Source organism: Quercus robur, chromosome 9 (genome assembly GCF_932294415.1).
Source record: "Quercus robur chromosome 9, dhQueRobu3.1, whole genome shotgun sequence".
Lineage (NCBI taxonomy): Eukaryota > Viridiplantae > Streptophyta > Magnoliopsida > Fagales > Fagaceae > Quercus > Quercus robur.
In genome coordinates, this window is record NC_065542.1 from 16,107,526 (window position 1) to 16,179,614 (window position 72,089).

The 72,089-nt window shown below is 35.7% G+C and overlaps 5 protein-coding genes across 8 annotated transcripts in view; 3 read left to right on the top strand and 2 right to left on the bottom strand.

Moving 5' to 3' along the window:
• Positions 1-26,860: 26,860 nt before the first annotated feature.
• On the bottom strand, positions 26,861-27,418 carry LOC126700774 (uncharacterized). Its single transcript, XM_050398962.1, has one exon. The coding sequence runs from the start codon at positions 27,416-27,418 to the stop codon at positions 26,861-26,863; it is 558 nt and encodes a 185-aa protein (XP_050254919.1).
• Positions 27,419-30,330: 2,912 nt separating this feature from the next.
• Positions 30,331-38,548, top strand: LOC126698986 (protein COFACTOR ASSEMBLY OF COMPLEX C SUBUNIT B CCB2, chloroplastic). 4 transcript variants are annotated; one of them, XM_050396531.1, is made up of 10 exons: positions 30,332-30,617; positions 30,719-30,837; positions 30,924-30,995; positions 32,356-32,499; positions 32,735-32,888; positions 34,151-34,342; positions 34,475-34,938; positions 36,439-36,780; positions 37,228-37,324; positions 38,102-38,548. In XM_050396531.1, exons 1-7 carry the CDS (start codon positions 30,434-30,436, stop codon positions 34,483-34,485), a joined length of 876 nt encoding a protein of 291 aa, XP_050252488.1. In that variant the 5' UTR covers positions 30,332-30,433; the 3' UTR covers positions 34,486-34,938; positions 36,439-36,780; positions 37,228-37,324; positions 38,102-38,548. The 4 variants fall into 4 exon arrangements, with proteins under 4 accessions (XP_050252486.1, XP_050252488.1, XP_050252487.1 ...); XM_050396530.1 differs by having other exon boundaries at positions 34,650-34,938; XM_050396532.1 differs by lacking the exon at positions 34,475-34,938 and having other exon boundaries at positions 30,333-30,617.
• On the bottom strand, positions 36,266-39,294 carry LOC126698985 (dihydrodipicolinate reductase-like protein CRR1, chloroplastic). Its single transcript, XM_050396528.1, has 10 exons — positions 39,092-39,294; positions 38,881-39,003; positions 38,701-38,775; positions 38,552-38,617; positions 38,308-38,403; positions 38,059-38,175; positions 37,194-37,286; positions 36,842-36,943; positions 36,649-36,735; positions 36,266-36,545 (listed from the first exon to the last, which is right to left on the bottom strand). The coding sequence occupies exons 1-10, from the start codon at positions 39,200-39,202 to the stop codon at positions 36,513-36,515; spliced, it is 903 nt and encodes a 300-aa protein (XP_050252485.1). The 5' UTR covers positions 39,203-39,294; the 3' UTR covers positions 36,266-36,512.
• A 13,611-nt stretch (positions 39,295-52,905) lies between these two features.
• LOC126698309 (BAG family molecular chaperone regulator 1) lies at positions 52,906-55,374 on the top strand. Its single transcript, XM_050395453.1, has 4 exons — positions 52,906-53,878; positions 54,135-54,391; positions 54,517-54,663; positions 54,795-55,374. The coding sequence occupies exons 1-4, from the start codon at positions 53,632-53,634 to the stop codon at positions 55,179-55,181; spliced, it is 1,038 nt and encodes a 345-aa protein (XP_050251410.1). The 5' UTR covers positions 52,906-53,631; the 3' UTR covers positions 55,182-55,374.
• A 16,391-nt stretch (positions 55,375-71,765) lies between these two features.
• The window catches only part of LOC126700775 (uncharacterized), a 2,423-nt gene continuing 2,099 nt past the window's right edge, over positions 71,766-72,089 (top strand). Inside the window, exon 1 of the mRNA XM_050398963.1 lies at positions 71,766-72,089. This exon is cut by the window's right edge and continues 1,063 nt beyond it. Within this exon, the coding sequence (XP_050254920.1) occupies positions 71,766-72,089 (324 nt within the window).

The following is a 72,089-nucleotide window of genomic DNA, read 5'->3' on the forward strand; positions in this document are numbered from 1 at the left end:
CGACCCCAATCCTTTAAAAAAAATATATATATATATATAGAGAGATATATTATAGATTATCACAAATAATTATAATTTAAGGTAAGATTTTGATACAATTTTTTACGCGCAGTCAACGAAGTTCTCTATTTAAATTCAAACAAATGGTTGTAATGATCAATAAAACACATAAGTATTGATCAATATAACTATATGCAAGGACAAAACCAATCTTGAGTCGGGGGGGAGGGGGGGGGCCAACGCCACCCCTAATTTTTTTTTTTTTTTAAATTATTATATACATAGGTACTAATTTTAACAATTTTTCTCTAAAAAATTACACTTTGCCACTCCCCTTAACAATATTATGGATTATTTTAAGAGTAATGCTATAGCCACAAATTTTTTTACAACATTTTTACAAACTGTTGAAGTAGCTAGCAAATTCTTATTAGTTTGCATTTAAACCCACCACTTATACCAGTTTTTTTACTTACCAATAACCAGTCACCACATTAGCAATTTGTAAAAAAGTTTTTAATTCTAGCATTTTTCTCATTTTGAAGACCATAAAAAAATCTATAGATCTAAAATTTAAAACAAAATACACAAGCCCCAAAAAATTAGCCCAATAGCAAAAATTAAAAAAAAAAAAAAAAAAAAGCCCAATCAACTAATTTCACCCAAATTAAGTTCAATATACCAATTTTTCCTTACCCAGCAACAAATGCACGCATCAAAGACACACACACACCCAAACTTAGTAATTAAGTAGTAGCAGAGCCGGAGGTCAGAGCCGCCACACATAGCTAGTACCAAAGCCGTTCCCAAAAACATCAAGTCCTACCTTTGTCCCTGAATATTTGTTTGAATTTAATTAAAGAATTTAACGTAATGCATCTAAGAAACTGTACATAACTTTACTACTTTAATCTTGTTGATGATAATTTATTATGTTTGTTATGTTTTATACTTACTATTAAATAATTCGTAATTTTGAACTTAATTATTAATAGAAATTATAATATTTATTGGTCAATGTAATCAAGTGTTTGGGAACAGTTTTTTTAGCTTTTTGCTAAAAGTGTGCTAAAGTATACTTATACCTTGAAAATTTTTGAAAAAAAAAAAATTACAGAAAATTTTAAGATTTTAAAAAACTGTACATAAAAGCTAAAAGCTAAACTTATAAGCTGATGCCAATCAAACACGAATCCCTCCCCTTACTACTTGAGAGCTTTTAATATACGCACCGCATGGATTTTTTAAGAGGTAATACCATTGGTAATAACCTACACACACAAAAAGACTTATTGAACTCATCCCCGAACCTTCGGATTAAGTCCCATAAATAATTTTTTTAATGGCATGGTTGTTAAATAAAGAACCATTTCATTGAACCCTAGTATTTCTTGTCATGTGATTATATTATATGAACTAGTTTCGGCTTTCATGATAAAATCTTTGACCATCACTATCATGGGCAGCCATAATGCAGTTCGTATCCGAATGATATATTTATATTTATATATATATATATATATTAGGCATTTAGTGGCGAATTCAATTCAAATTGTTCTGCTCTGCTCGTCCTTTAGTTTGCATGGAATAAAGGCTATACCCTAATTTTGATTCTGAATTTTTGAATTAATTAAACTCGGTACCTATGTTACAATACTCTAGCTAACAACCCTCCAAAGCTTCCATGCATGACCACCAACCAAATTCCTTTGATTTAATAAAAATGCTCTTCACAATTTAAACGGTCCAAACCTCTAATTGAACACTTCTCAACCACCCATTTATATCATATTCATCTTCTTTCTTTACAATATGACAAAAAAATTTCAAACACAGTGAAAGGATACGTTTTAAATAAATTTGGATTTTTTTTTCCTTACTACAAGGGATAAAGGAGATTCGAATCTAAAGAAGCAAAAGTCTTTGAAGCCGGCTATCAATTTACTAATGATGTGGGTATTCATGATTTTATTCTAGAAGGCCATTCTCTCATTATCTCACAGGCTTTAAGTGATCAGTCTCCCTCTCCTACCTCAGTTGTCCTATTGTGTATGGGATATTGTCATCTATATATGAATTTTTCCAAATTAAAATTTTCCATGCATGCAAATAAGTCAATCGTCCTACTCATTTGTTAACTAAAAATGTTTTAAGCATTATTGATTTTTCTATTTAAACATAAGAGAATCCTTATTTTCTAAAACAAGTTCTTCTCCATAATGTAATTGTTATTTTTTATTTTGAATAAAGCTGGATGCTTTCCCATTAAAAAAAAAAAAAAAAAAGCTTACCATAATTTGAGAGCTGACATCATCATTCGATCTCACAATGTGGAAATAAGAAAATTGTAATGGAAGCGAATTATATGATATCTACCACCTTTTGTTATTATAAAAAAATAAAAAATAATCTACTACTTTTTCTTTTGTAAAGCAAGGTTGATATATGGTCCAGCTACAGCCCCTTCACTATTAAGATCGTTGAAAGTAGTATTTAATTTGCATCTTGCTTTTGACCTTTCTTGGTTGAATAAGTCACTCTTTTATGTATCTTCTAGCATGTTTTGTTCTTTTAATAAAGGATTCCATGCTAAAGGCCAATGTTTTTGCTAAAACTGTAGTGTCCTATGTTTCTTCTATCCTCTTTTCCATTAATCTTTTGCCATATATATCGTCTGCTTGTTTTTAGATAAATACATCGTCTGAAATTTAAAATAGCAAATTAAATACCAAGAGATTGTCTGTATAACACCAATACCAAGAGGCAGTCTGTATAATGTCCTAAAAATCGAACTGATTCATCCAAAAAAGGTCCCAGAAATAATATTGTTTCTTTTAGAGATAAAAATAATGCCAACTTTTTTCTTTTAAAGTTGAAAAAAGTATTCATTTCTTGTAATGGAGTAATTTTTCAATATTTTAAAAGTAATATTTTCTCGTTTTACATAATAGTGAGTCTTGTTAATTAAATCCATAATGAAATCCAATATTTATACAAGAGAATAAAGCATTATTTCCATAATATTGAATAATTTTTATTTGTAAAAGGTAATGGACATTGGTAGCATTGAAGGTCACTGAAAAGTGACTCAAATACCATGTTGATTTAGAATGAAATAGACAAATATTGCAAATAACAAGTTTGGAGAAAAATCCTTCAAACTTCCCTCTATCTTTTTATTAGATATGAATTTTGAAAATCCAATCGTTGAATTGTATGTTCTTAACACACATATCAAATTTCGTTCAAATTAGATGTTATTTATTATTCGATTAATAAAATTTTTTATACATAATTTTATACCACAAAAACTTGAAATTAAACATTTGATTGATGATATAGTTATTGATTTTTGATCTTCTTAAAATTTTGCAACTATGAAGGATATAATAAGAACATGCAATCCAATGGTTAGATTTTCAAAATTCATATCCAATAAAAAGATACAAGAAGAGTTTAAAGAGTTTCTCCCTAAACTAGAAAAAAAAAATCTATATATATGAGTTATATAATTGAGTTTAAGTCCTTCCCATTCCCCTGGACATGAAAAAGTCCCAATCCTCTTGACTTATTTGAGTTATTTCACTCCTCCCTTTCCTTCCATATCCTTTCCCCTCCAGCCATAGCTGATCTTATCATATGCAATTACTAATATAATAAAATTGAGTACTAAACGTTATTTTATTTTATTTTTTTTTTTGGTGAAAACTGAGATTCATATCAACTAAACATCAAAAATAGGTCTCGGACATAACCTATTAAAGTACATGCCATTCAAATCATTCTCAAAAATAGAAACAATGTCCACAGGCGGACTTTGAAAATAAATTAAATCTGAGTTGTTGCTAATTCCCATCCTAGCAAGGTTGTTTGCACATTTGTTGGCCTCCCTATAGCAGTGTTTGACTTAAAGCCGACTGAATCGAGTCATCAATAGTCTACAATCATCCAAGATCGGAGATATGACATTATTAACATAGTCAGCATTAAGTAAGACGTCCACAATTGCTTTGGCGTCTAGTTCTACTACTAAAGAAGATATGTTTAAATTGCTGCATAACATCAAGCCATCTCTAAGCCCCCACAGTTCTGCCTCAAAGCTGGTTGTGGCCTCGATCCTCCTCATGAACCCTGTTATCCAAATGCCTTCTTCATCTCTCACAACACCCCCATAGCCCGCCATACCTAAGCTTTCAATAACTGATCCATCGGTGTTCAGTTTTTTCCAGCCTCCCAGTGGTCTTCCCCATCGAATCCGTTGAATTGATTTTGAGTGAGAGCTCTTGGAGAGGCAGCACAGTGAACATACTTTGTGACATGCTTAAGGATATCCGCTGCAAAATTTGGGCTCATATTCTTCCCCCTAAACACTGAGTGATTCCTACTCTTCCAAATAAGCCATACCGCAAAAGGAAATACAACCCTCCATGGCATGTTGGTCGGGGTGACCACCTTGCTCTGACTACCATTATAATTTATCCAGGTTTGTAGATTACTCTCCCAAAAAACCTGATCCCCTACCTCAACTCCCAACTTCCTCCAAACAAGTCTGACCCGAGAACAATCCCGAAGCGCATGCAACACAGTCTCCACTTCCTCTTTGCAATGGGGTAATTATCCTCCTCTACAATTCTTCTCCTTACAAGGCAAGCCTTCACTCCAATACTATTGTGAGCACACTGTCATAAAAAAGATTTTATACGTGGGGGCATATCTGCTTTCCATATCCACTTACTTTCGAATTGGGATTCAGCATCAAACCCCTCAACTAATTTATAAGCACTCTTCAAATTGAATTTACTTTGAGGAGATTCAGACCAGGACAAAACATCTTTACCTCTCCCTGTGAGTGAGATTGGGGTAGCTTGAATGACTTGTTTTATGTCTAAAGGAAGCTTAAAGGGGATCTTGCTCCAATCCTAGCTCGTATCCACAAGAAACTCTCTAATTTCCAACTGATTTGCTTCCCAAGTCAGAGGGCCTTGGATCATGTTTCTGAGAGACCCTTTGCTAGTCCAATTACTATGCCATACCTTTAAATTGCTCTCCTTACCCACCATCCATCTACTTCCTTTGCTAAACATCTCTATTCCTTTTTTAATTACTTTCCATGTTGTTGAGCAAGGGAACTTATTGGCATTAATATTGTTCAGTCTTCTTGGAGAGCAATATTTCTTCAATAGCACTTGAGCCCAAGGCGCCTCCTTCTCTGTATGCAACCTCTAGTTTAACTTAGCTAATAGAGCTGTATTTCTTCCTATTGCTAGCTGCAACCCTAGCCCCCCTTCTTCTTTAGTCTTGATGACTTTTTGCCAGCCAACCCAGTGGATTTTTTTCCCCACTTCAGAAGACCCCCATAAGAAGTTTCAATTAACCCTATCAATGCCAACCAAAACTTTGCAAGGCAATTAGGAGCATTGCATCACATAGGCTGGAATTGCTGCAGAGGAAGCTTGAATGAGCACAATACGACCAACTAGTGACAACATATTTGTCTTCCACCCCGCTAGTTTTTGTTTCACTCTATCCAATATGTAGTTGTAATCCCAGAAAGAAGACCTTGGCTGTTTTAGGGGAATGTCTAAATACTTCCCAAGGAAAGAAGTGGTTGCGAACCCTAATATATCACTTAATGACTCTATTGTGTCCCTATCCACATTGGGAGAGAAATACACCATGGATTTGGCATCACTTATTGTCTGACCCGAAACCCTACAAAAGTGGTCAAGAACCTCCCTAATAGCCAAACAGTTCACATAATCCGCTTTGGCAAAAAAAACAAGGTCATCTGCAAAAAAGAGATGTGAGAAGGGTGGCCCACGTTGAAATGCCTTCATTGGATTCCAAAGCTTCGCATTGCACTTCTCTGCTATGAGTTGACCAAGAAAATCCATACACAAAATAAACAAGTATGGAGACAATGGGTCGCCTTGTCTAATACCTCTAGAAGGGAAAATTGGATCAAGTGCTTTCCCATTGAACAAAATGGAAGTGGGCACTATGGAGATACAGCTCATTATTATATCAATTAGATCCTCCAGAAAGTTCACTCTAATAAGCATCTCCCTTATAAAGCTCCACTCAAGCTTGTCATATGCCTTTTCCAAGTCTATCTTCAGAGCCATGTACCTGACCCTTCCTTTTTTCCTCCCAATAGTATGGATGATCTCCTGGACTATAATGGCATTATTTATCCCTTTCCTCCTGGCACAAAAGTTGTTTGAAGAGGTGAGATCAATTTCCCCAACAAAGGTCTTAACCTTGCTACGATGATCTTCGTCACGATCTTATAAACCGTATTGCACAAGCTGATTGGCTTGTAATTCCCCAAGGTTTCATGCCCTTGAATCTTCGGAATAAGAGCTATATGGGTTCTATTAATCACCTCTGGAATTTTCCTTGCCACAAACACCTTCTTGACCTTCTCAATCACCGAGTTGTCCACTATTAGCCAAAATCTTTGGTAAAACCCCGTATGAAGCCCATTTGGGCCTGGGGCCTTAACGGCTTTAAGGGACCACAAAGCTTGTTTTATCTCCTCAACAGTAACCTCCCCACTAATGCTGATATTTTCCTCTTCCGTAAGTCTAGGCTGCCATTGGGTACTGAGGGGGCTGCCTTGCAAAGTACTTACTAGAGAAGTTGTATACAGCTCACCAAACCCAACCCTAATAAAACCTTTGATATCATTTTCCTCAAACAACCACTCCCCAACATTATCTTTAATCGCCAAAATATTATTTCGCTTTCATCTAACCAAAGTTGACACATGGTAGAAAGCAGTGTTTCTATCCCCTTGTATCATCCAGTTAACCTGAGACTTTAAAGCCCAAATCTCTTCTTCCTGCTTCAGAACCATATCCAATTCCCCCTGGAGCTCCCTCTCTAAATTCAGTAAGAAGCTCAAAGGCATGACTGATATTGTTCGCTGGATTCCATTCAATCTTGCCATAATATTTTTCTTCCTATTGAATACATTCCCAAAATGAGTTTTGTTCCAATGGGCAGCATCCTTAGAAAATTTTTCAGTTGCCACAACCAGCCCTACCGTTTAACTCCAAGCTTCTGCCACAACATTTGGAAACATTGGATTCGAGAGCCAGCAAGTCTGAAATTTAAAGGGTCTCTTACTGGTATTCGACATCCTTGGCAACATCTCCATCAAAACTGGGCAATGATCAGAATGGCACCTTGTAAGGTGTGTGACTCTAGCTTCCGGGTACATAAGGCATCAACTGGGAGTAACAAAGAATCGGTTAATCCTTTCTTGAATCAAAGCTTGGACTTCTCTTTTATTTTTCCAAGTGAAACGTGGCCCCAAAAATCCAATATCTATCATATTGCATTTTGTACGGGACTGTGATACCCAGGCCTAGTTGGGCCTTGGATCCTGACTTAACAGTGTGGCCCATGGCATCAACCTCTTTCTTCCTAAAGCCCCAACCTGAGCCCACAAAAGTCACTACCCCAGGCCTCTTATTGCCTAAAAGCCTGAGGAGTGGATAATCTCAATTAGCACGCACCCTCTTCCGCCGTCTGGGCATTGCTCAGCAAACCACATCCCGAGCAAGTAGAAAAGCGCTCGAGGACACCATCTCTTATATGCCCGGCAGTGCCTTGCTAAATATCGCTGCTAAGCATATCGACTGAAGTGGGAACCATTTCCAAAGCCACTCCCACCTAAACACCCACTTACAATTAACGACATTGGACCTCCTATTGCACTAACCTTGGAAGTAATCATAGTCTCTCCACTAATTATTAGGCTATAAATATGAGAAGCTAAAGATGAAAAGGGGTTGAATGGTTGAGAGAAGAAACTGAGAGTAGAAGGAGCAAGAGAACAATAGAAAAGTAGTTATAGTGAGAGTAGATGAATTCTTAAGAGAGGTTACTTTGTCGAGTCTCTGTGCTAGGAACTACCTAAAGTAGGAAATCCAAAACCCATATCACAAATAGATTGTGAGCCCAAGTGAGGACCGGCCTGCCAACCTCATTTTTGGCGCGCACAATTGGCGCCGTCTGTGGGAATCTCCTACAAAATTGTGGTTCAACTGAGACTCACGCTCGGGAAAATGTCTGAAAGACCTTTAGGAGGCAACGCTGAAAGTGGTTCTGTTGGGTCTTCTTAGGGATCTACCTGGCAGGAACAAAGGCACAAGAGACATGAAGATAGGGACCACGAACCAGAGGAAGAACAGTCCGGCCTTAGAGAGGGGTCGCACCAAACTCACAGAACAATATTAGGTGCTTCGGGGCACACGCAATTTGACGAAAGAGATAAGGAGCTGGAGCGGTTACGTAGACTGGTGAGAGATTTGGAGTTGGAGGCGAGAGGTAGGCACTAAAGAAGGGACCGAGATGACCGAGAAAGGAGAGCTGATAGTGGAGGAAATCGATATGGGGCGAGGTCTAATCAGTCCGGTTCTCGTCGACGTTGGGACCGTTCGCATTTATGAGGTCCCGTCGACACAAGGACCGTTCATGTTCACGTAAGTACGCCAATCGGGGTTTTGACTCTCCAAAAGAGCGACGACCCCACAATGCCGCTAAGGATGCTATGAGCCACGCCTTACGCAGAGACGCTCAGTCTCCATTCTTGGAGTACATTAAACGGCCCCAATGCCGAGCAGATTCATGCGGCCGCCACTTAACTCCTACGATAGGAAAACTGACCCGGTTGAGCACGTCAGTCATTATATCCATATGATGTCTCTACACACACGCAACGACGCGCTAATATGCAAGGTGTTTCCCTCAAACTTCCGGCCCACGACATTGAGATGGTTTAATGGGCTACGAAAAGGTTCCGTTCACAGGTTTGCTGAGCTGATTCAGGAATTTGGTGCCCGATTTGTAACGTGCAGCTGGGTGCCACAACCGGTAGACGCATTACTATTTACGAAGATGAAGGTCGGTGAAACCCTTCGCAGTTATGCCAGCCGGTACTGGGAGCTTTACAATGAGATTGGAGGGGGTAATGAGAAGATGGCAGCAAGCACTTTTAGGATGGGGCTGCCCGAGGATTTTGAACTACGGGAGTCGTTGACAAAGAGGCCTCCCAAAGATATGAGGCAACTCATGAGGCGCATTGAAGAGTATAAACACCTTGAGGACGATCGGCTGCAGAGCAAGGGCAAGGCTCTATTGGTAAATCGTCCTTAGCAGAGTGTTTTTCCACCAAGACCTCAAAAGGATTTGAGAATGAAAGAGCCGGAAGTACAAATGGGGGAGGTGAACGTGGCATTCAAGGAACCAGTGCACAAGATCATAGACCGGATTAAGAACGAACCATACTTCAGATGGCCGAATAAGATGGGGGAAGACCCATCTTGGAGGAACCAGAACTTGTACTGTACCTATCACAGAGATAAGGGGCATACCACCGAGCAGTGCCGGGTGTTGAAAGATCATCTAGGGTAACTGGTGAAAGTAGGGTATTTGAAGGAATTCGTGGTGGAATCCGAGAACCAGGGTACTGGGCAAGGAGCCCAGCAAAGAGGAAATCCTCTTCCACCCGCACTGGGAGTGATTAAAGTCATCCATGTCGCGGAGAGGAGTACGAGGGTGACTAGAAAGGGGGTATTGACTATTGAACTCATAGGAAATTACTCGGATGAGCAGCCCCTAGAAAAGAAAACGAAATTTGCTCGGGAACCCCTTGCTTTCGACGATGACGACCTAGAAGGAACGATCCAGCCACATGATGATGGGTTGGTGGTGACGGTTCAAATAAGTGGTTTTCTAGTAAAAAAGGTGATGATAGATCAGGGGAGTGGAGTTGACGTGATGTACCTCGATCTGTTCAAGGGACTTGGGCTGAAAAAGAAGGACCTCTCAAAGTATGATATGCCTCTAGTCAGGTTTGATGACAGGATGGTGATTCCCTAGGGGTAAATTTTCCTCCCCGTGAATATGGAAGGTAAGGAGGTAGTTGTAACGTTTATAGTGGTAGCCTTGTTTTCTCCTTATACAGCGATTTTGGGAAGGCCGTGGATTCATGCAATGGGGGCTATTCCATCCACCTTGCATGTGAAGGTTAAGTTCCGCACCGTATAAGGTATTGTCGTGGTGAGAGGAAGCCAGCAAGTGGCTAGACAGTGCCTAGTCGCGGCTGTTATTTGGAAGAACGAACGGGCCGATCAGGAGTAAACCACCAAGGAAGCGACTTTATAGCAATTACAGGAGCCCCGAGAAGAAAGGGGGGCTGTTGGTGCCGAGGAACTGATTAGGGTTAAAATATTACCGAATGTTGACAGATATTTCCAAACAAGAACAAGTATGGAAGATGAGAATAGGGTAGAGGTGTTGTTGTTTCTCATTCAAATTATAGATGTCTTTGCCTAGAGCCCGTATGAAGTGTCCGGGGTGGATCCCAAATTCATAGTCCACAGGCTTAATGTAGACTCGTCGTTTCCTCCCAAGAAGCAAAAGCCAAAGAGGTCAGCCAAGGAGCATGTCGAGGCAGTTAAAATGGAGGTTAACAAGTTAAAAGAGGCCGAGGCGATAAAGGAAATGTTCTTCTTGGAGTGGCTGGCAAATACCGCGATAGTCAGGAAAAAGAATGACAAATGAAGGATTTGTGTAAATTTCACATATTTGAACCGAGCATGCCCAAAGGATCGGTTGGTGGATGCTACCTACGAGCACCTGAGGATGAGTTTCTTGAACACTTTTTAGGGCTATCATCAAATCGCCCTAGCTACCGAGGACCAAGAGAATACGACATTCATCTTTCCTGATGCCAACTACCACTACACTGTGATACCTTTTGGATTAAAGAATGCCGGGGCAACGTATTAGCGGATGATAACGAGGATGTTTCAGGACAAAATTGGGCGTACGGTTGAAGTGTACATTAATGACATGGTAGTAAAAAGCAAGCAAGAAGTACGGCACATTGAGGATCTTTAGGGGGTGTTTGAAGTACTTCGGCAACATAAGTTGTGCCTTAATGCGGAGAAGTGCGCTTTTGGGGTAGGAGCTGGTAAGTTTTTGGGGTATTTGATCACTTACAGGGGAATCGAAGTCAATCTTGACCAGATCGAAGCCATGAAGCGTCTTAAGTCGCCGAGCAATCCAAAGGAGATGCAAGTATTGACCGGAATGCTGGCCGCCCTTAACCGGTTCATTTCTAAATTTGCTAATCGCTGACGAATGTTCTACTAACTCTTGAGGAAGTGGAGGGGATTTCAGTAGGACGAGAAGAGTGAAAAAGCTTTCCAAAACTTAAAGGAGTACTTAATGCAGGCACCTATGTTGACAGCCTCGGAACTTGGGGAGGACTTATTCATGTACCTCTTGGTGTCTGAACACGCTGTAAGCACCGTGCTTCTAAGGGACCGAAGAGTGCAACAACCTGTGTATTATATCAGCAAAACCTTGGTCGATGCCGAGACGAGGTATCTGCCTTTGAAAAGGCTGGTGTTGGCACTAGTTCATGACACAAGAAAGCTGCCCTATTATTTCCAAGCTCATACCGTATACGTATTAACTGAATACCCCTTGTAGTCATTGTTGAAAATATTTGACTTCACAGGACGGATAGCTAAATGGGGGACCCAGCTCGGAGCCTTTGACATAAGGTATAAGCCGAGGAGTTCGGTGAAGGGGCGGGTGTTGGTTGATTTTGTGGCAGAATTTTCTCCTAGGAACAAAGGGGAAATGGTCTGTCATGTAGAAAGCCGTCCATGGAGGGTGTTTGTGGACGGTGCATCAAGTGCCATGGGGGCTGGCGTTGAGATTGTCATAATTACTCCAGAAGGAATACGGTTGGAGCATTCTTTTAGGTTGAGGTTTAGGGCCTCTAATAATGAGGCAGAGTACGAGGCCTTGCTTGCCAGATTAAAAACCGTTTTAGGCATGGGTGCCTAGGACGTAGAGATTTATTCAGATTCACGGCTGGTGGTTAACCAGGTAAAGGGCAGTTTTGAAGCCCGGGATTCCCGAATGAGAGAGTACTTACAAGTGGTAAAGCAGCTTATAGGTAAGTTTTGTACGGTGAAGGTAACCCAAGTGGCCCGGGGGCAAAACAAACACGTTAATTCTCTAGCTATGCTAGCTTAAGCAATGACTGAGGATGTTCCTCGGTTAATCAAAGTGGAGCTCATAACAAAACCGAGCATTGGTACTGCGATTGATGATGGTGTCATCAAGGTTGATGTTATAATGATTCCAACAACCGCACCGTGATGGATGGACCCGATCATTGACTTTTTAGCTGAAGATCGTATCCCGGATGACGAAAAAGGGGCTAACAGGGTTCACCGAATAGCCTCTCGGTACTGGTTGTCGATAGATTGGAAGCTATATCAGAGGTCCTTTGGAGGGCCGTACTTTTTGTGCTTATACCCTAGGAAAGTAAATGAACTCTTGGCTGAGCTACATGATTGTGTGTGTGGCAGTCATGTGGGTGGACGCTCATTAGCCCACCGGGCAATGACTCAGGGATTTTGGTGGCCGCAGATGCAGAAGGATGCTGCCGAATATGTACGTAAGTGTGAGCGGTGCCAAAATCATGCCCCCTTGATCCACCAGCCAGCGAGACATCTGAATCCGATCAGCAACCCTTGGCTTTTTGCACAATGGGGGCTGAATATTCTTGGCCATTTCCACGAGCGATGGGCAATCGAAGGTTTGTTTTGGTGGCTGTTGATTACTTTACCAAGTGGGCGGAGGCAGAAGCATTAGCCAACATTCGGGATGTGGATGTTAAGAAGTTCATGTGGAAGAATATAGTCACTAAATTTGGGGTGCCGGACTCTCTTATATCCGATAATGGGTTGCAATTTACTAGTAGGGTCTTCTACGAGTTTTGCAGTGATCTTGGCATCAAGAACAGATACTCTACCCTGACATATCCTCAAAGTAATGGACAGGCCGAAGCCATTAACAAGACAATAATGAATGGGTTGAAGAAAAAGTTGGACGGCGCGAAGCGTAAATGGGCCAAGGAACTGCCCAGTGTGTTATAGGCATATCGAACAACGCCCAGAAGATCTATAAGAAAAACTCTGTTTTCCTTAACGTACGGGGTAGAAGCTGTGATACCAGCCGAAGTAAATCTATGTAGTGCACAGGTTAAAGGATTTAATCCTGTCCGAAACAAAGGAATGATGGTGGAACGTTTGGATCTGCTGGAGGAATACCGAGAAGTTGCAACCATAAAGCTCGCCAAGTATCAGCAGGAGCTCGCTCGACGTTATAACTGGGATGTCAAGATGAGGGAATTCGGTGTTGGGGACTTGGTGCTACGGAAAGCAGTAGGGCATATGCGAGATACAAATGCTGGGAAACTGGCCTCTACTTGGGAAGGGCCTTATAAAGTTACTGCTATCGCGGGCACTGGAGCGTACTACTTGGAGGACCTAGACGGGAAGCCACTTCCCCGGCCGAGGAACGTCCACAATTTGAAGCAGTTTTATCACTAATCAGTTGTACATAGGAGTGTAGATTCAGTGTAAACTTGTACATATACTTTAACTAATATGAAGTTGATGTTTATCCATACAGGTGCATTCAATTCCATTATCGTTAATCCATCAACCCCGGCCAGCAAAAATAGGAAAGCTAAGAAGACTTAGGTAGTTTGTTCTAAACTAAGGATAGAAACCTGATTTTCAATTCGATTATTGTCATCGAGCAGGTGGAAACCTTACTAAAAACTAAGGACAGAAGCTTGCTTCTTGGTTCGATTATTGTCACCGAGTAGGTGGAAACCTTACTAAAAACTAAGGACAGAAGCCTGCTTCTTAGTTCGATCATTGTCACCGAGCAGGTGGAAACCTTACTAAAAACTAAGGACAGAAGCCTGATTTTTGGTTCGATCATTGTCACTGAGCAGGTGGAAACCTTACTAAAAACTAAGGAAAGAAGTCTGCTTCTCGGTTAGATCATTGTCACCGAGCAGGTGGAAACCTTACTAAAAACTAAGGACAGAAGTTTGTTTCTCAGTTCGATCCGAGCAACCGAGCAGGTGAGAACCCCACACGAATATTTCCTAAGGATTGAAAACTGTCTAGAAACGGGGACCAACGTCTTAGTTGTCCATGCCCTATACTCTTCCCTAGAAGGTAGGAATAGTGGCGCCTATTAAATAGGGTTTCCTTTGCCGAGAAAATAATTTATTCCCCTCTCCGGACCCATCCCGAACATCATGCATGCCCGAAAATGATCTTTCCTGAGCATTTAGATAATGAACAAATACACATTCACGAAAAGTAGAAGAATATACCAACGGAACTAACATAACATTAAACATGATTAAAGTTAAAGTTCGGCAATTAAGCTTTAATCAAATATAGCCAACACCTTAAAACTAAATTAATGTCTCGTCACTGAAACCCAGTGACTACAGAAAACTTAACCTAGCAAAAATAATTGTTCAGTCACCACAACCTGGTGACATAGGCAAATTTACCAAAGAAAACAAATTACTTAAATAAAGAGAAAATAAAGGTAAGTAAAAGGAGTTCGGTTCAAGGATTATACTAAAGGGTCTGCAGGTTACGTCTGGACAGTGGTCTCGGGTGGCTGCTGATTCGCCATGAAGGACTGAAGCTAGAGGTCTTCGCCGGGCTCATCGCCAACACGGGGGTTACTGGAGACTTCCACGTCAACCAGCTCCACGTGGGAGTTAATTTGCTTCACTAGCTCCCTCATGCTTGTCGTCTCCTTTTCATTAGTTGGCCGGGGGGGATTCTGTACGGCTTGGGTAGTGCTCGGGAAGGGGATTTGACCACGATTCCTTAGAGGGGAGTCCCTAGGGACCCCCAAGGCCTGTAGGGCAACCAACCAACCCTCCTCGAAACCTAGCTTCCAGGCTTCCAAGATGACTGGCTCGGTAGAGTTCTCAGCGTTAGCAAATCCCTCATTATACCATTTGTTCTCACAGGCCTCTAGAGCTGCTTTCAAGTCAGCCAACTCCTCTTCCCGTGCAGTATTCAAACTCGCCGCCTTCGCTAGTTTTTGCTTGGTCACCTCTAGCTTAACCTCCAGCTCCGAGGATTTTTTTTCTACCGCCACCCTGGCTTTCTCGGACGTGGCAGCCTTCTTCTCTACGGTTGCAGCAGCTTTTTCTTTATCTTTCGTGGTCACCACAGCCATGTCTTTAAAGGCCTTCTCCCGACAGGCATCCTCGGCTAGATCTTTCAGCCGCCTGTCAAGTATATGAGCCAATTGAGCGGCCTGATGACGCAACAATGATAAGTACGAAAACAGAAAGAATATGCATAGAAGTTAGTGGTAAACTGAAAAACAAGAGATTACCGCAATAATATGCCATTGCAACCTCCTTCCCATGGACTCGTCTATGCCCTCTTCAAAAGCATTCACATCCTCGGGCAAAAGGAGGTCATGCGCTAAACTTTGCGCAACACGACCTCCCTCACCTTTATCCCACACATGCATACTCGAAGTCGCAGAAAGAGGCTTGCCGTCCAGCTGAAATGTGGGTCGCCACTTTGGCATGGCTCGGGAGGTGGACGCCATGTTCGTTCCGATCTGAGCCGATGGCTTCTAAATTACAATGCCTCTTGATGGCCAGGGAGGAGTCCTGGAGGGTGCTTCACCCGAGTTGATGGGGGTTTGCTTGGAAGTGTGTTGCCTCTTCTGAGTTCGTTCGGAAGGAGGAGGAGGAGGAGGAAGGGGAGTTTGACCACGGCCTTGAGGTGGTTGCTGCTATGCAACTGGCCGGGCGCTGGGCACAAAACGGCTAACTGTCATTGTCCTTCGTGTCACCATGTCTTCACCTCGATTAGATTTGGTACCAGAGCCAATAGGTTCGGCTGCTGCTTCCTCGACTCCCTAAACGGGTGCTTCAGGTTCGACAGGTTCCTCGGGTTTGATAGGGGCCTCGGGTTGAATGAGGGCTTCAGGCTGCACAAGCACGTGTGCCTGTTCACGGCGACATTAAGACATGAGTTTAGCTGACTTGTCACGTATGGGTGCAAGTTCGTTCGAACATATGTACCGCAGACCAAGGTCACGAGCTTCGCCTACTGTGAGCCTCGGGGGAAAGAAATTTATGTGTCGTACGTCAATGTATGAAATGAGGGGATTGTCAACCAGCAAAGCCTGGCTGAATGCTTGCCATGTAGAGTACACGGGATCAACACTGAGGATTAAATGAGATGCTCGGACTTGTCCATCCCAATGTACAAAAATTTCTGACCTAAGCACAAAATTTAGGTCTCAAACGTGCACTACTCTAAGATCCTTCTTGAACCTTTTGCTCTCTGCACGGAAACAACACAAGAATTGATTATTAATTGCTTGATCAACTCAAAATTGACAAATTAATAAAAGCAAATTAAGAAAATATATATGGGACCGACCAACATTGCGCGGTGAGAACGCACAGGGAAGCTCTTCAGCAAGCCAATTGCTGCTCACCCATACAAACTCTCCAGCTAAGTTCCTATTCGAGTCGGGCAGGCATGAAATAAGTTGTACCATCATGTCTCTGGTTTTCAAGTAATAGTCTGAATCGATATTACCGCACAAGCTATACATGTAATTAATGTCATGGTAGTCCAAGTGCAAGCCGAACAACTGGTTCAGTCTACTGACGCAACTCACCACTCGGTAAAAGTTAGGGGGGAGTTGGTCGGGAAATAGACCTTAAAATTTAAGTGTACCTATGACGAGGGGGTCAACGGGGAACCTAATCCCACCCTCAAGAATTGCCATTAAGGGAAAGAAAACTATATTTACACCACGGCGCCTTTAGATGTCGATATCACTCTCGTGACAATAGGCGATATCAACATCTTCAGGGACGTTGTAGGTAGCCCTAAAGGTAGCCAAGGAGGCTTTTGAGGAAAGGAGGTAAGAATAGCCCATTTTCTAAGGTAAGATTCCTTGAACTACGATTACGATAGAACAGAAAGAAATAAAACAAATAGAAGGAAAGGGAAAAGGGACTTATTGAAGGCTCTAAAGAAGAAGAATGTTCTGAGCTAGAAGAAGAATGTTCTGAGCTAGAAGACGAATGCACAGAGTGTATGCTCGATAGAGTGAAAGTTTGGAAAACGGAGAATGCAAAAGTGAAGGAAAGACTCAGAAATGGCTATTTATAGAGGTTGAAGGGGGAAATAAATGACATATAATAATTGGGGAGCGGGAAACCCTACGAATCCTTATCATAACTGACATACACACGTTGCCTCGGTTCACGAACCATCAGACAATGATAACGACTGAACCAACCGACAGATGTAGCGCGCCTTTTGAGGGCACATTAATGAGTTTCTCAATCGTCCAATATCCACCCGTTGAACTTCTCGGATAGCTATTGCCTCCTGGGTTCCTTGATTTGTTCCCGAGAGCCGGACACGAATCAAGGGGGGGTTAATGTACGACATTGTGATACTTAGGCCCAGCTGGGCCTTGGATCTTGACTCAACAGTGTGGCCCATGGCATCAACCTCTTTCTTCCTAAGGCCCCAGCTCGAGCCCACAAAAGTCACAACCTCAGGCCTCATATTGCCTAAAAGCTTGAGGAGTGGATAATCTCAATTAGCACGCACCCTCTTCCGCTGCCTGGGCATTGCTCAGCAAACCACATCCCGAGCAAGTAGAAAGGTGCTTGGGGACACCATCTCTTGTATGCCCGGTAGTGCCTTGCTAAATATCGCTACCGAGCATATCGACTGAAGTGGGAACCATTTCCAAAGCCACTCCCACCTAAACACCCACTTACAATTAACGACATTGGACCTCCTATTGCACTAACTGTGGAAGTAATCATAGTCTCTCCACTAATTATTAGGCTATAAATATGAGAAGCTAAGGATGAAAAGGGGTTGAATGGTTGAAAGAAGAAATTGAGAGTAGAGGGAGCAAGAGAACAATAGAAAAGTAGTTGTAGTGAGAGTATAGGAATTCTTAAGAGAGGTTACTTTGTCGAGTCTCTGTGCTAGGAACTACCCAAAGTAGGAAATCCAAAGCCCATATCACAAATAGATTGTGATCCCAAGTGAGGACTGGCCTGCTAACCTCATTTTTGGCACGCACACATTTATTAAGGCATTCTTTAAAAAGCAAGGCTCTGTTTACATTCATTGCTTGCCCCCCAAATTTATCATCCTTCAACAATGGCTCATTGAAATCACCAGTTAATACCTAAGGCATGTTATGTAAATCTGCTGCTTGCACTAGATTATTCCACAATATTTGCCTTTCGACGCTCCTAAGACTAGCATAAATAGCAGAGAATAACCATCTAGAGTTAGAAGGATGTACCTTAACCATCACATGTATCTCCTATTTAGTGTTGGCAAGGGGTGTAACCTCCACCACATCTGAATTCCACAAAACCCATAGGCCTCCAGCATAGCCTATAGTCTCTATGTGAATGGCTCCATCAAAAGGCAGCATGTTAGTAATCTCCTTAGCTCTCTCTCCCCCAATCCGAGTTTCCATCACCACCAACATTGCTGGGTTGTAATTCTGAACTAACTCCCTAATATGACTCTGAAAAGACGGATTCAGAGCGCCCCTACAATTCCAAGCTATAATATTCATTAGATGACAGATGGTTTGGGGTGGATCACTTATCAAAAGGCGGCGTCCAATTAACCATCTCCCTTAAACTCCATTCTGTCCATAGCATCAGCATCGCATTTAGTTGCAGAGCTACCATCTCCGTCACTTGGCCTAGCATATGAAGATTAAAAACCACTATCAGGTAAAGCACTTGAATCACCTTCCTTGTTGGCTTGTTCCTGATCTTCCACACCTTTTTCAACATGCCATCGAGCCGCCCCATGACCCTAGTTGGCCATGCCCTACTCTCCGGTATCTGTACAAACATTTCACCCAAATTTATGCTCCATCTCTAATCGACCCGGGGTTGCGAATTGAAACTCAGCAGAGAATCCTGTACGAGCCCTTCCATTCTGGTCAATCTGTTCTTCACTAGCTTGGACTGATTTTACTTGTGCTCTTCCCACGGCGCTACCAGAAACTTGAAGGTATGCCCTTGCACGGGCATGTGCTTTCTTTCCCCTAATTGAGTCCCTCGTATTGGGCTTGATTAACCTCGGGCTTTCTAATATCTCCTTAGCCTCTCCCCCATCTAAGTCAGAACCCAATTGAGCCTAGGCCTTTTGCTAGTCCACCTTGCTTATACTTTTGATCACTCTTTCTAATTGGGCTTTCTCAACAACTCTCAAGGGGGAAAGCTTCCTCTTCGCCTCCCTTTGAGGCCTAATGTGGCCCACATCATTCCCTGAAGACTTACCATCTCTCTATTAAACTCTATCTCTTCCTTGGTATCCCACTCCCCTCTAGTTGTCATGTATTACCATGGGACCACCACTCCTTTGAGCTTTTGTCCTGTTCCTCTTACGTGTTACCATCACCCACGGCTCGTACTGATCTTCCTGCACATTCCCATTAGCGTCCTTCTGCATGCTAATGTTGGGTCTCACTTCTGTCCTTGTGGTGTCAGCTTCATGCATATCGCATGCCATATCGCTCCTATCAACGGTTTCCTCCCTGTCTGAGCTCTCTTGTGACGGACCACGGTGTATGGTATATAGGCAACCCTCTCATCGATGGCCCACCCTTCCACAGCCAAAACAGAGCCTGTGGATGCCTTTGTAGCTCATTGGTTTCTGGAGCCTCCCAATGAGTATGGTCGTTGATAGTTTTTAGACCCCTAAAACAATTGATTAAACCTAGGTAATTAGCCAAGTTGTTACTTAGTCCAATTAAACAAGTCTAGGTTATCACAATATAAAAGATCAAATCATGCAAAGCAGCGGAAAATAAATAACCCAAGATATGATCACCCAGGAAACCAAACTGGTAAAAACCTGGGGAGGATTTGACTTAGCTATACTCAAGGTAAACTTGAATCCACTATCTTGAAAGAATCGAAGTTCATACAATAAGACTTACAAGCCCACACGCTCGACTTCTTATTGCTACCAACCAGTAGAACTTACTGACACGACCACGTGCAAGCTCCGAATCCACGGACTCCTTCTTTCTTTGATTCCCACCAGCTACAAGCACACTCGCTTGTGTTTTCTTTAAGCTTCAATGGCAGCAATTGAATTGATCATCAAGGTGTAGAAAATATCTCCACCTTAAAAACTCTAAGTTTGTGTAAAGGAAAGCTCCTCTACATCTCACAAGAGATTTACACAAACCGCAAATATGAGTAATACTAAAACGTGGCTAGGGTTTGCCTTTTATATTTAGGACAAATAAGAAACCCTAAAAATGTTTTAAAACAAATAGGGCTGAGTTGGACGAATCTGCAGAAAAGCATTCTGCCCGAGCTTCGATCGGTCGAGCCTAAGCTTCGATCGATCGAGCCAGGCCGAAAGGCACAGTGCTTCCTGCTTTAACTCGATTCCAACTTTACATTGACACACAACTTTGAGCTAGTTTTAAACACTTCTAAACACATTGTTTTGATTATGGTTTGCCAACAATACACATTAGAGTTCTAAATACATAAAAACCTAAACTTTAGAACCTAACAAACTCCCCCTTTGGCAATTCGTGACAAAACACAACTTAGAAGCTCAAAGTTTAAAAAATGAAAAGCCCTTTACAAAATAATGCTCATAAACCAAATTCAATCCTAACTACTATCCATCAGTTGCAAGTGTAGACAGCAGCTCAATTGAATCAACCTGTATATTTCCTGAAACACTAAACAAAATGCATAACCGCATGTGTGGAAACAATACAAGTAAACAAAATAACTTCTTGATTTCAAACAACACACAAATAAAGACATATATCAATGAATAACTCATAAATATAAATCAATAAGCAGTTTGAAACAAGAAACCAATAAAGTACCAATCAAAACATAAAACTCCCCCTAACATGAATATCCCATAAAAAACAAGGCAAGAGCTAAAAAAGCATAAGTACAAAGTGAAGCACCTAGATAAAATCTAAAACTCCATAAGCTCCAACCAAAAACATAAGTCGCCCTAAAAACAAAAACCCTACAAAGTACTCCCCCTTTTTGTGACGGAATGCCAAAGGGCAAACAAGCTATCCATCATCAAAAGGGAGGTGGTCTAAACTGCGCCAACTCCACACGCATGGCACGGATCTCATCAAGCACGTCTACCAAAATCTGTCCTTGAGCCGCCTGAACAGTTAAGACATGATCCAACATGCGACGAATGTCTGAATCATCCGAAGCAGTCGGTGGAGGAACATCAGCATCAGCAGCAGCACCTGAAGGCTCAGCAGCAGCAGTACCTGTAGAAGAGGGAGGAGGGGGAACACCACTAGACGACGCACCTCTAGGACGAGAAGGAGCAACTCTTAACTGAGCAGCCCTCTGACGAAGAAAGGTGGCACCTATGGGAGCAACCACATGAACAGGCTCACCAGACGGAAAACCATCTAGACCTAAGTAGAGCAAAATCCTATGAATGAAAATAGGATGAATCAATGCATGCCCTACGGCAGAACTCCTATGAACCTCGTTCAAAGAACGAAGGAACAAGTGAGGAAAACTGATAGACGCTCCAGAAACAAAGGTGTACAAAAACACACATCGCTCTAAAGGGATGGCGTGGAAGTGAGAGATAGGCCACAAGGAATGACACGCAATCCTAAAGAAGAGATAGGCCGTCTTGGTAAGCTCAGCGGACGTGATTCGAGAATCAGAACCCCATTGGATAGATGACCCAGTGATGTAAGACATGACAACGTCTAATGAGGGTGACTCATCATAGGGATAGTTAGCATCCCGAACAACCGGCACCCCAAGAGCCTCAGCCACTACCCAAGGGGTAATGGTGAACTCTACACCTCGTATCCAATTCCGAATAAGAGTGTTGGAATCATAGACGTAGGAAGAGAGGTTCGAGAAGAACTCTCTAATCAGGGCGGTCGGGGGGTGGATGATTTATCTCTAAGAGAGGCAACCAACCTCTAGACTCAAAATTGGCCCTAATGGCCAGATCAAGCTCATCCAACACAACAGCTCGCTTAGCCCAGATCTTACACTTACAGTTCAAAGTGTCATAGGCTTCTTTACACTTATCATTCTTAAATAGCTCAATCCTAGTGGGAGACTCAGAGGAAGTGGAAGTGGTCCTATGAGCTCTAGTTTTCCTAGGCATGGTGCTAAGATAAGGATCAAAACATAGAGCGAAAGAACAAAAACACAAAACCAAAAAACAAGGGCAGATTGCAAGTTAGCACAAAAACAAAATATAGAATAAAAATCTATATGATGCATGAACAAGTTTAAATGTCATGATGCATGTTCTAATGCAGCGAATTAAGTCCAAAAGGTTTAAATTACAAAATTGGCTTGAACATTAAGTTTTTTAACACAAAAACCCCAAAATTTGAAAAATATTGATGAATTGATCATTACACATGATATAATAACAAAAATAATGACCAAATACATCAATTGGATAAGCCAATTTCATCAATTTAAGCCAATTTGACAAAATCCCCAATTCGGATCAAATTCAAAACCCTAGAATTTTCAATTTTTCAAAAACCACAAAATTGATCAAATTAAACTATAGGGAACATCATTATAGCATCATAGCACAAAAACCCATTGATCAAGTTCACAAAAATAGGTTCGAATCATCAAAAACCCCAATATGTTGAAAGTTCCGAAAATACCCATGATAATGCATGAAATCAAGAAATAAACTTGAAAAAGAAGGGCAAAAGGGACTTATCGGCTTCCAAGGACAAAAACCTTGCAAAAATCTTGAAGGAAAACGACAAAAATTGAATGGTGGAGCTTAGAGCCAACACGGAGAGAGAGAAAAGAAAAGAACTATTTGAAAAGTAACTTTGAAAAAGTCAAATTCTGCCTTTTTGAAAAACCTGATTCACGAGTTTCGATCGGTCGAAAATCAGCCTCGATTGGTCGAAACAGACAGAGACTCCCTCTCTCAAATTTTAAAAATTTCGATCGGTCAAAAAACAGAATGGACCGATCGAATTAGGCAGAGGCTCACCATATTTTTGAGGAAAAAAACAATTTTTGAAAAACAAGATGATTTAACTCAAAGCATTGAAATTTAAGAACAAAAATGCATGAGAATGAGATGGTATGATTTTCAAATCAAGGATTTTAAGCCCAAAGTTCCCAAAAACAAAATTTCTTGCATTCTCCATAAATTTTCAAGCAACAAATTTAGTTTGTACAAAATTCAAAGTATTTGCAATAACTTGGTTGGTCAGACCATAAACACACACAATAATATGTACAATGTTTAGCAAAGAGTAACTCATGTAATGTGTGCAACTAGCAAAAACTTGAGATACATGTGAGGTGATATGTGAATAGCAATCAATCACAAAGTCTACAAAATTTATCACAAAGAATTTAAAAGAGACTATCACCTAAAGAATTACATCATATAACCCCCACATCTCCTAGATCATAAGCTTGCAATCATGTAAGTTTCTTGTATTTATACCTCATAATATACATTCCAATTTTAAGTTATGTGAGTTTGGCATCAAGCCTAATAGTACACACCAATTTTGATTTTAAGAATTAAACACTTTAACCGAGGCTTCACCTTATGTTCTTTTTGTACATGTGCTACACTTTCTCGAGCACAAAATCTTATGATATGCACTAAGGTGTTCATGATTGACTAGTGAACAGTGGTGAGATGGTTATTTATGCCTTTTTTCTAAAAGTTCAAGTCCAACATTTAAAAACATGTGACTTCAAGATTAAGACATAGTAATCAAAAACCATAAACATCTTTCCCACACAACATGCATTACAAATCTTCAACTAGTAAAGTGCAATAAATAGGCTCATCAAAGCTAAACAAGGTACACACGACATGTTAGGTGAAAATAGATTGACCAACCTTGTTCTCAAAAACCAAGAAGAATAGTGCAAAACAAAATGTGCTTCCTTTTTTTTTCTTCTTCTTTTTATTTTTTTTTTTTATTTTAATAAAAAAAAAAAAACACCTAGAATGAAATGCATGAATGTTATGCTATGCAAATCCTAGAAAAAACAAAACAAAACAAAACAAAAACCAAAGAACAATGGTCACAAATGGTAGAGCAATGAAGCACAAGGACCATGTCAGAAAGACTCAGTTAGGTCGAGTCTTTTGCATCCAAAACCTTTTAGATGCACCACGAGCATTGGAGTTCTTATTCACTTGAGAATGATTACCAACTCCAGGATTGGAATAAAGGTTTAAAGCCTTTACCAAATCACCAATAAGTACCATAGGATCAAGTGCTTGAGGCACAGGTACTTTTGGTTTGTTTGCTCTTTTAGCAGCTTGCAACTTGTAGCAATTAGGACGGATGTGTCCAGTCTTTCTACAAAAGTGATAAACCCATGCAGGTTTATCATGTGTCTTGTCCTTAAATAGGGTAGGCTTCTTAGGCTTAGATTCTTTCAGATCAACCCTAATCTTCCTAGATGATGAACCTTCTAAGGGTTTAGCAACCTCACCCACAGAGGGTTTTACAGTTTCACTCACTATCTCACTCACTGAAGGTTCAGAAGAAGAAGATGAAGGAACAAACTTAGTGGAATGGGGAGTGGACACAGAGATGCTATCAACATAACCTAATCCAGTTTTGTCAGAAGACGACTTTTGAACACTCAGCATTTGATCAAGTTTAGAACTAACAGATCTAGCAACAGATAAATCAAGTTCCAAAGATTTAACTTTATTAAGCAAAAGCATGTTTTCAGTTTTCACATTGTTCAAAAGATCATTAGCATTAAACAATTTAACAAGCAAAATTTTCTTTTCAAGTTCAAGAGATTCAATTTTCTTCAAGCCAAGATTAACATTCATAGTATCCTTTGCAGCAACTTTGCAAAGTTTGTTATAGGCCTCTTGAAGATCTGCATCTTCAGAGAGCTCTCCATCAGAAGGGTTCTCTTCAACAGATATGATCTCATCAACTACAGCAGTAGCAGTGAAAGCAATGAAGTTTCCATCCTCATCACAATCAGACTCATGATCAGAAACTTCACCATCACTAAGGGTTACAGCTATAGCCTTACCCTTAGACTTCAAATAGGTTGGACATTTAGATTTCATATGTCCATACCCTTGACATCCAAAACACTGAGAGCCCAAGGAATTATTGGAAGATTGACCTACTCTTTCTCTAGGCTTATCATTGTTATTAACCTTAGTGGGATCATGCTTCCTAAAATTTCTAGGTTCAGCAGTGTTTGTGCCTCTTGCCTTTCTATTGCTATTCCTGAAAAAGTTTCTAAAGTTCTTGGCAAGATAGGTAATTTCTGTAGCAGAGAGCTCATCATCAAATCCACCACCTTCAACATCATCAACTGACTTAAGAGCCATTGATTTGGATTTGGTAGTTTTGGGTAGATCCAACTCATAGGATTGAAGAGATCCTACAAGCTCATCAACAGGGATGGAGTCCATATCCTTGTTTTCAGTAATGGCAGTCACCTTGGGTCTAAAGTCTTCAGTCAAAGATCTAAGAATCTTCCTAACAATTTTAGGTTGATAATAGATTTCACCCAAGTTAAAAGTAGAATTAACAATATCATTCAATTTGGCATATAATTCATCAAAAGATTCATCATCAAACATCCTAATGCTTTCAAATTTAGAAGTCAATTGTTGCAATTTGTTTATTTTGACAGCCTTTGTGCCTTCATGCACAGTCTGGAGGATATTCCAAGCAGTATGAGTAATCTCAACATTCGAGATTCTCTTAAATTCCTCCATAGAAACAGCGTTAAAAATCGCATTCATAGGCTTGTTATTAAACGAAGCTGCTTCTTTCTGAGAAGTTTCCCACTCACTAACAGGAGTAGTGGGCTTCTCCCATCCATATTCAACGGAGTTCCACACCCTCTCATCAATGGATTTCAGGAATGCTTTCATCCTTACTTTCCAGTAAGCATAATTATTCCCATCAAAGTGAGGAGGAATAACTAGAGAGTGTCCGTGTTCCATGACAACAGGGGTTAAGGATCAGCTCAGTGATCAAAGGATCAACAATAAAAAAGCTACCCGCTCTGATACCATTTGATAGTTTTTAGACCCCTAAAACAATTGATTAAACCTAGGTAATTAACCAAGTTGTTACTTAGTCCAATTAAACAAGTCTAGGTTATCACAATATAAAAGATCAAATCATGTAAAGCAGCGAAAAATAAATAACACAACATATGATCACCCAGGAAACCAAATCGGTAAAAACCTAGGGAGGATTTGACCTAGCTATTCTCAAGGTAAACTTGAATCCACTATCTTGAAAGAATCGAAATTCATACAATAAGACTTACAAGCCCCCACGCTTGACTTCTTATTACTACCAACCAGTAGAACTTACTGACACGACCACGTGCAAGCTCCAAATCCACGGACTCCTTCTTTCTTTGATTCCCACCAGCTACAAGCACACCCGCTTGTGTTTTCTTTAAGTTTCAATGGCAGCAACTGAATTGATCATCAAGGTGTAGAAAATATCTTCTCCTTGAAAACTCTAAGTTTGTGTAAAGGAAAGCTCCTCTAAATCTCACAAGAGATTTACACAAATCGCAAATATGAGCAACACTAAAACGTGGCTAGGGTTTGTCTTTTATACTTAGGACAAATAAGAAACCCTAAAAACGTTTTAAAACAAATAGGGCTGAGTTGGACGAATCTGCAGAAAAACATTCTGCCCGAGCTTCGATCGGTCGAGCCCGAGCTTCGATCGATCGAGCCAGGCCGAAAGGCACAGTGCTTCCTGCTTTAACTCGATTCCAACTTTACATTGACACATAACTTTGAGTTAGCTTTAAACACTTCTAAACACATTGTTTTGATCATGGTTTGCCAACAATACACATTAGAGTTCTAAATACATAAAAACCTAAACTTTAGAACCTAACAGTCGTGATGAGAGGTTTGTCAACATCTATTTGCACACACAATCGAGCAAACCTTGCTCTAGACTCCTTTGTCGTTTGTGTGTCAATTCTTAGCACGTTTCCAATGGACCTTCCTATCTGAAGGAGAGCCTCGGCATTGTAATATTCGATTGGTAACTGATTCAACCTTACCCAGACTGCGACGGAAGACATGCTGGCCAACTCTAGTTTGAAATTTGGTTCCCACGATCTGATTGAGAGGAAGTATCCACTCACGAACCATGGCCCTTTCTTAAGAACATTCTCATAATCTTCCCTCAGTGATAGTCTGACTAAGAAAAAACCATATCCTAACCCAACACAATCCAGCCTCCCTGTTGGTTTCCACAAGGATAACAGCTTTGCTTGAAGAAAGCTAAAACCCACGTCTCTCCCATAAACCTTAACTATGAGCACTCTAGCCCAGGAGTTCCAGATTTGCTGTTTGAAATCTTTCGACAACCTGACAGCAGCGAATCCCTCTCGAAGAGTTTCTACCTCATCATTAGACCCTTTGTCATCATCCATGGCATCACCGAAGCTGAAAGCTTGCGTGAATGCCCCTAGTATCTCCCCTAAAAGCTTAACTCTGAACAAGCCTTGGTTGGTCCATCCTCCCAACCTATGACTCGGAGATGAAGACCCCGACACCTAGCCTCTCTCCAACTCCACAAAGCAATCATTCTTAACTTTTTTCATGCCGCAAGTCAGCTCATCTTTTTCCTTGCGTGAAATATGGATACCTTCTGTTTGCACAAAATAAATATTTTTTATTTATATTTGAACTCTCATCTCTCCTTAGAGATCAAAGGACAATGAATTTAAGAACCAAATTGCAATATATTATTGGATTAAATCTTATATTAAAATATCTTTACCCATAAGCCGAATCTGAATCATACAATATATAATATTCATCCCAAAAAAAAAAAAAAAAACATTAACTCTACCTTGGGAACAAATCATAACAAAACAATGTTAAATCAAATCATAATGGACTAAGGGATAATATCTATAACAATATTAATATGAAGTTAATTATAAAATTATACTATCAATCTCATAATTTATTCAAAACTATTGAAGACCGTTAATAATATATTATATTTTAACTATAAAACAATAAACTAATTAACTATGCATGGCTAATTCTTTTATATAAAAAAATAACTAAGGCTATTTTTTTATATAGAAATATTGCTAATTTAAACTCCAAGTCTGTACGATACCTGGATCTACAACTATAATATATGTGGGGGGATGAGGATCCAAAATAGGTAAATAGGCGGTCAAGATTATTTCCTAGGAGCTAAAATCTATAAATCGATCTAGGGCGGAGATCTCACGACTTGAAGAGAGATTGGGGCAACTTGCTTGATGAAAATTCTGAGGACATACTTTGGACCTTGGAAGGACGAGCACTAGTTGTATAAGGGGCACAGAGCTAAACCACCTAAAGGAAAGAAAACTGATTTGGCACGAAATGTGAGAAGGATGAAGAAAGAAAGCTATAGAAGTCATCCCCTCCGAATTAAATACAAGACAACTACTTCTCTGGCCGCATTAATGAGGAAGTAACCATGAATAGTGGTGGCACAACTAAGATTTTAGTGTAAAGTTTACTGGTATGTTCTGGATGGGATAAGAATGGTAGGAGTGTGATCCCAACCCTCCAAGTGTAGAAACCAGATGCATTTAATTTGGATATATAAAGCAAGATAAAACATCTGAAGAGGGAGAGGAAAAAAGGGAGTAAAAAAGAAAGAAAGAAAGAGAGTTCATCTATTTTGTAATATCTTCCTCGGAGTAGACCTGAGGATCAACACTTGTTTTTTTTTTTTAATTAACTTTCAAATGAACATCAATGAAATAAATATCATATCTCTCTTAATTCTATAACATAAGCCTTCTTGATCTTTGTATTGGGTATTCTAAAATAGACTTGACTTCCCATCTCTAAAGAAATTAATTGTGATAGCAAACAGCAAACTCATCCTTTAAGTCTTAAAGTTTGTTCTTTTGCTTTTTGCATGCCACAATATACATAATGAAAATCGTTGATTATTGACATAATTGATTATTGATACCATGTATAATTTTATAATATAAAAAAATAAAAACATTATATTTTTTATTGGACAAAGTTTTGTTACAAAATAAGTCACAACCTTATTCAATATCTTTTTATTGGAAGTGAAATTTAACAAATTCACCGTTGGATTACATCTTCTTCTTATATCTTTCATGTTTGCCAAATTTCTAGAAAATTAAAGATTAATAGCTATGTCATCAAGAAATTGTTTAAGTTGTATTTTTGTAGTTTCAAATTATGCATAAAATATAAGTTTATAGATCATATAGTAAATAATATCCGATTGATACAAAATTTGACATGTGTATTAAGAGTATAAAGAACATACAATTTAATAGTTAGATTTTCAAAATACATAGCAATATTTATTTTATTGACTAAAGTTGTAGTCATAGGCTACAACAAATTTTGTAGCTAAATTTTGTCTTTTTTTATTTACCACGTGCACTAAATGGGAATTCTCATTCTGCTATCAAAATATAAAAGTTTCAATCATACTTAAGAAAACTTTTCAATTTTAGGAATCTTCTTCCTCAATTTTATTTGTTTTTTGGTTGTTGGGGTTTTATGGAATCTAGGAATGCAAAATGATAATGGTTCCCTTCCCCTTGTCACCATCTAATAATAATTAATAGGATAAATTATTGATGCCGCTCTTATTGTCAAAACAATCTCTTTCTTCAACTACATCTTAATGATAGGTGACGTTGGTACATGTAATATCATCAATTTCTACTAAATAAATGAAAACACTTCTTAAAACTAACCATAAGAAAGGGTTTTTTTTTTTTTTTTTTTAAATTATTTTTTAAAAATTTTTTAGAAAGCACGAATACTTTATTTAGGATGTCATATCCATGTATTTACTTTGTACCCGTGTCATACTGGTACTTTCATGTTATAATTTTTTAAAAATTACTCGTGTCACAGTGTCTTACCTGTGTCTGTATCCGTATCCGTGTCTGTGTTCGTGCATTTTAGGTTTTTTTTAGAGATAATTTCAATTTATAGTATTTACTTAGGGTATATTTGGATACCACTTATCTTGCTGAAATTAAAAAATTATTACTAAAAGTACTGTAGATAAAAGTAAAAGTTAGTTGAAATAGTACAATGAGCACATGAATAATGCCAAAAAATACAGTAGGACTATGAATAGTAATAAAAATAAACTAAATAGTAAAATAATTTTAATTTTTCATTTAAATCAAAACCCACAATTAATAATTATTTTTTATAATCATATCAAGACATTGGTTAGTTTTGGAATAAGCTAAGATTCAACAAAGATCTTTAAGACTATGTACTATAGTCTATTCGGATGGTATGCATGATTTGCCTAAATTATTAACTAATTCATTTGCGCTTGCTGCTACAACAACAACAACAACAACGACGACGAACAAAATTTCCCACACGGAGAGAGAGAGAGAGAGAGAGAGAGAAAGAAAATGTCTACCAACGCAGTGTCAATGTGTTTTAATCCGTTAATTCAGTTGAAAATGCGACCCCAATTCCCCGCCAAAAAAACAACCTCAAAATCCACATCAATCTCTGCTCGCAATCAAAATTCTCAAACTCCCACAAATCAACAGCAACAACAACTCAACCTCTCCGTACTTCGCTTCACTCTCGGTCTCTCTCTCTCTGTCTGTCTATAAATATGTGTGTGTATTTTTAATGTATGTGCTTTGTAATTATTAATTTTAAGGTTGTTTTTGTTGTTGGGGTTTCAGGTATACCTGGGTTGGACGAGTCTTATTTACCCAGATGGATCGGGTACGGGTTTGGTTCGCTTCTCATTCTCAACCATTTCGTGGGTTCAGATTCTTCTACTACCACTCTGCCACAGCTTGTGAGTCACCCACCAAACCCTTTTCTTTCTTTCTTTCTTTCACTTCTTGGGTTTTCCTTTGAATTTTGTTTTTTGGGTTTCAACAGAGAATAGAAGCTCTGGGTCTTTCATTGGCAGCATTCTCAATTGTAATTCCCTATCTTGGAAAATTTCTCAAGGTAATTTTCTGCTTTTACTTTTTCATCACTTGTAACTTGTATGGTTTTGTCATTACTTGATGATTTTCAGTTTATTTTTTGGGGGACGCTGTTCATTTTATAACATTCTGTTCTAGTTTTTTGGGGTTGATATTGAATAAATCTAGCACACACTTAATTTCACGAGATACAAAAAAGTGGTTGATTATGAGTGGTGAACACTTTTTGCCCAACACTTTTTACATGGACCCTTAAACTTTTTTTTTTTAACCACTCACAATCGACCACTTCAACAAGTAGTGAAATTGGGTGTGTCCGTGGTATTGTTGGTTCATATTAGCTCGAGTTTGATGGATTGGATTATTATAAGCGCAAATCCCACTTTCCCCCCTTTAAATATGGTGCAATTGCAATGTCCCCCCTTAACTACTGAATTAAGCAATTACCCTCCTAAACTATTGGTAATAAGCACTTCGGCCATTGCTGATAGGATTTACATCAAAAATTTTGAAATTTTTTTACTTTTCCTTTAAATGTGACGGAAATCCTAACAGCTAGAAGCAATATGCTTATTACCATTAGTTTAGGGGGGAGACTGCAACTGCACTAGAGTCAAGGGGAGAAAGTGCAATCAACCCATTTTTGGATGCTCGGACAAATCCCTTTGACCTGTGCTAACATATTGTGCTTAAATGACTTGTTATAGAGATTTTCATTTAGAGATGTGAAGGGCTTAAAACTCTTTTTGGTGTCTATGATACCAGTTAGGGGAGTCCAGACAAATTTGTTAAGGCTGAAGGCATGCAGTTGTAGCCTAATTTTCAATTCGAAATTGAATTTGACTTTCGTAAAAAGCTATCTTCCTTAAGCTGGAGAAGTCGGATGTGAAGTTTCTCTGAAGATAGAAATTCATGGTGTGTTTTACATGCCAACAGTTCCTATATACTTTGTGCCACCCTGCAATTGTTTGAAATTATTGGCTATAATTCAAATGTTTGTAGTCACATGCTCTGGAAAGATTGAAGATTGCCAAAATGATTTAGTTAATGGTTTCATTAGAACATAGATGATGGAATAAACAATGATAATAAATTTATGTTATGGTTAAGACGAGTTAATAACATCTCCAGATTAAAAGAAAAAAAAAGTACACGGAAAACAAATAAAATGCCCCCCACTCTATCGGGCAGTGTGAATGTCCAATTCATGCTAAATATTATTGATGGTAATACAACGAAGTGTAATATGTTGAGAGATTGAACCCAAGAATCCACACACATAATAATTCATAATTATGCAATGCCACCATTAGCTCAGTGCTATTGATCCCTACTTAGTACTTAATATATTGGTAAACCAGGTAATGTAAATTTTTTTGCAGGGTGCTAGTCCAGCTGATCAAGCAACTATCCCTGAAGGCACTGAGCAAATATTTGTCATGTCACAAAATATATCAGATAGTTTGAAGGAGGACCTGGCTTGGGCAACATACATCTTGCTTCGCAATACAAACACCATAGCTGTGGTATATCATCCCATTATCATGTATTACTTTTGTAATCAAACACTTGGAAATGGGCCATGCAAGAGAGGGTTTGGGGGGGGGGGGGGGTGCGTACTATGAATTATGTACTTATGAAGTTTTGCATGAGAGCTTTATTTTATTTTAAATTTTTATGTAGGCTAAAATTCGTTATAAATATGAATGTTATTTTCAAGTTATCAATCTTTCTGAAGCATTTATTGTTTCATATTTTCAGTTAATTTCATTTCGAGGAGAATTATGTGCGCGTGGCTACTGGAACACACCGGAAGAGGTATCAAAAACAAATTTACTTGCTTGGTTTAGAAGACAGATGGGAAGGATTGGCCTGGAAAATATAAAGGATACTCTTTATTTTCCTCAGAGCTCAGGTAACCATAAGTTGGACATCATTTTATTTATTTGGTAAAGAAAATAATTTAAAATTTGTGACTGGATCTTGTTAATTTAACATGGAAGTAAAAAAAAAAAAAAATCTATAAATCAGATTATTACAAGGATATAAAAATTTATCTTCCCCTATGTAGCTACAAACACAAAGGATGAGCAAGTTGAATTGTTAAGCACAAAATTATCAATTTACGTTTGAATAGAAATATATAGTTAATGGAAATCTTTATTTGTTCTTCCAAGTTTTAAGATATGGTATATAGTTCCTTTTTCCTCTGAAATTTATTTGGTTGGCAAAATCATTTGCATTCTAATGGTCCTATTTTCACTGTTTAAAAGTGTATTGCTTCTCTGTGTAGCTGTTGTTTTTGAATGAAATTTCACTTTTTGGTTATGAGTTTTTCTGTTGGAGATGTCAGCTACCCTTGCTGGTTGGGTCTCATACTGATATTTCCAGATACGTGGGTATATTCCTTCCTGAAATATTGTCCCACTTCAATTCCCTTCCCCTGCTTACCTACCTAAATGGATTTTCTTGGCATTAGCAGGCTCTCTCATAAATTCTTGCTAGGAGAAAATATAGCTTCTTTTTTCATTTCTGCATATAACACACACTACACATGCCCACAAGAGGTCTTTTGGATGTGTTCTTTTCTCAATTTTGAAAAAGAACTAGAACTGAGGTCAGAAGGAGATTGATCTGTTTTTTTCAATCCTTCAACCAAATCCATGCTCTTTATCATTATTAGGTGCAGCAATCCCCTTGGGTTACTTGAAGAAATAGTTATTATTTATCATGTACTTTTATTCCCATTGCTTTTATTTTCTATTTTTAAAGAAGAAGAGATGATAAAGATGATTTTCTGCAGTATGCAGAATATTTATCCTTTTGAACTTTGGAGTGCTAGACCTTTGTTTTAACTTTTAAAAACATAAAACAACATTCCACTCAACACCTAATATAATGTATTACTTGTAAGGTTGTAGTGGTTTCCTTTGATTGTTAGTGACACATAAATGTCATTTCCTTGTCAAATTGGCGAAAATCAATATGAGATTCTTTTTGTATACATTTTTTGTTGAGTAATGCATAAGCCATTTTGGACTGCTGCTATCCAGAGTGCTCAACTTCTTTTACTTTGTTAATTTACAACAATAAAGTTGTTTGTATTTAGCTGTGGTTATTTAAACTCTTTCCTTTAGTTTTCTTGGGGTGATATGAAGGTTTGATTAATATTTTCAGATTCTGTACTTTGGGAGATGTTACCCAAGGGGACTCGTTCTCTCCTGGTAGAGCCAGTGCTACAAGTTCGAAACTCTGGTGCCAATCAGATGGAAAAGATTGAAGGGTTTGTCCTGTTGGCTTCAGGCATGAGCTATGCATATAGTGATAAAGATAGAGCCTGGATAGGAGCTCTTGCAAACAAATTTGGAGGTAAGAACTTGTCTATGGATTTGTAAGAAATTTTGAACAAGTTATGGATGTGTTATATCAACATAAAGTTCTATTTGAAAGATTTTCTTTCTTATTACTGTGTGCATGCCTTTGTCATGACCGGTTACGCAGGTGCAGTCTGAAAATGGCTATTGGTTTTTTAGTTTAATCCAGCATTGGCAGATTGGCTAGATTGGGCCTCTTTTTTTATTTCACACAGAAACATTAGAAGGAAAGCAACTGTGCACAACTTGCTTGAGAGGAGAGCCAAATACCATAATCACTATCTATTTTTAATGTTTTTCAGCATCAAAAGAGTGAGGAAGAAGAGTAAAAAGAAACATTATCAAAGCATGTATCTGTTTGGTTTGTATGCTACATTGGTGATCAGCTCAGCAATTCTAGAGAAGTCACCAATTATGAAAGGATGCGATTTATATGATAATAGCGGAGTCATCATTCCTTTAAAATCATCAATATTCAAAATTCCAAGAAAGAAGTGTGTAATTTGTTCCTTGAACTATGCATGTCCTTGGAAACCTGGCATTTTGCAGAGATCAAGTCACCAAGAAGCATTAACGTTCTCTTGATTTTTGGTAATCCTGTTAAATGTTGATCTCTCTAAATCTTTCCATCATATACCCTGGTCATGATAGTCATGATCATACAGAACTGATTTTTTATGTGATAAATGACCAGATGAAATATGATATTGATGATGTGGTTTTATTTATTTATTTTTTATGAGGTAATAAATTATAATTTATAATGTGCTGAGTATCCAGTTTTAGTTGTTCTAGACCTCACCTAAGAATTCACTCTAATCTGCCAGACTTTCAGAAGCAATCTTGCTGAGAACCCCATAAAAAGTTAAATCTCATCATCTCATATTTGCCATACTTTCAAAAAACATCGTGCTTCTCCTCCATTCATTCAACAACTGATTGATTGAATTTAATTCCTTCTTATTTTTAATTGCAAATGCCTTTAGGAGAAAGATGTTTTTTCACCTTGGCCAAACCATAATGTTTAAATGTTATGGGGATTCTTGATAGAATATCCGTTTCTAATTGTAAAATTAAATAATCACTTGGACAAAGTATTGTTTCCTCAAGACTTTAGTATAATATCATTGTTAATGTATATATTTTTAGATTGGCAGCTCTGACTAATACTAAGTCCTCAAATGCAAAACTTGGCCTTCGCATGGGATGTGTGTGAAACTGTGGCTGTACCCCTTAAAAATTGTTGAATCTGTTTTTTCCTTATTAATTTTAACTTGTGGTTGACAATTTAATTAGTTATTTTCATTAAATTTTCAAGTTCAATATGTATTATCTATGCTGGAAAGGATTATAATAAGATCCATAATGGTGAAACATATTATATAGTCTTGATCAAACATATCTATGCTCTAGTGTCTGGATGATCTAAGCAGGTCCAATGTAATGGGATCTTCTTCAGGTTCTGTAATGGAAGTAGATACAAGTGATGTGTTATGACCTAAAATATTATATTTCCATTTCTTTACTTGGATAGGGAGCAAGACTTAAAAAAAAAAAAAAAAAAAAAAAAAAAAAAAACCCTAAATAGTGCAAGAGTGAATGCACTATTTATTTTATTTTATTTTTTCAATTGTTTTAAACAGTATATAGAAGAGAATGCATTAGTGATGGTTATTGCTCAAGAAAGGAAATTTTCTCCTAAATTCTATTGCTAGAGCTGAAATTAGTTGCAATGAGGTACAAATAGTCTTGGGACTTCTACAGCTGGTTGGTTAAAGTAGCTCTTGCAAGATTTTGATCATTATTCTAGTCCCTTGAACTGAAAGTAATCATTTGGAGCCAAGTAACAGATAAATTGCCAGAAGTATCTGCTTTGATTATATTGACTATGTGATATCTGAGAAAAGACTTTGCAATCTATGCATGAAAATCGGCCTTCATTAATCATGTTGTATTCCAATTGTATTCCACAAAACTTTAATGTCTCTCATATGTTCAGTAAATTACAACTCATTAAAAGAAAAGAAAAGGATTTTTCCCCCTCTGCTGTTTCTCTTATCTGACCTTCCTCTTTCAAATCTTTGTTTGCAGGATGATATGGTATGGATCTTTTGATTAACACCCAGGTTAAGGTTCCAGATTTTGGAGATAGAAGTAGTGGTGTTCTACAAAAATTTCTCCAAGCCATACACCAGATTCTGCAAGAATAATGAAGAAGGGAAGGACTATTCTTACTTTGGAGATGGACAAAAGCAGAATGCTTGAAGAAAATAAAAGATAAAATGGTATTTGATTGGTTACCTTAAGGCGCACGACCTTTCTAATGGCCAAGATTAGGCCTGGCATGAGACATTGCACATTAGTGATATCATGTTTGAGAGAGTAAATCTGTGGCAAGCAGTATTTAAGGATCAGATTAGCAGGGTAATAAAGGTAAATTGTTCAAGTCCATACTTCTCAAAACAAAAACAAAAAAGGAAAACCACAAACGCACCTCTCCTGGGCCAGAGAAGTGGACTGTTGTACTGGAAACCAATCCTGGAAGGACTAAGCTGTGCACTCGAACCCCATCTTCTCCTAGAACTTGACCCCTTGCCTTTCAGGAAAACAGAAAAATAATGTGATTTGTTTTAAATGGGCTTCTGTCAAATGTTTCATACTGATTTGATTTTATAAAATCTAGACCTTTCATCTTTATTTTAATTTTTCTTTTTCATTTACAATTTTGCTATAACATACATACATAAGCCTATATAAGCCTCAAATCCCAGATCCCAAGGGTAAGACCTCTTTGTGATTTAGATTCAATCTAGGACCAATTTAAATGAATTCTCTGTTGGGCTTACCAGAACGTCAGTTGAAATATCTTGTCTATTGTAGATCTGGCCAAGATTGGAGAGGTTATTGGCAATCTGGGTGGCATTTGGCGATGGAAGATCCTGGCCATCAAAGACAATTTTAGTATTTAGTGTGCAAGGTATTGTTATCTCTTACTAGAACTTGGATTCAATTGTTAAATATATGATGGCAGAGAGTAAGCAATGCATAGTCTAATATTTGTCGGGTAGTGTCTGCATTTAGGTATGCTTATTTACAAACGGAGAATACTTTATGGAACACATAAATGAATAATTAAATGGGAAAAAATAAAAATGGTTGAAGAATGGATTTCAAATGAGGTATATGCACATCATATGTGAATGCTGCAATATAAAATTTTCTTTTCCTAGCATTTGGGCTGACATATCAATCAATAAGATTCAAAATGATTAAAATGACCCAGAATGGTAGTTCAACTCATTTTTTCTTGATGCATACACACACACACACACACACACCAAGAAATAGGTGACTGTAATGGCATAATGTAGCAAAATGTTCGATTATTATTATTTTCCCTTTTCTGGTACTTCTTACTTAATATACAAGTTTGTCAGAAGCTGTCTAAAGATCATCATAACCTTTCAAGTATTGTAAATAAAAAGAAAAACTAATTGGAAAAGACAGATGAAAGGATTAGTAAATTGCTATATATTTAAGATGTTCTAAAGAGTGTTGGGTCTATATTTGTTTTCCAAATATGTTTATGTGAAAAATTCCTTTATGAACTTTCTTAAAAATAAACTCTGAAACAGTTACATAGATATTCATGGAATCTGAATGACTTTTCTTGACTAGTTAAAATCTTATAAGTAAAACGATCTGTATTACCGCTGGACTTGCCCTTGATTCCACAATTTCAACGTTGTTGTAGTGGAAGGAAGCCGATATTGCTGCTTGTTGGAGAAGTATAGATCCTATGGATAGAGTCGGAGCAACAAGACAACCCTGAGAGCAGCAGAGATTGAAATATTGAATGCCAAAAAGAAGAAAGAAATAGTTGAAATGTTTTAAGATGTAAAACTCAAATTGAAAAATCAAGGCCAGTTCAACTGTTATAACCTCTCACCCTGTGCTCACCGTGCTGGCTTTCTCACATAATCCGGACAATGCAGCTACCGTATCAAGCTTAATTCGAGGCACATGAACTACACTTTTCATCCCAAATGCTGTTGCCTAATAGGATATAGAAACGAGCCATAGGCAATTAGATTAGATTTTGTAATGCTTTATAAGTTCAATTATAAAATACTTCTGTTATGAATCAGATTTTTTTTTTTAATAAATATTTTTATTTTAAATTAAGGGAGATTTTACGTTTTACCTGTTTCACATTGTCATATACTGTCGAAGGGTCAGTGAAATCAATGACAACTCCTGTTGCTTTTGACTACCAAAATGGAGTATAACTGTATAAGGTTAATTTTACTAAACCCTGAGAGACATAGAGAGGTCATTTGAGTATTACATTACCTGAGATATGGAACCTAATACCATGGTGAGGTCATTTATTATGGGAATTTCTAGAGGCTCTTCCATGTCACATACCTACTTAAAGAATGAAAAAAGATCACAAGGGGTTGGGAAAAAACATAAGTTTCATGAATAAAGACCCCCAATAAGCAATCAGCAAATTAGTAAAAGAAAGGAAACCTTCCCAATATCTTCTCCTACTAGATATGAATCCACTGCACCAGCCACCTCCATTCCTCTAGCTTTAGTCACTGCAATTACTGCTGCCCTTCCTATTTCCTTTGCTGCTCCATTTACAATAACCTATACCTCACATGACAGAGAGAGAGAACTCAGTTTCAAATATAATTTTGTATGGAGGAAAAAGAAAAAAGAGACATTGAAGTGTTACCTTGACATTACTTTGAGAGGGCTGCATTGAGCAAAGGATGGAAGGTCTAGCTTTAGTACTTGGAGAACTCTTGTAGACTGTAGGGTGAAAGTGACAGCTCAAGGTTGCCATGGCTGTTCAAAAGCTCTACTACTTCGAAGCCGAACTGGGTCTTCTTCATAAGAGGATAAGCCTGTTTTCCTAACCATATGCTACTTTTTGTATTGAGATAAGGTTTATGAGCTTTTATTGGTCAGTTTTTGGAGGGAATTCTATAGCCTGACAAGGATGCATGTTTTGTAATTTTTCCTAGCAGCTAATGCCGAGTGGCACATGTGTGGCAAAGGAATCGTGCTAAATAACTACCGCAGAGTAACAATTTATCAGATTCTCTATAAAAAAAACAAAAAATAAGTAACAAATTAACAATTACTAGCTTGCTGGATCAATAAGAATAATAATAATTACCTTTTTTTTTATACACCAATAGTTGAAGGTAGAGATTTGAATCCTGGATATTTCTGTTGAAAATGTTAAAAGGGGGGGGGGGGGGGGGAAATTGAATCCTAGATGTCTTCGTTGGAAACACTAAGAGGTGGCAACTAGTTGAGTTATAAGGCTCTTGCTGTTGGGGAGATAAACACATTGGGGAGCTTCCTTGAATAATTAATGTAACATATAGAGACACACTTTAACCCAAAATGCCTAAGCTCAATGGGTATGTGCTCAATTATGTTATATTAACTACTCATTCTTTTAATCTTTATCCAATGTGGGACTTTACTCACACTTGTACACCCAACAATCTGCCCCTCACGTGTGAGTCTTTACCTCTCTATGAGTTTCAAGACCTCTCTGTGGGCCATGAATAAGTCCTACTCGCTCCCCCTTGCCTAATGAGCTTTTTCCTTTACTAGTGCATCATCCATGCGCCTTCATGTGTCAACCCCGCACATCTTTTATCCTCCATGGGAACCTCACACCTCATCGTTGTCTAGCACCATTGACAATAATACTCTTTTGTTGGGCCTTTTCCAAGATCGTTTGTGTGGGTTTTATGGACTTGCTTGGTGTAATATACTGTCCCCACTCTAATTGTAAAAGGGACCCGCCATGCTCTATTTGAGAAAGGGCTTTAAGTATACACACCCCGTTCCTACTCCAACTACAAAAGGAACCTCGATAACCTTGCCACATTTGCCCCACACCACCATGGGCTCTGACACCACTTGTTGGGAAGATAAACACATTGGGGTGCTTCCTTGAATAATTAATATAACATATAGAGACAAACTTTAACCCAAAAGGCCTAAGCCCAATGGATATGTGTACAATTATATTATATTAACTACTCATTTTCTATCAACGCATGCGGTGGTTACTCCACAAGTATAAATGCTTGTGAGGTGTGGGGGGTAAGAGTTAGAGTTCAAGTCTCCAGGAGGGAGTTTCACACACATATACTCTTAGATTAGGCTAGAGTAGAAATTCTATATTGTAAAAAAAAAAAAAAAAAAACTACTCATTTTCTAATCTTTATTCAATGTGGGACTTTATTCACATGTGTACACCCAACACTTGCATCTTGGCAATACTAGCATTACATTAATACACATGTTTGATGCATGGGTTAACTAAAGAATATATATTAAAAAAATCATTAATATCAAATTTAAGTAATAAAATCAAAATTAAAATAAAAGAAAAAAAATATTCTTAAGTTACATAAAGAAAACGCATAATGTGAAAACAGATTCCAAATTTTACTTAATTATTAAAATAATTTAAAATAAGTAACGTACCTTTTTAAAGTTCTTGAAATTTTTAATAATAAAATTCCTAATTTTTAAATTTGTTGGAACTTCAATAATAGAGTTTCACATAGAACAAATGATTTTAATATAGTTTAATGCATTTATAATAATAAACCACATGATTAGAGTTTGTTGCATAATGTGTAACACTTATGTTACACATGGTATTGGATGAGACCCAATTTTTATTGGATTAAATTAAATATGATATTTTGAAAAATATTAAATCCATGAATTGGATGAGAACAAACAAAAAGAGTGTCCCCAGTTTTGTATCCTGCAATTAGCACTTCTTTGACGTTGTTTGACAGCAAGGAATTAAATTACTTGGGTAATAAACTTAGCACCATGTTTGGTAACAACCTCAAAAAAAAAAAGAAAAAGAAAAAAAAAAGAAGACAATGGGGGAAAGGAAAGGAAATAGAAAAGGGAAGTGAGAGAAAAATAAATACTTTTCCATATGTTTGTTTGAATGAAGAGAGGAAAAGAAAGGGGGAAAAGAGAGAACAAGTGGAGAATATCATAAGTGAGTTTCTTAATACAATAGCTTTGCAACAAGAATATAATTTTAAGTCCATATCTCTTTATATTGGTTATGAATGAACGTACTAGACGGATTGAAGATGAACTTCCTTATTGTATGTTCTTTTGTAGATGATATAGTTCTAGTAAATTAAACTAGACATGAAGTTAACTCCAGGTTGAAAAACTAGAGGGATACTCTGAAATCTAGAGGCTTAAAGGGTAAGTAACTCTAAAATAAAGTACATGACGTGTAACTTTAATAAAAGAAGAAATAAAGATTATATAGTAGTGAGATTTGACTATTAAAAGGTATTGGAGAGTTAGCATTTTAATATTTTGGATCAATAATTTCAGTGTGAAGAGAAAAAAATTGTGAATTATTGAATAAGAGTAAGGTGGATGAAGCATACATGTGCATTAGAAGTATGGCGTGATTGTAGAATATCTATTAAGTTCAAGAAAAAAAAAGTTTTATAAGACTGTTATAAGATTAGCTACACTATATTGTATAAAAAATTCTTCTCTCCTTGTGTTTGTGTTAAAATACTTAGTATTTTCAAAAGAAAAAACAGTGGGTTAATCCCATATGGAAAAATGAGTATGAGTTAAAGATGTTTAAAATTTGTGCTATGTATCCAAGAATTAGGCCATTTTGGATATGCACCACTGTCAGTTTCTTTAAGACATTATTCCCTCTCCCCTTGTATGTTCATAAAACGGAAAGGTTTTGCTACATACAAGTATGTAGCAATTGCTGCATACAAGGTTATATGGCAGCAAAAAAAAGAGACAAGTGTCTTTGGGACCACCTGATCATGTGCATTACATATAATTCTTGAACATATGTTGCTTTCTTTTTGCTGTCACAAAACCTTGTATGTAGTAAAACTTTTTTCTCTATAAAAAAGTGCAACTAAAATGTTGGTTAAGTGAGGCAATATAGGAGTGATTCATATCTAGGAAAAGATAGGAAAGAGTCAATGCACAAAAAAAAGTAATTGATGCACAAGCACGTAAAAAGTATTTTAATTCAAGTCAATGAAATGAAAAGAGATAGAAAAAGCCCTAAAATAAGACTGGTATAAGTAATTAAAAAAAAGACAATAAATTAAGTAAGGAAATGTTAACAAGTATTATTTTAATACACGTAATCAATTTTAACTAGTCTATTGAAAATTTATTGTTGAACCAAAGGTTTTGGGACTCCCCCTCACAAAAGACCCCATAAATTGTTGTTTTTCCCTTATAAATCAATTTAGTGTGTGTTTAGATAGAACTTATTTTGCTGAAACTGAAAATTGAAAACTGAAAACACTGTAGCAAAATAATTTTTAAATGTGTGAATAGTGCTGTGGGACCCATTTTTAATGAAAAAAATGAAATTTGTGGGTCCGTGAACAGTGCACATGTGCACTGTTCATTGCAGAAAGTCAAGATTTGCGGTTACTGTTCATAACCGCAATACTCCAAAAACGCGTGAAAACCAAAAAAAAAAAAAAAAAAAAGAACAAAAACGCAGATCCAAAAACGCAGCCGTGGATCCAAACATGCTCTTATTCAATATAATAGTATAAACGTAATTTTAATATAAAAATTCAAATGATTACTCTCATTTTCTTTCCAATTAAACATAAGTCCAAAAAGGTGAAAAATGGAGGTCCCATGGAAAGCTATTCCGTACCATTCCTTTTCTGTTTCCTATTAACTAAACAATGGATTTCATTTATTTTCTTTGTTACCCATTTCCTTGCCTTCTACTATACTACAAACCAAACAAGATGTTAGTCTAGAATCTAGCCAGCCAAAAGTAAATAATAATGAAAATGTAGGTAACTAGGTATAGAGGATTACAAAATGAATGATGATCAGATGATGCCCTATCATGAACAGATAGTAATTAAATGAAGGGTCGAAGTCCTTGACAGATAAGCAATAGTAATCCTGATCAAGCTGAAGACTTGTGGGATTGACTTAGACCTGATTTTCTTAATCAAGGGTTAAGCAAGCTCCACACCCGCATGCAGATTGTCAGTAATTAATGTTGACTTGTACTTCCCCATATAAACCTAAAAACTAAAGCACCTACCTTATGAATTAAATACACGGTTACCTCTGATTGACTTTAGGGCAAGAGAATATGATTAGGTTGGAAAATTATGTATAACATTAAAAATTAAATAACAACAGAGATAACTCTTTTTATTAGTCGACATTCCATGTTTTGGTGGCAAATTGAAGAGTTTAAAAGCTTTAAAAAAAAGCCACACCACCGACCAGTAAGGTGACTGGTGTGGAACCATCTAATCCAATTATTGTAACTAGGTTTCGGGGAAAAGAAAAAGAAAATTCATAAATTCGTTCTATCGACTCTGCACCTTATAAAACTGGTCAAAATTCTAACATAAAACAATTCCTTAACAAGCATCTTATGGTGCTCATTAACATGATCCTATTATTATTATTATTATTATTATTATTATTATTATTATTGTTATTAGGAAAAAAAATTAAGTAACTAGGTTGACCATTCTAGGTTCTACTTGTTATTATTTCTTAATTTTAGTGGGAGTATTAGGGTAACTGTGTGAGGTAAGACTTTGTGGGAATTAAAATCCAATAAAAAAAAAAAAAAATCTAATTAGGTAACTAAGTGGTGGAATTCTTAAAATTTTCAACAATTGATAATTAATGAATGGTTGATATTCTATCATATCTTCAACAGTTTAAATAAAAATTGATGATTTAATCAAATATGAATCGTTCATTATTGAAGCATGAATGGTTAAGATTTTAAAAAAGTCAAGAGATAGGGTTATCCTAATGAGTCCCTAACTAACTCCCTATATATATATATATATCAATCAATTCCGATATTGAACGGTACATTAGTGATTAGACCATATAGTTAGAATGGGATAACTTTTGGATTACAAATTAATCATGATGTTTTGAAGTATGCAAATCCAACGGCTAGGATTAGAGTTCAAGATACGACAAACAAAGACAGGTCGTTCTTCTTCATCAATTTGACACTGAGCTTGAGTGCCACGTATAAGATTACTGGGACAATGAAGTTGGGTCAATCCATAATCAATTGCAATCTAGAGAGTAGAGAGAAACAAATACGAATAATCAAATTGTTGAAATAGAGGACCGACCCTCTTAATTCTAAAACGGGCCCAAAAAAGTATTGCATTAACTATGAATAGAGACACCAAGCCAATTTCCAATTTTCCACCACAATCATAAAATCATTTCCAATACCACATTGCGCTAAAATGATATCTATAAAATTTTCAAAAAATAATGACACATACACATGTACAAACAAAATCAAAGTATATAATTTAAATAATTAAAAAAAAAACCCTTTAATTTTCAACTCTTCTACTAATGAATAATAATAGTAGATGAAAGTGTAAGAAGTTCGTTAATTTCACATATAAGAAAAAATTATAGCTTAAAAAATCAAATCCTTACTTCAATCTAACTCAATTGTAGTACGTAGTAACTATCATCAGAAAGAAAGTAAAAAAATTGAATCAATATGGTAATTTTTTTTTTTCAGCAATAATGCAGTGAGATTTAAGACTTTAAATGTCCTATACCTTTCAATAACTTTCTCTGATTATTGAACAAACAAAACAATGTTACGATAACTTAGAAAAAGACTTAAAAATTTCTATAGTTGATTTGATTGTATATTGGACAACTCACACTGCGTCAAACTCAAGCCAAAATATGTAAATTTGCAAACCATATTGTAATCAAATTTATGCAACTATATATAATGTTTTAAATCAGGCTATCGAGATTTGACTTTTGAGACATTAAATAATACTGCAAATTGCGAATTAACCATATATGCAAACTTGCCCATGGAGGAAGCATTTTTATTAGTCCATGCAGCATCCACACGTGGTGTTCCATCATTTTCATGGGTCCTAGAGAGCCCAACTAATGTAGGAGTGTCAAATTAGGCAGTTCACTTTCAAAGTTTCAACCTCAAAAAAAAAATTGTATTTATTTGATTGGAAAAGTTAAAGCATAGCTTTCTTAAATATTAGTAACATATAATAGCTATTTTATTGGCTGCCTAGATTGAATCCAAAAGAGAACCCAAAAAAAAAAACTCTGAAACTTTAAAAGAAAAGAAAAAATCGATTTTTTATTTATTTATGGCAGCACATGTTTTTTAAGGTGAAGAAAATTCTGATTCTACCGACAGTCTAACTAATTAAACAAAATATTTGTGGGTATAGCTCACAAATCCATTGTTTTGCATGATACACAATTAATATTGAATGTTGGTTCACCTATCACTCTTGTTAAATAATGTTCCCTTTTCCTTACCGTTTTGTTTAAACTTCTGAGTTGTTGGATTCTCATTTTCAAGTTGTTTTTTGCATATTATTTCATTGTATTTCGTTAGAAGTAACTATAATAAAAGAACTTCCACCATCTCAAAGTCATAGACTCATAATAGATCCATTCATGACCCTTGAAATAAAGTGGATCGGATCTAAAAGTTTTCGAGTGGTCGATCTAAATTAAATTGTTCTATGAAATGGAACTTTGAAGGGGCAACTAGGGTTTATTTTTTTAGCTGTGATTGAAGGGCATGCAACCATGGTTTCTTTTTTTTGCTGTGATTGAAGCTGAAGGGCAACCAGGGTTTCTTTTTTTTTTTTTTTTTTTAAGGGCAACTAGTACAAAAGTTCCACGTTCAATCAAATGGTATCATTATTCGAGGCTGGACTTTGGTTCCAATTCAAAAGGAGAATTGCACCAAACCTAGCTAGGCTCTGCCTTCGGGATTACGAGAAATCCTAATGTTTGTTTTGCCATAATATGCGTACGGGTTATACAATGACAGTCACTTCTAATTTGAAGGATCAATTAATGATGGTTTAGCGGGTACATGTGTTACAGTAGTATATAAGACACAATGATAAATATTTTTAAAAGTGAGACAAATCACCTAGCTCTATTTGTAGTGTGCTCAAAGAAATGCTTGAGGTCGAGAGGTCGGTCACCCCAGCAAAATCTTTGCAATACATCCCCCACCAACTAAGGATTGCTCCATCATACCCTTTTAGGGTCCCATATTTGACCATTGGCTTTCTAATTTTTCTTTTGGAACTGATATAAAATATTATTCTAGCAAAAAAAGAAATTAAGAAAAAATATACTACTGCCACGTACGGTCATCATCATCATCATCATCAAATCATATATCTTTATTGGCTCAGAACAAGTCAAAATAAATTTTTTTTTTCTCTTTCCTTCTATAATTGTTTGCTCAAATCATCTTCTTGAAAATGTGAGGGAGGTATCATTATTGATTACGAATGTTGCTAACAGAACTTCATTATATTTTATAACATCTCTAATCTGTGAACAGATGCCTGAGGTTCCGACTTGAATTTCAATTTCTAAAGTAGTGATGAAAGTGACTTACGGGTGATTAACAACATAATATTCCAATAACCTGATGTGTGTGTGGGGGACGGAGAGAACTGCACATAATCAAGGGAATAATCGAAGACTCGAAGAGGTCTAAATACTATATATATATATATATATATATATATACAAGCTCAATTACCTAATGAATATGAGAAATGTTATATCCACAATATTTTCACAATAAATCTTAAGTTGTTATTAGTGGGCAAAAAAGTAATTTTAATAGTAAGTTCAAATTAGAACCAGTAACAAATTATCACCTAAGATTTATTACAAAAATGTTGCGGATATAGTTCTCAATAAATATAGAGCAAAAAGTTAGGAATTAGAAAACCCAAGTGAAAATTTTCCTTTTTTTTTTTAGTTTTATTAACTACTTTTTTGGGGTGGTTTTCTCATTTAATTCTTATTTTTGTGGTTAAGTTACTAATTTAGTCCTCTAACTATTGGACATGGTTCAATTTGGTCTCTCAACTATTAATTGTGTCAATCTAGTTCCTCAACTTTTAAAATCAAATCACCAAAAGCCTTTTAACTCAATTGATACATCTTGATGTTTCCAATGGAGATATCCATCTATAATTCAATAATTAATAGTTAAAATTGACTTGATTTTAAAATTTTACACCTTCCACATTAGTCCTTTAATGTATGTTCTGCCACATTTATTAATTTTGTTAAATTTTAAATAAAGATTAGATCTAACGACGAAATTAACTCAATTTGGAAAGTTGAAGTACTAAATTGACACAATTATTAGTTGACGCGACTAGATCAATGATTTCACCTTTTTTTTCTTCCACTACCAATAAACCTTTAAACCTTCATATATACTTACGGCAAGAACATGATTTGATCTCAAGTTCGTTGTATGCAAATAATTTTTTTTACCAAGTGAACACCAATAATTAAAGCATTCAAACTTTATAAATCACTTTATACGTTTCTCAAATTAAAAAAAAAAAAAAAAAAAAATTATATAAAGTTATAAGGTATCTCTAAATGAGATAGTTAGAGATTATACTCCATAATGCCTAGGTATATTTTCGATGCATTGATGTTTTCTTCAATCCTTAAGGTAATAAAATCTTAAGAGTATTGATTGTTTCCTCAATTTCTTATTCATTATTATTATGACCGATATTATTCTAGACACCTAAAAAATAAAATAAACACGGTCAACGTCCCTCATACAATACGACCCTACTTTTTTATTAGCTAATTACAATATGACCAGCAGGGCGGCTCCAAGACCAACCCAGGGGTTCAAATGAACCCCCTGACATGGCCCTAAAAAAAAAAATTGATATATAATTTTTTTGACCCCTAAAATAAAAATTTGAATACCCTAACTTTTAAATTTTTTGTTAAACCTAATTGAAATAAGTTTGAACATGATCCTTAGTTTTCTCTATGTTTGATTTGTATTTATGTTTTCTTAGCTTTTCTCTATGTCCGATTAGTATTTTGATAAGTGTTCTATACATTTTCAAGTCCAAAAAATCTTTTACTGTTTACTCCAATTCCAAGATAGTGATAGCGTGCATATTTAAAAAATGATCATCCACGTCAAAAGCAAAATTTTATTACTAGAGTATTATTTTTCTTAGTTTCACACTTACTCTTAGGCCTCAGCCCTACTCCTAAGTGTGTTACTATTCTTATTTATTTAATATTTTTTTATTCAATTGATATAACTTCTAAATATAATTATATAATAAGTTATTATTAATTTGATAAAAATGTATAATTAGTTATTTAATTCTATTTGGTTACGCATCCAATGATTGTTGTCATAACGATTTTTCGAATGTTATTTTTTAAGATTGCTGTACAATATAGTTGTGTTGTATATAACGTGAAAGCTATATATACACAAAAAAAAAAAAAAAAAAAAAAAACTAAAAAATAATAATCATTTTATTTTTTACTCACACCTCCTCCACCAATAAATTCATGGCTCCACCATTATTGACCCCCTTAAATAAAAATCCTAGAGCCGTCACTAATGACTAGCTACTAGTTTATTAACTAATTACAACATGACCCTACTCATCAAATACAATATGGTTCCTTAGAAATGTTACTTATGACCTTGCTGTTATGTTATTTAATTTTCCTGTTTTTCTGGCAGTCATTCTTATAGTATTGCATATCTCATTATAATATCTAAAAATTATCATAATTGTGAAATAGAAGTTTTGGAGTTTCCTTATAACTTTATCCTGTCAATTTTCAAGTAGAAATGCTACATCTCTAATTTTTTTTTTTTTATAACAGTTTCATAATAAATTTTAAGTGGTAAGCTGTTATTAATTGTTACTTACCTATAGACAAAAAATTAATTTCAATGATGAATCTATATTAAAACTAGTAATAACTTATCATCTAATATTTATTGTGAAATTGTTGTTGAAAATGTTATGTACATAACATTACTCATTTATAAAAAACTCAAACTTCTTCTTTTTGGCATTTAAAATTTTAAAAATATGAAAAATAAACAAATTAAAAACTTAATTATCATGCATGCTTTATGTTGATTAAAGAAATGTAATATTAAATAAATTCTAATTAAATGAAGTTTATCTTTTCTCAAAATTCTCTAATTTATTTTTTATTGATATAAATTATATATAAAAGTTTTCATACATTGCACCAATTAAGGATTTAAAAAAAAAAACCATATTTCATTAAAAAAATAAAAGAAAAAAAACATTAAATTAATGGCCTTGTTGCATTGTCAATGTCACGTGCCTCTAAATTTTGGCCACAGCGCCCACAGAAATTCCACAGAACCACTGGCAAGCAAAGCATCAACCTGTTTGCTAACTTTATATATTCCAAATGGTCGGTACCTTGTCCGCAATCAAAAATGCCTCCACACCAAACACTCAAACTCTTAAATAAATATTACCATAAAAAAAAAAAAAATTAATACAAAAATATTCAAATTATTTTTCTAAAAATAATAAAAAAATTTTAAAAGTTTTAATTTATAGCGTCCGTTCTTGATGATAGTTCTTTATCATCAAATTAAGACATTAATTAATTTTTTGTGTAAGCGGAGATTGAATCTCAGATCTCTTATACAACTATCAGAGATTTTACCAGTTGAACTAACTGAAATCCACCCAAAAATAATGCATTAAATTAATATAATTTCACCAATATTTTTAATTTTTAATAATAAAGTCCAAATTAAACAAACCCTAATACAACAACGGAACAACCATAGTAGGTTGCACCGTCTACCTCGAGCTACGTATACAGGGAATATAGACCTCCTTACACGATTCCTACGTGGGAAGAGTTCAATCCTCGGCCGACAATTTGCCACGTGTACTCTAAAGCTCATGTCTCGCCGCACGTGTGTAAGTGTCGGTGGCTTTGTAATAATAAGAAGTCTCACAAAAGGCAAGGGTACCTAGATTTTTTGGGGTGCGAGTCTTCGACGGTATCGATGCTGCCACGCGTATCTTACAGAAGTGTGACGTAATCTTTTTTTTCCTTTTTTTTTTTTTTTTTTTTTTTTGGTGTTATTCAATATTCTTGCTTTTCATGGAAACTTTGATTTTGATTTTGATGTGGTTTTGTGATGTGTTCGTCAGTCAGTCCCCTACTAACTTTTTTGTTTCTTTTTGTTTAAATTGTCTCATTTTGGCCATGCTCTTCTTCTAGAAATGAGGATGATAGGACTGGTTTATATTATTTTTGTGGGTTTAAACTATTTTAGAAAATTTTTTAAAAAATTAAAAAAGTGATTAATTTTTTAAAAATTTTCTTAAACAGTTTTTTAAAATAAATTATTAATATAAGTTATTCATGTATGCATTAATAAGACCCTTTATGAGTAACAATATTATTATATTATCGTCATATTATTTGATAAAAACAAAATTATAACAAATCATATCAAAAATTATAAAAAAAAATTGTGAAGAATGTTACTAAACTTGTTAAATTCAAAATAGAAAAATAAAATAAAATATTATTTTATTAATTAGGAAATTTTTAAGGAGAATAATTTCCTGGTAAGATGTCCTTGGAGAACTAGATAGTACAACTTGAGTTCAAAGGCACAATAATCAAACTTTGGTATTTGTAATGTAAATAATTGTACATAAAATATAGGTAGCAACAAATTGGTACTTGGTTTTGTTACTTTTGTACATAGAAGACAATTGGAGCACGTTTCCAAGGATAAATTAAAGAATGTTGTTAAGAAATGCTATAAGATGGTCCTGTCCAATGTTTTGGATTCTTGTATAGAAAATACAAATTATTAATAAATGAACATAATTGCTGAAATGGACTAGAGCACAAAATATTAAGCAGGTCACGGACCATATGATGCCCATTGCAAAGATCATTACGCATGTATATAGAAAAGAGTAGATGTGATGTGATACTATTGTCTATTGAGATTAAACTTTCAACAATGAATTTTTCCACTAACTTGATTAGAACTACTCAATGATAGAGCTTATATTATTTTTGACACATTTTTAGTATAACTTCTTTTCTTTTTAAACATGCAGTCAACTTTTAATTATGAAAAAAATCAAGGCATATCAATTATCCTTAATTCAAGCCTAATCAATGAACTTATAAATCAACTCTGTTCTATCAAATTTAAACATATACATTTTTTTTTTTTTTATAGATAAGAAATAAATTTTGATATAACTTTAGTAAAGAACTCTTGTTCTTTTCTTTTTATTTCTTTTGTCATGACAAATATGAAATAAAAAAACAAAATGAGTAATTTATAATTGGTGATAAAATATCAACAATCTAACCTGTATTAATACTTTTTTAAGGAAAATATTTGAGATTTAATTCATTATAATTGTGAGTTGGAAGCTGTATTAATGATAAAGATATTGAGAAAGCTTAAACTAGATTAATATGATCATTCAACTGAAAAAGTGCAACAGTACTCCTAAAGTTAGATTTCTCATTCACAAAGAGCATTCATACCACCGGTATGCTATTTTAGTACAAAAACACTATAAAAAACATTATACATTAAATGTGCTGAATCTAAAATATTTTACTATTTAGTTACAAAATGTCATCTCAATCAGTTTAATATAACTACAAGTTATACACAAAAAATGCTCTCTCTCTCTCTCTCTCAAGACTAAATAAAGAGTGTTTAAATTGTTGTAAAGGAGTTTTTTGAATGGTTGTAAATTGCTTGTTTGGTACTGTTGTTTAAACAACAATTTATAATAATATATATATTTTTATAACACTTTTCATTTACACATATTTTTATAATACTTAAACAACATTACTAAAAATTTCTTACCAAATGAACTATAATTTTTGTTAGCACCCCCGATTTGAATACCTAACTATTAAATTATTAAAAAAAAAAAAAAAAGAGAAAGTGACACACGTGCCACCTTTGAGGTTAGTGAAAGTTAAAAGAGTAACATGTGGGCCATAATCCAAAAGAAAAAAAAGAGAAGCATTTTTCTTTTTTCTTTAAGGCTTGTAAAAATGGTGATTTATTAGGGAGGCTAAAGGCTTAACCCACTGTTAAGTTAAACTACAGCTTTAACTATGCAAACTGCCACATTGATAACACCCTCGGTTTGATTACCTTAACCAGCCACGTCTCCAACCTAAACTAAATAAATCCCATAAATAATAATACTTAACAAGGCAATGATTGGGTTGCATTTTAATTCCCAAAAATACCCTTTTATCTGACACGTGTCAAAAATATATTGGCAGACCCATTTACTTTTCAATAAACTCGGCAAGCTATTTTGTACTTTCTCCCTAGTTTGGTGAGACACCCAAGTTTCCTCTTCTGTTTTTTAACCTTTGAACACAAGCTTTGGCGGCTTTCGTAGCTTCTTTCCCTTTGTTTTTCTTTTTTCATTTTTATTTTAAAAAATTTATTTTTTAATGTGCCAATAATTTACAAATAATTATTCCTACATATATATATATATATTTATGTATTGGGGTCACAACAGTTTAGTTAGCTGGCCACTCGTTTTAATATTCATTTTTCAGTTTTTTTTTTTTTTTTTGGTTTTTCTCTTTCTTTCTCTTCTTCCTCGAGTTTTCCAGAACTAGAGAGAGAGAGAAAGAAAAATTATCATACATTTAAATTCTGCTTGTTTGGGGGATTTTCATTTCACATTGATTTTTCCTAGACATTCTTGGAAAAATTTTCACAGGTTTAAGATTCTTGGGTATTTTTTTGGTTTTCTTAAGGAAAAAAAATAAAAATTTCCCAAGAAAATTATAGAGCTAATTGACTTGCATTTTTCTTTGCTGAAGAGATCTATTCTTTTGAGCTTTGGCAGGTTCTATATTTTTGGGTCACAACCAGTTCTTTTGGCCAGACAACTGGTCTTTGCGTGGTGGTTTTTCTTGAAGAGTAAGATTGTTGGGTTCCATTTTTTACTTCTATAAGACGCAATTGATTCTGCCCAGAAAAGTTTGAAGTTTCTGTCTTTGTGAGAGACTTTAGTAAATTTGTTATCTTTGTCTCTCTCTCCCTCTCTCTCTCCACGAGTGTTCGCTGTTGGGATTGGACTCGTGTAATGCTGGGGTCAGAGGTTCCTAAAACGGGGTCTAACAACCTTTGTCTCAATTGGGTATCTCTGATTTTCGACACAGATCGCAAAGAATCAAAGTTCACGGAGATCTAGAGCCTCTTTGATTTTGATTTTTGTTCAGTTCCGTACATACATATATATAAATTCTTTTGCAAACTAGTTGAAGATGATGAGAATGAAGACTAAGACCACAGGACTTGGACCAATGAATGGTAGCTCCGCTGGTGGTGGTGGTGGTGGAGCTGAGCCAGGAGGCGCAGCTAATGAGTGGGAGCTAAGGCCAGGAGGAATGTTGGTTCAGAAACGAACCTCGGAGTCTGATCGAAACTCGGTTCCGGCACCGACAATTAGAGTTAGGGTTAAATACGGGTCAATCTACCATGAAATCAATATTAGTTCTCAAGCTACATTTGGTACAGTATTCAACTCTCTCTCTCTCTACTCTTTGTTAACTTTTAATGTCATAATTATTATTAGTAGTATTTATATTATATTAATATTAGGATGGAATTGAATGAGCCATTAAAATTCAATCCTATTGCTTTTTGTGCTTCTTTAATGTCACTTTTTTTTTTTCAACAGTTTGATTGAGGAATTGAAATCGAATGAACATGTCAAGTTATTGATTGATTATATATATGGTCTTTGTGTTATTTACTTTTTTTGTAGGAGAGTTGAAGAAAATGTTGTCCGGGCCAACAGGGTTACACCATCAAGATCAAAAGCTGCTATACAAAGATAAAGAGAGGGATTCAAATGCGTTCCTAGACATGGCTGGGGTGAAGGACCGATCGAAGATTGTGGTCATGGAGGACCCTATTAGTCAAGAAAAACGATACCTCGAGATGAGACGAAATGCGAAAATGGAAAAGGCATCAAAATCTATCTCAGAAATCAGCTTGGAGGTCGATAGACTTGCTGGACAGGTATTGTATGAGAGAAGAGTTTCCTTCCTTCCTTCCAGTACTATATATGAATTTGAAAATGGAACTATGGAAGTGTGCAGTTTTATAATTTCTTGGAATTTGATCTTTGTTTGGGAATTGGGTAGGTGTCGGCTATGGAAACTATAATTAATAAAGGTGGAAAAGTTGTGGAAACCGATGTGCTTACTCTTACTGAGCTATTGATGAATCAGTTGCTTAAATTAGATGGAATTATGGCTGATGGAGATGTGAAATTGCAAAGAAAAATGCAGGTATGTTGTGGTTCTGTGATGTGTGAACTTTGTTTATTTGGTTCTTGAACTGCTCGTTAAAATTTGCACACAAAAAATTAGAGTCACGCATTGATTTTGATTTCTCCTGATGATTATGTCTCATTTTGAAGGTGAAAAGAGTGCAAAAGTATGTTGAAACTCTAGATATGTTGAAGGTTAAAAACTCCATGGCCACCAGCAATGGAATTCAAAAACCAATTCAGAATCATCAGAGGCAATCTAATGGGCACAGACTCGTGCCGATCCACGAGCATTCCAATGGGCAAAGACTAACACCAATTCTAGAGCAGCAGCCAAGGCATTCAATTGGGCATTCGCCAGTGCATCAGCAGCTACAACAGCAGCAAGCAAGGCATTCGACATCAGGGGTAGTTGTTACAACCAAATGGGAGACATTTGATTCTACCCCTGCATTAATTCCAGTCTCTTCATCCACGACTGCCTCAGCCCCCAATAACTCAGTCCAACCTAAGTTCAATTGGGAATTCTTCGAGTAAGTCATACACCACGTATTTGTTTATGTTTGTGTGGATGTGATTTGGGCTTGTCTTTTACTTGGTTTGTTATCCTTTCTTCATTCTTTTCTGTATCTAGATTTTGTTGAGCACCCCCTTTAGTCTGTTATTTGGTTCACCAGAAAATAAATGGGGTCAGTACCATAGTGATTATAACAGATTTGTTGTTCTCTTATTTTGTTCTTCGGTTCATATAACAGTTGTATGGTTCTGTTTCTGATGTTCATAAAGACATCTATTACCTGTAGATTTGTACCTGAGAGAGTTAGGTTATTAGGCTTTTCAGATGAAGGAGAGGTGTATTTTGGAATCCTGTAATCTCATTTTGACAATGTTGATCATCTCTCTCTCCCATCTCTCTCTGATTATTAGCTTTGGCCCTTGGTTCTCTGCTTCTAAATCGAGTGGAAATTCCCATCAGAAAAAAAAAATATAAAAGAGAGAGAGAAAAAAAGAATCAAACAGTGGTGGTTGATGAAAAATTATTAGTCTTTATCCCTTGCTTCCTGTAGAGGCTACAAACTGACAAAAAGACGGTGTAGATAAAGGCTTGATTTAGGCAATGAAGTGACAAAGCCGCCAATGATAGGAAGACAAGTCTAACTATGGTGGAGTGGATGAAATGATCACAGAAGATAACTTTAACAAATTAGAAGGAAATATATTTTGGTATATGATTATTACTTCAAATGTTTCCGAATTCAGAAACCATATCTCCTTTTTACTTCAACCAAGGTTGGAGGCTATAATAATCACTTCACAGAGAATGGCCAAGGCCACATTGATGATGGAAGAACGAGAATATTCGATCTTGCTAACAGCTAAGATAAGGATAGCAACTGATAATGATATTAGCAACGACAATGCTATGTTTAGAACATTTTTAAAACAAATTTTAAGTGACGGGTTAGTTCAAATTAGAATCAGTAACAACTTACTATCTAAGATTTGTTGTAAAATTATTGCAGACATAAAACTTAGCAAATCATATCAAACTTTGGTCCAACTTGTCTTGGATAACTTACCGTGATAGATTGCCACCCAAAGCCATGCATAAGCCACACTTTCCTAAAGATTCCTTTACCTAAAAACTGTGTAATTTGTTATTACTATAATTTTTATTTAATGATATCTTAAATTAAAATAAAAGCATCAGATGCCTTATCAGAATGGAAAAAAAAATGCATGAGATATTTCCAATGGAACCAAACAGTGCCGTGGGATAACTTAAAAGGCTAGTGCACGGGAAAGCAGAGGCAAAGATTAGGTGACTTGAGTAGACGCTTTATAGGTTCCTTTTCTTTAAGTGGCAAATAAAGCAACCAATTATCATTCTGAACTTATGATTAAACATGCATTTAGGCAATATCATGAAATTAAAACAAATTTTATAGGAAAATGTTGGGACCATCGAAAATGGCACAATTTTGTGTCACAATTCGCCACGTGGTGAGTTGTGACTAGTGAAGGTGTGTCCCCAATCACAACTCGCCATACCTTCACCAGTCATAACTCGCCATCTGGCGAGTTGTGATACAAAATTGTGTCATTTTTTATGGTCTTAGCACAACTCAATCCTGTAAGGCAATGAACGATCCTGTCATTCTGAAGATTTCAATATTCTCAGGAAAAAAAAAAAAGATTTCAATATTGTGCTTTATTCTTGATATCTAAAGAGAGTACAATTTTCTGTTTCTCAAATTTTCAGCAAACATATTATTAGGGTGCAATTTCCAATGGACTCCAAAACCATTGCATTGACTTTCAAGGTCTAAAAATAAAGTGATCATAAATTTTGCACTCATCTCTTTCCGAACTTAAAACTGATGATAGATAAAATATATGGCATTAAAGTATAAATACAAGGAGTATTTGATGATCTTCTATGCAATAAAAATGACAATCTCAACCACAATAATCAAAATCTTGGAACACAAATAACAATTACAAAGAAAATGCATCACTATAAATCCATCCCATAAGCACTTAGGGAAGGGATCACTCATCACTGCTGAATTCTATTGTTAGAATATATCATAGTAAAGCACATGTTTTCATTAAACTACAATTGATTATGTGGGTATCATGCTTTAACAGTATTCTAGATATAGCTTTCATTAGGATTATTAAAGTGTAAGAACAAAGGTGAATGTCAATAACAATTGCACCAAGTAAAGGAATAGGACACTAAATAATATTTTAGTCGGCAACTCAACAAAAGGTATTCCTGCAATCAAACTAAAAGCACTTGTAAACTGACAAGAAAAATCACGACACCTTCACAAAGAAAAAAAAAGGAGTTATTGTGTCCGTTTGGATTCAGCGTTTTACGTTGAATCCTGGGCTGCGTTTTTTATTTTTTATTTATTTTTGATTTATTTTTTATTTTTTTTTATTTTTTTCTTTTCCAGCTGCACTATTTGATCAAGTCAACCGTGAACAGTGTACTCGTGCACTGTTTACGGACTCACAAATTTCACTTTTCAGCAATTTTTTCATTAAAAATGGATCTCACGATACTATTCATACATTTAAAAATTATTTTGCTACAGTATTTTCAGTTTCAATGTTCAGTTTTAGTAAAAATAAACTCAATCCAAACGGACCATTATTATAAAACTTGACATTGGTAAGATTATCAAGCTTTCAATGATTTTGACCTTTGTCACCAAAATAATTTGGGTTTCGGCGAATCAACTGTCGGGTCCTCATCAGAGTATCGGGTGGTGGGATCCCATCAAGCCATCAAGGTTGAAGAACTAGCCAGATAAGCAAAGAATACAATGAAATAATTGAAATTCCGTACATAAAATGAATAATAATGATAAAGAAAAGCATAAGAAATGGGAAAGGATTGGACAGCAACTTATACAAAATATGATGAAAAATCTTCAGATTCATTACTTTTAGTTTTATCTAATTTATAAAAGGAAAAAAAAGGAGAAACATAAGAAAATTTTCCTGTATAAAAGTTGAGGGCTTTATTAGTGGCAATGGAGACTTGCCTGGATGGTATTTTTGCTGGAAGATTGGAGATTTTAGTTTAAAAGTCACTCCTGGACAGAGTCATCAAAATCCAAATTTATAATTCAAATGTTTTTTTTTTGCTTTTTTTTTGTTTTTTTTTTCTATTTCATAATTTCAAACCACCAACTTTTTGCAGAAAATAAATGTTCCATATTTGAGAAACAAAGAAGTAAATTGCTAACCACAGACCACAGTGTCTCAGGCTCATGCCAGTCAACAGGGTGGAAAAGGAGAACCTTATTGCAGCTGTATAAGCTGGTTGGCTGATGTGAATGTTACTTTTGGTGCATTTAATACAGAAAACGCTACCGACAGAATGTTGCAATTATTGATAGATAATCAATTTGCACCTACGTGGATTAGGATTGTCAGCATAATTGAGACTTAAAAACCTTCTGATGTGTCTCCAGACTCTCCACAAATCACTAATAGCTTTAACATAAAATACAGAGAACTATATCCAAGCATTACAGTCAAATTGATGAAGTTGACACCTCCTGAAGGTTTATTAAATTTTTTTTATACATAAGCTCCTCCTACATGCCCTGGAAATTAGAACATAAAACCTTCTCCATGATAGTAAACAAGGCCTTTAGCCAAAAAAAAAAAAAAAAAACACTATGTTTACAAAATTTTCACAACAAATCTTTAATGGTAAGTTGTAATTGGTTATTATAGGTGGATAAAAAAGTAATTTAAGTTGTGGATTCAAATTAGAACAATAATAACTTATCTTTTATGATTTGTTGTGAAAATGTTGTGAACGTAGCACTTCTAAAAAAATGTTTAGTTAAAAAAAAGGGGTATTAATCACTAAGGTGATGGCTAAGTGACCACATAATTACTTGTCTATGATAATTTTGAGAACAAATACAAAAGGGTTTTTACTAGGTACCCTCATCAGAGAAAATTGGTTTGACACTTTCAGAAACAACAATTATGAGTCTACATAGCATTTCATTCCCCGCATGATGTGAACCAGTTGTGATTTCCTAGCATGGATAATTAAAATACAAGCATGCTTATATAAAAAAATTTCAGGGACTAATGAAGCTCTCCTTACAATCCTCATTTTTGTTGCTTATGAGATACGTTTTTTTTTCCTTAAAAAAAAAAAAAAAAAAAAAAAAAAAAAAACCAACTCAATGCCCAAGCATGGCTTTAATGAACAAATTATTAATAACCAATTGTTTCGAAAGTTTAAGCTATAGAGATGTAGTAAATTTAATTATTTAATCACACAATTCTAACAGAAATTCTAATTAGAAGAATGATTTGAGCAAAGAGGAAGAGAGAAGATATATGCCACTAATTATCTTTATAAGAAAGTTGCGTACAAATTATGTTTCTCACAAAAGCATCTCAAATTTTCTAGGTGAAAAGCAAAATTACTAGAGAATTTCCTCTTTATAAATAGAGGTTTCAAAAGCATGTTCTCTTTTGGAGGTTGAGTAATGGTGCATGACTGCTTCACTAGTTGCTACAATGGTGCATGATCCAGTTGTGAATGAGCGAGAGCTAAGCCGAACTGAATATTAAAAGTCTAGACTTATTTATTTAATTTGATTCTAAACAGAAGTCAAAATCAAGCTTATCTTCAAATAATATTAAATATTCATGAGTTACTTAATTAACTTATTCATTTTTAGTATATAAATGAAACTATGACGAAAATTTTTAACCCCTTTTTACTACAAAAAACTTTGTTTATATTATCAGGTTTATATAAGTATATTTTTATACAAGTACACCTACAAAGATATAATAATATATATACTTAAATCGAGTCTCGTGCTAAATAAACAAATACAAACAAACCTTTTTTCGAGCCAAGCTCAAGCCATTTACAAATAGGTTGATTTATTTACCACTTTACATCCAATACAAAGCTGTAAAGCTGTATATGAAAAACAACTTGATTTTGAGTACTTTATAAGCATAGAAACATATGCTATGATATCGCAATATCATCTAATGATTCACATCAATAAGCGAAAAAAAAATGAGGAACAAATAAACCCCTAAAATGAATTTTAGCGTGAATGAGATCAGGAAATTAAAATGAAAATAATAAAATGAGGTGAGAAAAATATGAGAATTTATTTAAATCGATTGATTGTTGAAGAATTCACACGTACCTGAATTTGAAAGCTACTGAGAGAGAGAGAGAGAGAGTTGGGGAACGAGAACTCATCAGTTTGAAATTTGAATTTTAAATGCAAACGTGGAGGGCTTTAGTTTAATCATTTTTTTCAAGCAGGAAGGGAGTTAAAATTTCGGGGGGATTTTCGCTTTTACGCTATAGGTTTTTTTGAAAAAAGTTTCAACCTATGTTCTCAAAAAAAAAACCTCTAGAAAATAAAATTTTTATTAAAAAAAATAGAGGAAAAAAAAAAAGAAAAGAAAAAATAGTCATTCGGTCTCATGAATTGTTCTATATTATAAAGAGATTTTCTTGATTTATTCTTTGCGTTGGTTTTTTTCTAGGTCTTGATGGTAACCTACTATTTCTTTGTTGCCATTGTTGGCTTGGCCTATCGATTTAAATATTTTCAAACTGAGGAAGGGCCTCCCTTAGATCTAAAATTTTCAACATTTTTTGTGTTTCTTTGCTAACTTTAGGATTCAACTCACAAAAATTTACTTTTTTTTTTTTTACATGTATCATAATTCGTAAAATTTTCCATTCATTGTTTTATGTGTTTCATGTTTTATGTCAAACTCACGTCTTCAAGAGATGATTCCAGGTGGACAAAATTTACAGTTCACTAAAAGGCTATTTCCCAAATAATTTCAAAACAAGTTTATTTTACCACGTAATAATAAAAAAAAAAATGTATTATTAAGCAAAAATTCCTTAAAACAATAGCTATGACTTTATATTAGTTATAAAAAAAAAGTTGAATAATATTTAGAAGATTTTATGGAATGGTGATGTCGAGTGCTTGATCTAATTGATAGGGTCATGAGATTTGGACATATTTTCCTTAGCCTCGGCATAGCCAAATAGGTTTTGATTACACTGCAAGAATAACCATAAAAATTCAAATGTGGATGATTTCCACAAAAATATAATTTTAAAAGAATTAAATGAAATTCTTAATTTTTTGGAGTGAAAAATCATTTGTCAATGGACTTTGATTGTTTCACATCTAATGGTATCCACACTATTTTATTCATTGTGTGTAAAATGTTTGTCTACTTAAAGGAAAATGAGAGAGGAGCAAATCTATTTACATAAAACTTCACTCTTCCAAAGAGAAATATATTTTTAAAACATCACATTAATCAAACTCACATCAGTAAATGCGGTATGAAACTGGTTTATCGAAGAGTTAAGATTTAAGTAAAATAGTCAAGTTCCAAAAAAAATGTTATTCCATATATGTTTGAAACAATTCTATTTGATCTTAAAAATTGGTAAACTTTATTATTGAAGAAATAGAAAACTCGGGATGGCTGGATAGGTTTTGATTACTGTCGGACCATGAGTTATGCCATTCTACCTCAAAATTAATTGGTGATGAGAAAAACACACTCAAATCTTTTATGGCATTCGACATCACGCCACAAGGGCATATTTTTAGAGTAGTTGTAGGGAGTCAAATTGTGATTCCCCCAACAATCCCTCCCTACAATAACGCTCCCGTGACTCGAACCCATAACTTTGGCTCTGATACCATTTGTCAGACCATCAGTTATGCCATTTCATCTCAAAACCAATTGATGATGAGGAAGCCACACTCAAATTTTTTATGGTAGTTGACATTACACCACACGGACTTGTTTTTAGAGTGGTTGTAGGGAGTCAAATTGTAGTTCTCCCAACAATTACATTGCAAGTGTAAGAGCATTCATAGTAAAGTTGCTAAAAATTTAAAACATTATTTTATCTATTTTAATACCACACTTTATAATACACCCCACAACAATTTTTTTTATTACTTTATCTATTTTTACCACTTCTTTATTATTTTTTAATCTTATGCGTCTCTTCCTCTCTCTTTCTGTGTTCTCTCTTCTCCCAAACAAAAACAACCCATTGCAAAACCACCAGCCACCACCACCCCATTAGAAAGCCCAATCCACCACCCAAGCCACTACCACCACCATCACCATTAGAAATCCCAATCCACCACCTACCGTCAGAAAACCCAAGCCACCACCCACCATCCACCACTATAAACCAAAACCCGCCCACCCTCTAGCCACCATTGCAAACCCCATCCCAAAATCAAATTGATAACCACCACAAAATCCCACATTTCAAACCCATACCCAAACCCAAATCAACCAATTACCAAGCACACAATAAGAAAGAGAAATATTTTCAGCCATAGCAAAAGAAAATTAAAAAAAAAGAAAAAAAAAAAGAAAGGGAAGAGAGAAACCACTTCCGTCTAAAGATGACAGTTTATTGTAACTCAGTTGTCATTTATTTTAAGTATATCATCTTTACTTTGAACCACATTTTGGAGTTTTAGTTGCTAAAATGACAATATAACAGTTATACCTCTCTTGTTGTGAATGCTCTTACCATAGAAATTCGAGGTGGATGATATAAAATGGAAATCTTGAACTTTCGGAATTGAGAAAAATCATTTGCCGATTATGAGTGACGTGGCCAGGGCTCATAAAAAGTGTATGTAACTTAAAAAAAAATAATGAACTGGGCCTAAGACTCTTGCAGGGCCCACTGACTTTACGTGTTTAAAACATGGATAGTTCTTGAAGATTGCTGGTCTGTTATTGGGCTCCTTGTGATGGACTACCATGACATCACAAAGCCCAAAATCCTTATTCTCCTTAAACAGATATGTCTTACGTGTCTTTTTTTTTTCTTTTTTTTCCTTTCACCTTGATACATATCTTGGGTCAAATTTCAGTTCCACAGCATCAAGGCCATCATCCACATGCAACCTGGGCATATTTTGGATGGGCTTATCATTGGAGCCACCTGAAAGAAGATTTTTGCATTGTAGAATAGATTGTTACAATAATAATTAGGGATTCCCTTAAAAAAAAATGGTTGTGTTAATATATAATATTTTTAGAATAAATGATAATTTATCATGATGTCAAAGTGTCAAACATGATCTTTACTCAAATTTTTATTTAAAAAATTAAAAATCTCATGTGTATGCATTTTTGAACACAAATATTAAGTTTAGGGATGACAAAAATTCCACAACACACTTAATTTCTTATCTCACCCTAGCCTGCATGGGTTTTTCCTGTCCTAAAGAGATGACAAGATTGGGGACAGAGTTTGCTCACCCCTGCCCCCACATAGCCCACACAAAATGTACATATATAAGTTTTGATTTAATTTTAATTGTTTATATATATTTAATATTTTTTTATGTATATCTTATTTATTATATATTCTTTTGTACGTATTCTAATATCATTCTCAAAACACTTTCTTTTTGTTTCATCTCATTTCATTAGTGTCAAAACCACATTGAGATTGCAAAATATCTCCAATTTTCCCCATCTTATACCGATTTTTTTTTTCATTTTTAATTTATACTTTTTTTTTTTTTTCAATTGGTGAGAGTAGGTAACATAATTGGGTTACCTCTTTCATCGATGTAATGTATTATGTTGGTTCAATTCTGCAAACAAACCCAATTGGCCCAATTCGCTGTCGGAGAAAGATACCAGCAAAATAGCCCAACTTGTAAGCTCTTAATTGGGCAAGTTGGCCTGATCTGATTTGGAGCTTCTCACTTACACGGTTACACCAACCATTTGAAAATTTTTTTCTTCAAGAGTGTCCATTTCATATGGCTTAAATTTATAGTTTATTAGTACTTTATTTGACTTATAAACAATAAGCTGAATAAAAATAAACCAACTTTTAACCTTAAACAAATGCACTTTAGGATTGAGAAGAATAAAAGAGAAGAGAAGAGAAGAGAAAGGAAAGTTTTGGTGCTCTCCAAGCAATTCTAAACATTCTGTGTAAAAAAAAAAAAAAAAAAAAAAAAAGATAAAATTTGGCTTCAAACATGTTTGTAGTCCTGTGCTCTAACCACCATTAGAAAGATGACATTAATTTTTGTCATGTTTAATGTGCATGACTCACTTAACTCAATCAACCAAGTGAATTATGTGCATTACATATGATGGAACACATGTCATCTTCTAATTGGTAGTTGGAGTCCAATTAGAAGATGTTTAAAAATTAAATAAATATCATCCATCCAATTAAAAATGAGAGGAAATTGGAGTACACATATGATGGAACACATGTGACTCACATATCTTAAATCTAAATAAAAATCGGAAGAAATTCGAGAATTTGATGGGAAACTTTATGTTTATTTTAATTTTTTTAGTGTATACTTTATGGCAAATTGGCAATTGGCTAACTAGGTCCAGGCCGTGCGATTTTATCTGGACTCGAGGGCCTATCGCCATTAGCATGGATTGACTGCATCTATGGGCTTGTAGCTTGAATGTTGAATATGGATCCATATAATCAAGCCCATTAACATGAATTTAGACTACGACCCTGAAGGCAGAACTTGGGCTTATACAAATTGTAGAATATCAAAGATTAGCCGAAATTATGTTGTTCACTGCAATTAGCAAATTCTCTTGGTGTGTCCATTAGAGACAAAAACTTCAAACTTGTAACATATTTTCTTTAAATGCCAACTTATAACAAAATTCATTTTTATCAAAATTGAGGATTTTTTTTTTTTTTTTTTGAGGAACAAAACTACGTCGTATTAAAATTAACTGGCCAAATCAGCCTGGAGTATAGGATGAAATTGTGGCGGAACATCCTCCATCCACACTAAAAAATCTGGAATGTTAACAGCAAATCTTGTTAAACCATGAGCAACAGAATTACATTCTCTCTTTGTATGAGAGTAATTATTTCACTTTTGTAGGTCTTATATATAATACAATGGACAAAAAAAAAAAAAAAAAAAAGACATACACATGAATTGCCAAGACACACGTTAACTGAACCCAACTCTTTCTTTTTATTCATTTATTTATTTATTTATTTATTTTTTTGAGAAGAACTGGACCCAACATTTATTTTGCATATTGAGATCATCTCAAAAACATTGCTAATAAATAATGTCAATATTTTCATAAATTTTACTAACAAATGTGAAATGCCCTAAACTTTTAAGGCAAAATAGTATCATGTTCCCAGCTTGGAAACGGTCTCCGCAAGAGCATTCACAATGGGAAATGCCATCCTATCCTATTTTACCATCCCAAAAAACTATTTTATCAATTATACCATACCATTTTATAACACATCCAACATCCTAACTTTTATTTTCCCATACAATATATTAAAATAATATATCTACAAACAAAATAATATATCCCAAATCCATCTCTATTCTCTCCCATCTCTCTTCCCCTGCCACTGCAACCACCTACTCCTGCCACCCCCACCACGAACAAACCCCAAAAAAGCTACCAAACTAAAACAAATCACCACTACATCATTGCCTAAAAACTAAACTTTCAAGTAGCTAAATTAAACATTTAAACATCCACAACAAATTAGCAAGCAATCAACAACCATTAAAACCACCACCATCAATCACAAACCCAACCACACCCACACTCATCAAACCCACCATCACCAAAAAGAGAAAAAAAAGAAGAAGCAAACCTAACACCACCCACGGCAAGCAAACCCATCACCCACGGCGAGCAAACCCAACCCATTAGCAAGCAAACCCAACACCACCCATACCCACGGCCAACACCACCATGCCGATCCACGCCAATCTCACAACCACCAATGCACCAAACCCACGCTGATCCATGCCAATCTCGTAACCACCAATGCACTAGACCCATGCCGATCTCGTAACCACCAACACACTAGACCCATGTTGATTTTGCAACCTAAACCATTAACCCATTAGACCTAATCTTGAAACCCATTAGACCTGAAACCCATCAAACCCAAAACCCAACCAAACTCATGAACAAACCATAACCACTGACGGGTTGGCAAAGATGGGTAGGTGACGAGAGAAAAAAGAAGAAGGTAAAGACTAAAAAGAGTGTGATGAAGACTGAAGAGAGAGTGATGAATTTTAAATGCAAACGTGGAGGGCTTTAGTTTAATCATTTTTTTTCAAGCGGGACGGGAGTTAAAATTTCGGGGGGGGGGGGGGGGGGGGGTTTCGCTTTTATTCCATAGGTTTTTGAGAAAGTTTCAACCTATGTTCTCAAAAAAACCTCTAGAAAATAAAATTTTTATTAAAAAAATAGAGGAAAAAAAGAAAAAAAAAAAAAAGAAAGAAAGAAAAGAAAAAAGAGTCATTCGGTCTGATGAATTGTTCTATATTATAGAGAGATTTTCATGATTTATTCTTTGATTTGGGTTTTTTCTAGGTCTTGATGGTAACTACTATTTCTTTGTTGCCATTGTTGGCTTGGCCTATTGATTTAAAAATTTTCAAACTGAGGAAGGGCCTCCCTAGCTTAGATCTAAAATTTTCAACATTGTTTGTGTTTCTTTGCTAACTTTAAGATTCAACTCACAAAAATTTACTTTTTTTTTACATGTATCATAATTCGTAAAATTTTCCATTCATTGTTTTATGTGTTTCATGTTTTATGTCAAACTCATGTCTTCAAGAGATGACTCCAGGTGGACAAATTTTCCTTAGCCTCGGCATAGCCAAATAGGTTTTGATTACACTGCAAGAATAACCATAAAAATTCAAATGTGGATGATTTCCACAAAAATATAATTTTAAAAGAATTAAATGAAATTCTTAATTTTTTGGAGTGAAAAATCATTTGTCAATGGACTTTGATTGTTTCACATCTAATGGTATCCACACTATTTTATTCATTGTGTGTAAAATGTTTGTCTACTTAAAGGAAAATGAGAGAGGAGCAAATCTATTTACATAAAACTTCACTCTTCCAAAGAGAAATATATTTTTAAAACATCACATTAATCAAACTCACATCAGTAAATGCGGTATGAAACTGGTTTATCGAAGAGTTAAGATTTAAGTAAAATAGTCAAGTTCCAAAAAAAATGTTATTCCATATATGTTTGAAACAATTCTATTTGATCTTAAAAATTGGTAAACTTTATTATTGAAGAAATAGAAAACTCGGGGTGGCTGGATAGGTTTTGATTACTGTCGGACCATGAGTTATGCCATTCTACCTCAAAATTAATTGGTGATGAGGAAGACACATTCAAATCTTTTATGACAGTTGACATCATGTCACAAGGGCCTGTTTTTAGAGTAATTGTAGGAAGTCAAATTGTGGTCCCCCCAACAATCCCTCTCTCATAATGACACTCCTTGACTCGAGCCCATGACCTTGACTCTGATACCATTTGTCGAACCGTGAACTATGTCATTCCACATCAAAACCAATTGGTGATGAGGAAGATACACTCAAATCTTTTATGGCATTCGACATCATGCCACGCGGGCCCTTTTAAAGTGGTTTTTGGGAGTCAAATTGTGGTCCCCCCAACAATTACATTGCAAGTGTAAGAGCATTCACAGTAAAGTTGCTAAAAATTATAACTTTTAGCAACTCAAAATATTACTTTATCTATTTTAACACCACACTTTATAATAGCTCCTGTTGAGGACAATTTTTTTAAACCACATGACTTCATTTCATTGGCGACTCGTACCACGTCAACACTATCATGAATTTTGGGAAAATATCTTCTAAAGCCCAAGGGAGCCCATATTTACACAAAAAGGCGTCAAAGCCCATGATTTAAGCTCATAGCACATCATCTCATTTTTTGGCTCATGATCCAAGCTCATGAGTCTCATCGGGGGAATTTTGGGAGTTGTGGTTTGGAGGGCTAAGAAGTATGTTTAGTAAAACTCCAGTGGTTCAAAGTTGATAAAGGAAAGCATGTTGTTTGGCATGTCTTTCCTAATTCTTTGAACTCTGACGGGTTAGTGTGCAATAGGTAACATTTGGTAAGTCTCTCATATCACCATAACACTTAAAATGATAAAACTCCTCGTGCTCTTTACATAAAAATTAATGTTCATCATATAATATAAGTTTTTCATGTAGATTATATTATTATCATCTAAATCAATTCCAAGCACATGACTAAATATATATTAATATCTCATATCTAACATTAAAATGCTCTCCTTACTTTCCAAGATTTGGTTAAAATAAAAAAAGACCATAATTATATCTCTAAAATTTCATCAAATATCAACCAACTAGTCTATTACTTACCAAAATTATATATAGACTAAGCATATAATTTTCCAAAAGAAGAAATTTAGCCAAAAATACCAATAGCAGCTCTAGCAGAAGTTGCAAGCAACTCCAGTAGAAGTTGCAAACAGCTCCAGCAGAAGCAGAAATAACTTCTGCAGCATAAGCTGCAACAGCTTCAACACATTTTGCAGTGGCTTCAACTGTGGTACCAAAAATAGAAAGATCTCATAAAAATTATCTTACCATTTTTAGCCAAACCATGAACGTAATGCCAAATATTTTCCCTCCAAGCAAAAGATTTCATTCAGATGGCATCATTTGACAATTAATAGTTGTGACTAAGAGCTGTAACAACTGTGACAGCATCATTAAGTCTCTAACTTTGCTTCTTTTGGTTAAAAAACAAAATCTCACTAATGAAACCACTTACTTTGTCAAAAATTTTTCCTTATTTGCTAAATTTCCCTTTAACTAGTTCTAATCTAGTTACATGCTTGGCTCTATATAAAGAGGACCAAGCCACACACTAGGGGGGATTCTCTCTCTAATCCCCAATATTATGAAACTTCACTTTGCTGCATATATCTCTAAACTCTTCCATACTTCTCCATCTCCCTTGTAAAAATATATGTTCTTAGAACACACCATTACACACTATCCATCTCTCCCACACTTTAATACTCTGAAACTTCATTATTTTGCTGCCCAAAAACACATCTCCATTTCATTCTTTATTTCTCATAAAAAATCTCCCTTCTTAGAAAGCAACATAACCCATGACATAACACAAAAAACCACTCCAGCAGCAGCTATAATCTCATCTATTTACTGTATTTAACCTTCATATCATCTATCTTACATTTTCATATATTTTACAAGCACATTTCTTACAAAATACCTATATATACTACTCATATATCTTTAAACTCCATGTCTCATATAATATACATACACAAGATCCATGACTAACAAAGTATCTACATATAATTCCTATACATATCACAAACACCATATCTCACAAAATATATATACTTGTTACCATCTCTACACATCTTAAAACATATCAAACACTCTTCCAATAACATATTACAAAAGCCATTTCTTATGGAAGACATATATTTATAATGCTAAAAGCCCTTTTTATGAAAGGCAAAAACTTATAAAATTAAAAGCCCTTCTTATGGAAGGCAATATCACTCATATTTGACTAAAAAACTAAAAAGCATTACTTGGGGAAAATCATTTAAATGCACGACAAAGAGAATGAACTTAACCAACCTATGCACATGGCTGGACATATTCTCTCTCCCTCCAGTTGCATCCATTTTTCCCCTTCAATCATGAAGTCACCACGGAAGGACTCATAATATCATATTGTACTATTAGACTTGTTTTATCACGCTATTGAAACGTCATAAGCCCACTGATGTGATACAACTGGAACTACGAAATATGAAGTGCTGTTCTACGACTGGAGCTACAAACTGTGAAGATAAGTCAATCTTTCTCCATCTTTGAAATTACATCATTAAGTATATGTTAATTTATTATTATTTTACTACTGGATGCAAGTTATTTTAATATTATCTCACTATTTAATAAACATGATCTCACTAATACTTCATTAATGAATATACATATTAATAAATTGATCTACCACTGTTGCACATATATTATTTGGACATGAACCACCCTTGGACACATATTTTTTGGAAATGAACTACCATTAGACATATATTATTTGGACATGGACCATTGCTAGACATACCTTATTATGTTGAACAAGAATATGAACTGCAACTAGACATGGACTATTGGACTCATTCCATTGTTGGACATTTGACACCTAATTAATTATTTTATAATATTGGACATTACCTAATATACATAATAATAATGTATCAACTCATAATTTAATCAAAGCTATCATGCTAAGCATATTATTTATTTGTTTCAACCATTATCATGATTCTAAGATTTTGAGTTTCATCTATTTTGTAGGCTTAAAAATACACTGGAAGCCATTGGTCTATGTGGCCCAATGTCGAGTTCTGGGTTGAATTCCCTAAAACAAATCCGGGCTTAGCAAAGTCACACCTTCAGCAGGAGACACGTGGCTATGCGCAAAAACTGCCCTCGACACCCCCCCGGCAAAAAATTTAATTTTTTATTACTTTATCTATTTTTACCACTTCTTTACTATTTTTTAATCTTATGCATCTCTTCAACTCATAATTTAATCAAAGCTATCATGCTAAGCATATTATTTATTTGTTTCAACCATTATCATGATTCTAAGATTTTGGGTTTCATCTATTTTGTAGGCCTAAAAATACACTGGAAGCCATTGGTCTATGTGGCCCAATGTTGAGTTCCGGGTTGAACTCTCTAAAACAAATCCGGGCTTAGCAAAGTCACACTTCCAGTAGGAGACACGTGGCTATGCGCAAAAACCGCCCTTGACACCCCCCACGGCAAAAAATTTAATTTTTTTATTACTTTATCTATTTTTACCACTTCTTTAATATTTTTTAATCTTATGCATCTCTTCCTCTCTCTTTTTGTGTTCTCCCTTCTCCCAAACAAAAACAACCCATCACAAAACCACCAGCCACCACCACCACCATTAGAAATCCCAATCCACCACCCATCGTTAGAAAACCCAAGCCACCACCCCTTGGAAAACCGAAACCCAAGCCACCACCCACCATCCACCACCATAAACCAAAACCAACCCACCCTCCAGCCACCATTGCAAACCTCATCCCAAAATTAAATTGATAACCACCACAAAATCCCACATTTCAAACCCAAACCCAAACCCAAATCAATTAATTACCAAGCACACAATAAGAAAGAGAGAGATTTTCGGCCATAGAAAAAGAAATTTTTTTAAAAAAAAAATAAAAGAAAGAAAGGGAAGAGAGAAACCGTTGCCGCCTAAAGATGGCAGCTTACTATAACTTAGTTGTCATTTATTTTAAGTATATCGTCTTTACTATGGACCACATTTTAGAGTTTTAATTACTAAAATGACAATATAACAATTATACATCTCTTGTTGTGAATGCTCTAACCATAGAAATTCGACTAGACTATATTAGCACACTAAGATTTTTTTCTCGCCCTAGCCGCTCTCTGAGTTGCCCTAGCCGCTCTTGGAGTCGCTAGAAAGTAGAACCTCGTTATCTTCCTCGGAATGATAGCCTCTCCCTTCTGTTAAACATCCATAACAGTAGGGTTCATATTGACCTCCGTTTCTCTTACGTGTGGTCTACATCTCTCTGTACTATTTCACTCTAGCGTTACCCCATGGACAATATTCTCTACAACTGGAAAAAACTCTCACTGACAGAGGAAGAAGATACAAAACTAAGTCTGTCGAAGTCAAAAAACATACGCAGCAAGGAGTTTGTTCTGGCTGCAAAATTCCTCACAAAGAGGGCCCTTAATGTGGAAGCAATAGGGCGCACCTTTAAGCCCTTATGGAGAGCCAAAAAGGAGTTCAAGGTGCATGAAGCAGGAGATCACATTCTCCTTTTTGTTTTTGAACTCGAATCTGATGCAGAACGTGTCCTTGCCAACGAACCTTGGACCTTCGATAAACATGTTGTCCTGTTACAGAGATTTGATGGA

Excerpts from the sequence above, each read along its gene's own strand:
- LOC126700774 (XM_050398962.1), bottom strand. The coding sequence starts at position 27,418 with ATGGATGATGACAAAGGGTCTAATGATGAGGTAGAAACTCTTCGAGAG.
- LOC126698986 (XM_050396529.1), top strand. The coding sequence starts at position 30,434 with ATGTCTACCAACGCAGTGTCAATGTGTTTTAATCCGTTAATTCAGTTG. Across the intron at positions 30,618-30,718 it reads CGTACTTCGCTTCACTCTCG|GTATACCTGGGTTGGACGAG; the intron begins GTCTCTCTCTCT and ends TTGGGGTTTCAG. Across the intron at positions 30,838-30,923 it reads CTACCACTCTGCCACAGCTT|AGAATAGAAGCTCTGGGTCT; the intron begins GTGAGTCACCCA and ends GGGTTTCAACAG.
- LOC126698985 (XM_050396528.1), bottom strand. The coding sequence starts at position 39,202 with ATGGCAACCTTGAGCTGTCACTTTCACCCTACAGTCTACAAGAGTTCT. Across the intron at positions 36,736-36,841 it reads ACTTCTCTGGCCCAGGAGAG|ATTTACTCTCTCAAACATGA; the intron begins GTGCGTTTGTGG and ends TGCTTGCCACAG. Across the intron at positions 36,546-36,648 it reads GAAAGGTCGTGCGCCTTAAG|AATCTGGTGTATGGCTTGGA; the intron begins GTAACCAATCAA and ends TTATTCTTGCAG.
- LOC126698309 (XM_050395453.1), top strand. The coding sequence starts at position 53,632 with ATGATGAGAATGAAGACTAAGACCACAGGACTTGGACCAATGAATGGT. Across the intron at positions 54,392-54,516 it reads TCGATAGACTTGCTGGACAG|GTGTCGGCTATGGAAACTAT; the intron begins GTATTGTATGAG and ends GGAATTGGGTAG. Across the intron at positions 54,664-54,794 it reads AATTGCAAAGAAAAATGCAG|GTGAAAAGAGTGCAAAAGTA; the intron begins GTATGTTGTGGT and ends CTCATTTTGAAG.